The sequence below is a fragment of the Gossypium arboreum genome, unplaced genomic scaffold (genome assembly GCF_025698485.1).
Source record: "Gossypium arboreum isolate Shixiya-1 unplaced genomic scaffold, ASM2569848v2 Contig00198, whole genome shotgun sequence".
Lineage (NCBI taxonomy): Eukaryota > Viridiplantae > Streptophyta > Magnoliopsida > Malvales > Malvaceae > Gossypium > Gossypium arboreum.
In genome coordinates this window covers 126,719-195,508 of record NW_026440316.1, presented here as the reverse complement: position 1 = coordinate 195,508, position 68,790 = coordinate 126,719, and the positions used below count along the sequence as shown (strand labels likewise).

The following is a 68,790-nucleotide window of genomic DNA, read 5'->3' as shown; positions in this document are numbered from 1 at the left end:
CGACATACTCATTTTAAATTCATGCATTTTGCTCATTAAAATCACACAACATACATACCCTACACTCAAACAAAATTGCAATAGTTTGCACCAAGAGAAATCAAGGTTCGCATATTAACTAAGTAGGGGTTTTGCATATGTTACCTTAGCCTACATATTGGAGTTTAAATGCAGTATAATATGCCACTCACCTTAGCAACCATTGCTTCAACCACCATGCTGAAGTAAGCTTTATACTTGTGGAGGCTCTCGAATGCATTGGTACTTTTCATATGTAACACCCCTATCCCGTATCCGTCGTCGGAATAGGTAAAGGGGCATTACGGACTTGAAACTCATATCAGAACAGTAAAAAAATTTTCATTTTCTTGAAGTAAAGATCATTCAATTGGATAATTGCTAGACACAACCAAAGATAAAATTTAAAAAAAAAAACTTACAAAAGTAAACATTCAAAAGATGTCATATTCGCATAGCTTATATATATTAACCAAAATATCCTTCCACTACTAGTCTATTCTATACATGCCATAAGATAATCCAAAACATAGCAGTACCAAACAGTGGATAGTGATAGTGTGACTAGTTGTCGACGATCCCCGAGCACCAGTAGCTTCCAAATGAGATCTATAAAACAGAGGAAACAAAGTAAACGGAGTAAGCATTACAATGCTTAGTAAGTTTTAAGCAAAGTCAACAGATAACAATCAAATTATAACATAGTTGTTCGTATTTTATTTCACTCTTCCTTCGGGCATACCATCCCTTTACCGAATATGCACATCTCATCATATATAATAGCCAGATAAATTCTCACTTGATAGTGATCTCTTATAAACATAGGTACATTACATATTTTCACCTAACTTTCCACATTGACCAAATGCACAATAATCATAGAACAGTCTTATTGCTTTACTCACATTTGCATCACATAACGACCTTGTGATTTAGTCCAAATCAAGCTTAAATATAATCTCAAAATACATACCTGACCAACTTAACGCATTGAACGTATTTATTACCAATTGTTACTGTGAAGTCGTATAATCTTATGCTTTACTCGAATCTTCAAATAAACCTTTAGCTCGAATAGTCCCCACACGTAGTTATCGGGTCTTACCTGCACAAAATCTCCACACGTAGTCATCGGGTCTTACCGGACATAATCTCCACACGTAGTCATCGGGTCTTACCGGAATATATTTCAAGTTTCATGTACATTTAATCACATGTTACAACATTCACATCGACTGTCATATTTGTAATTCATTTGCCTCATCAAATATCTAATAATACACACCTTTCACATTTGGTCATTCGGCCACAATATACACACATCTCCTACATATTTCACATTAGCCATTCGGCTTTACCAAATATACATATCTCATACATATTTCACACTAGCCATTCGGCTTTACCACATATACATATCTCATATATATTTCACATTAGCCATTCGGCTTTACCACATATATATATATCTCATACATATTTCATATTAGCCATTCGGCTTTACCACATATACATATCTCATACATATTTCACACTAGCCATTCGGCTTTACCACATATACATATCTCATGCATATTTCACACTAGCCATTCGGCTTTACCACACATATATATATTTATCTTGTACATCAATTTCAGCAATAGCTTATAAGCAACTCAAATAGTTTCATCAATGTTTACAACAAAATCACATATTCACTACAAGCTGTTTTCCTGAGCAATAGTCACTAAATTATTTATAACTGGAGCTACAAAACTCAAAATCAATTTCCATTAATTTTCCCTGAATATAGACTCATATATCTTCCATCCATAAAATTTTCAGAATTTTAGGTTTGGCCAATAAATACCAGATTTTTCTTAAAATTTCCCCTGTTTCACTGTTTGACTAATCTGACCAGTCTTCACTACGAATCAAATTTCTCATTGTACAGAATTCAAAATATGTTCTATTTGATTTCATTTGAAACTAGACTCATTAAGGAGTCTAAGCATATAAATGTTATCTTATAAACATTTTTGTACAAATTATACTGATTTTCTAAAGAAAGAACAGGGGATTTCGGAGTCATTCTGACACTGTCTCACACAACTTTAAATATCTCTTTATAGGAAATTTCTTTGCTTACACGGTCTCTTTTATAAGAAACTAGACTAATTAAGCTTTGATTACATATTTTATTCAGCCTATAATTCCACACCAACAATTTATAGTGATTTTCTAAAATCACGTTACTGCTGCTGTCCTAAGCAAAATTATTACAATTTGCTCTTAAATTTCCAAGTCTAAACACTTATGAACTTACCATTTGAGTTTAAGACATATCATGGCCACATCATATCTTATTAAATCAACTCATTATGTCCTATTATGATTGAATTTACTCAACGTTTAATCACTTAAAACTTACCTCGGAAGTGGTCGACGACTAGATATCCACGGCTATTCGTTTACTTTCTCTTTTCCCCTATCCGACTTTGGTCCTCTTTGCTCTTAAGCTTAAGTAAAACAATATATTTGCTTAAGTACTTAACTAATATTATTCACTTAACAATCACATTTGGCAATCACATATCATTTAATCTATATCTAAAACAATAGATTTCAATATGTATCATATTTAATAAAACATGCCATGACTCGATTTCATGCTTATTTAATTTATATCTAATTCACATTCACAAGCAAGGAGTCACTTAATTTATCATGCTTCCTTATACATGAATTTAATCATATTGCGAATGTCCTTATGTGTACATGGTACATACATAAGGCATATATATATATATACCTATATATGACCATTACAATTTAAACATTTAATCATAATCGGCAAGCTTTATTTCAACTATTTAAGGTGCAAACATCAATTAACAAACAAACATTATCAACCCATTTTTATTACACGTTTTCCCCAACTTAACACCCCAAATTATCAAACTTTAACAAGTTTAAAATTCATCTAATGACCATTTATAAACTAAGGCATCAACCATTCAAATTCAACTCATCACAACATGGCGAATACACATTTCTCCTACTTCCATTCTAAATAAAAGTTTATCAAGCTTCCATCTTCATTTAACTATGTACCATTTAGAACTATCAATACTTTACACCCTTTAACAAATTATAATCAATTGCCAAATGCATCTTTGACAATTTAAACCACGCAACTCAAATTCTTACAATTTAAGCTTAGAAATTTCTATTCATGTAAATTTTAGCAACATGGAGTCCATTAAACACTCCAAAATTCCATTTGAACAACAATTGTTCAACCTTCTAGCATAATTTCAATCTGACAGCAAGCATTATTTAACATTCAAAGCTGTTTTAATAGACCATCCGAATAGCTTAATTAACACCAATTTATAGCCCTTGAACAATGAATTAAACCCATTCGATTAGCAACAAAACTAAAATTTAACAACCATTGTTTTCTTTTATTTCAAACATGCAGCACCCAATTCCTCCACATATTACAGCACATTCAAATCAGCATTTACATGCTGGAACAATTTGTTTTCAAGCTGCAGTTTCAGCAGTCATTTATGCATTTAATTGTCAAATCGTTACGTCACTACTAACAACTGAAACTTAGTAAGAATAACATAATATTTTAGCTATTAGACTCAATTTATCAACCCCTAATCGGCATGAAAATAGAACCATTAATTTGTTCAAATTTTGGACAGCATAACGAAGGCACAAAATTGGACAAGAGTAATTTTACAACTAATCAAAGAGCTTTTCTTTTCTACAACCCGCATTCATGCCTTCCAACCACAATCCATTATCATTTTTCTTTACAACAAAGTTAAAGATAGAAGGGAGCTTAGAAAGCTTACCAACTTAGGATACAACTCTTAAACAAGCTAAATCCTTAGTTTTCTTCAACATGCAAACTGTCTCCATTTTTCTTTTTGTTGCAGCCCTCTTCTTCTTCTTCGATGGATTACCGAGTTACTTGAAATTTTAGCTACCTAACTAGCTAAAATCATAGTTTTTCCTCCTTCTAGCCATCTTCTAAGCCAAAAATTAAAGCAACCCAACTTTCTTCTTCCTCCCTCAAGTCACGGCAATGGAGGAGCAAGGGTGAGACAACTTTTGTTTCTCCTCCCATTAACTAGTATTTTATTATTTCTCACACAACATTTTAACACAAAATGTTTATAATATGTTTTAACCCATAGCATGGCCGGCCACTACCTAACATTTTGGGTAATTTGACATGCAAGTACAAGCATTTCCTAACATGCATTAATAGATCCTTATAGATTAACCTATCACATTTCAAAAGTGTCACACATAAGTCCTATTTAATAAAATTTACTTTCAATTAACAAAATTCAAACATGCAATTTTCAAACATGCATATATACATATAATAAGCATTAAGTATGACGGTTAATTATTTTTATGACTCGGTTTTGTGGTCCCGAAACCACTTTCCGACTAGGGTCACATTAGGGGTGTCACATCATACACATCAAACACATTACCAAGACATTAATAATAGCAAAAACACCATTAAATCATTCCAAAATCATAGATCAAAGCCTCTTAACCTCTATATTGAAAACTTAATTAGTTTTGTCGAAATAGGTGTTTAACCACACAAATCTCACTTATAAGCTCAGATTCCAACTTCATACATCCTAAATATCATCTAATTATATATTCAAACCATCAATTTCATCCAATTTCACTGATCTAATTTTTTCAAAAAACTAAAGCTTATGTGATCTTTTAAAAGGGGGAAAAACATTCAATTTGCTTAAATTCCTTAAGGATTTGTTAAATTAAGATCAAAAATATTTTAATTAGATCAAAATGAGTAAGAAATCACTTTAAAACCTAAGCATATCCAAGAAACATGAGATCCACCATTTTCAAGCCAAAAATCAACTTATTTTACCAAAATATGAGGTTTCCTCTCTCGATTTTTGTTTCTAAACCTTAATTAAGTTTCTAAACATTCTATTTAACCTATTATTACAAATATAAACATTTAATTTTATCTAATCTCATGAAATTAAAATTTCTAGAAAATTAAGCTTGTAGGAACACACAAAATGGGGACTCAAAATTTATTAAAATTGGATACCGATCTATTAAATTGAGATAAAATAACTTCTATATAGTTAAAAATAGATTAGAAATCAATAAAAATAGTAGGTTTAATCATTATTTTAGATTTCACCATTGTTGAACCAAAATTTGATTAAAAAGCTTTAAATCTTAAAAACTTTCGATACACTCAAATAAATTTCTAATTAGAGAAACAACAACCTTAATCTACTCATAATAAGTCAAGACATTACCTCAATTTGAAGAAAACAACAAGTTGTGGAACTAATTCAAAGTACAACGTGAGAAGAATAACGACAAAATTGATGAGTATTTAATGATTTTTCTTTAAAATTGGAAGGTTTTGAGGTGTTTAGATAGCTCAAGAATCACAAACAATGAGTTAATTTTGAGATAAAAATATCAAATTTGAACTTGGAAAAAATTTATAATCTGAAGCTAAATATTGAATGTGAAGCTAAATGGGAGGGAAGAAGAGGGTTGTTTAAAGAAGATAGGAAGATGAACAGTTTTTTTTAATTAAGGAAAAATTACCTTTTCAAAATTCTCTATTTTTCCTTGTTTTTCAAATCAGTCCTTAGTTTAATTAAAACACATTTTTCTCAATTATTGTCAAACCCGATTTCATTTTAAGTTATTTAATAACTGATCACCTAATCCTAATTTTCACCACCTAATTTAAGATCCAGTAATCATTTTAATATTTTATTATTACCATTATTATTTATTTAATTATTTTATCCTATTTTAATTTCAATGATATTAAACTCAATTTTTCTCTCGAGCCCACATCCTAATACCTAATTCTACTAACCCGGTTGTTGGGATGTGACATATTCCCTTCCCATCCTCCTGTAATCCTCTAGGTAAGATCTTGACCTCCTAGTTGTAGGAAAAAAGCTGGTTTAGAAACGGTTTTTTTTCACAGTAGAAAATTAAAATTTTGAAATCCAAGTTGGTCTGTGATATTTATACTAATATTTTTTTCCTGAAAAGCACTTGTGCTTTATGCGGGATGGATCCATGTCGTTCCACCACGGACTTATATTTGACTTAAGTTTGATGTGGTACAAGTATTTGACGAAAAATATATATTTTAGCATCTGAAGATAACAACGTTAAATTTTGAGTGCTTAATTCATGTTTTAGAGTGGATTTGATGAGACTTTATAATTAGCTAAAAATACTAGCAATTAACTTTCATCAAATTAACCCTAAAACCCTAATGAAATCACACCGATATATTCAAAAATAGAAAACTCGAAAGAAATTGTTAAAATTAAGGTGATGTTTGATAAACTAAAAATTAAGTGTTGAATTTGAATTATAAAAACAAACGTTAATCGATTTGATTGTTAATAGGGCTGGTGTGGTTGGCGAGAGCAATGAAAAGATTTGGCACTCTATTTATACTTGAGCTCTCCCAAAACCGACGGTCAAGATACATTTACATTGACGAACGAGATTAACCATATCCCATGATTTAAGGGATTTACAAGATATTGCCATATCAAATCCTATCTAATATTACAAGATATGATTCCCTCTATTTTTTAAGATTAGTTACCATAGTTGCCTAAGTTGTCATATCTTCGCTATCGGGCCAACCAAGCTTCAATCTGACAAGCTTCTCCAACAGTTCCTTGAATCTGGCCAGCTCTCGTGGGCCAAATGATCTCCATCTAAGCAATAGACCTCCATCGGATGCATTTAGCGCGATGGTCACGGGCTTCAAACTCTGACCCGTGACATTCTCCACCTCCCATTCTCGCAACGTCCTCGTTGCGACTCCCGAATGGCACTGACTTGATTCATCTCGGATCCCACTCGTTGCCAAATGAGTTTATATATAATAAAAAAAGTAAAAATCCTGAAAATGAGGTTAAAGTGCATCTGTATTTGCACGTGAAACTCTATTTATCTAAATTCAGTCTGAATTGATTCAAAAATATTATACACAAATTATTAAAAAAATCTTTTTTTAAAAAATAATAGTGTGGACATCCTATTTTTTATTTTCCAAAAAGCGTGAATTTATTTTATTTTTTATTTTTTTAAGAAAATGGTTTGGGCATCTTCAGATTTTTTTTCTTTAATGTTTTCTGTCTCGTCTCTTAATTCACTTGAAAAAGAAATAGTCCTAAACTCTATTCTATGTATTCACGCCAGTACGGCTGCACCCTTAGGAAGACTTGGACTTATCTAGAATGGTTTCTTTTTTATTATTATTAATTGAATATACATATATCAATTACGTTGAAATATAAAATTCTAATATTTTGTTTCATACAATACATTCAGTTTCCTTCTAGAAAAGGAATAACACCAAATAAACGGTCTATTATTATGTATTGTTTTGTTGATATTTGTATTCACACAAAGAATTTTGATTTTATGGATTCGATTTTGTGAAAATTGTAATGAAGTTAATTTAAAATAAAGGTGACCAAATTATTATTTTTCAAATAAGAAATTGGATCGAGATTTATATATTGAATTGTTTTTGACGTTCTAGAGTAGTGAATTTGAAGTATTATTTCTCAATATGATTTTAAATGAAGTAAATTATTAATATTAAATATGGATAGAATTATAGGACTAGTCGATGCTTCATGTTCAGCATCCTGGACCAGCCAACTTACTACTTTTCATCAATTCCTATAACAGTTAATACTTATATGAGCATTTTCCTTTCTCTCTCTCTCTATATATATGAAGTCATAAATTGGAAATTTCCTTAGACATATCTGGGATACTTTTTTTGACTAATATATACATATATATATATATATAACTCCAATCAAAAATTGAAATAATCATCAAGTTCAGTCTATAAATAATATACTAGTTTTCTAGCTTCCCACACATTAAAACACTCACTCACTCACTCATCCATTTCTTCTTCTCTTCTTTCAGCTCAAAGAAAAGACTTGAAATAATTTTAGAATAATGGGTGTTGTAACTTATGAATTTGAGGTAACCTCCCGGTCGCCCGACCGTGGCTTTTCAAAGCCTTTGTTCTTGAAGGTGCCAAGGTTTACCCAAGGCTGCCCTCATGCAATTAAGAGTGTTGAGCTCAAGGTGATGGTAAGCCGAGAAGTATTGTAAAGATCAACTTTGTTGAAGGTTAGTCACTTCTTTAATTTTCACTTTCTTTAACTCTTTTCTTCTTTGGGTATCTGTTTGACATGAGTATATCGGATAACAAGTATTTTATTTCCTTAGGTCTTCCATTTGTTGAAGCTGATCTCCATGCAGTTGGTATGAAGCAAGTGCAGCTGGAAGGTGGCCATGCAAGCTCGTGACAAGCATGCAGCAACCTTGGTTTTGTGTTGCTGTTGGATTTGAACTAATATTTTGTTCATTTTGAAGTCTAGTTTGCTATAAGCTTTTTGATTGATGTAATTTGATGTTGATGGAGTCATTAACCACTTTGTGTTAATGTACAAGTTAAGTTTTTGTTATTTGAAAAGCTTAGTGGAAGTAGGTATATGTTTAGGTAGAAATTTGACTTGTAAGTTTTTTTTTTATTCTGATATATGTAATGGCAACATGCCAATGGTGATGTATGAATGAAATACACTTCATTTTTCATCAATACTTTCAACTGATTCCATTACTTCTTCTTCTGTCTTCTTTTCTTTTGCTTGATTCCCTCTTGTTTGTTCCGCAAGCATCGTGACTTGCTGCTCAAGCCAAGCTCGACCGGCTGCTCCCTTGCTCGTTAACACCAACAATTGGTATCTAGAGCTCTTGTCTTTGAGGATCTGTTCTGCCTGATTCAAAAACTTGAATGGCTTCTGCTAGCTTCTCTCCAGCAACACCACCAATCTTCACTAGTGAAGGTTTTCATATCTGGGTGGTCAAGATGAAGACATACCTCCAAGCATTTGACTTGTGGGAAGTTGTTAACACAAACATTGAGCCAGCTCCACTGAGGGCCAACCCCACTGTGGCTCAGTTTCGTCAGCATGCAGATGAGAGGACTAAGAGGCACAAGGCTATGTCCTGTATTCAAAATTGTGTTTTTGATGTGATCTTTACTAGGATTATGACTTATGACACCCCAAAACAGGCTTGGGACAAGCTTAAGGAGGAGTTCCAAGGCACTGAGAGAACAAGGCAGCAGCAGCTTCTCAACTTGAGAAGGAATTTCGAGAATCTGAAAATGAAAGAGGAGGAAACTGTTAAGCAATATTCTGACAGGATAATGGCTGTTGTAAACAGCATAAGGCTCCTTGGTGAGCAATTTGATGAAGTAAGAATTGTTGAGAAGGTTCTGTCTACTCTACCAGAGAGATATGAAGCAAAGATATCCTCCTTAGAGGACTCGAGAGACTTGACAAGGATCTCCCTGACTGAGCTTATCAATGCTCTTTATGCTCAGGAGCAAAGAAGAGCTAGCAGGATCGAGGAGCACCAGGAGGGTGCATTTCAGGCCAAAGTCAAGCCTAGCTCAAGTAATGCTGCCTACAAAGGCAAGAAAAATTGGAGGGATAAATCCAAAACTGATGCCTCGAGAAAATGGGATAAACCTTGCAGGCACTGCAAAAGGCCCGGTCATCCAGAGGCCAGATGCTGGTTCAGACCAGATGCTCCATGCCAAAATTGCAAGAAGAAAGGCCATGTTGAGAAGGTCTGCAAAGAGAAAGGGAAACCTGGTCAAAATTAACCACAACTCAAGAGTGAAGAGGCTAGAGTAGCTGAACAAGGCAATGACAATGAAGAACATGTCTTTACAGTTTCATGCTTAGCTACAAAAAACAAGGTCACCAAAGGTTGGCTTCTTGACAGTGGCTGCACTAACCACATGTCACCAGATGCAACTATTTTTAGAACCCTGGACAGAAGCTGCAAAACCAAAGTGAAAATAGGCAATGGTCAGTTCATCAAGGCTGAAGGAAAGGGAGATGTCCACATATGTACCTCTACTGGAGACAAAGTCATCACAAATGTGCTTCTGGTACCTGAGATTGATAGAAACTTACTCAGCATTGCTCAACTACTGGATAAGGGTTATTCTGTTTTGTTCAAGGGCCAAGAGTGCAAAATCACAGATCCAAATGGAATAAGCCTCGTGAAAGTCACTATGAGTGACAAATGTTTTGAAGTCAACTAGTCAGGTGACTCAGCCCATGTTGCTTCAACAGAAGACACCAAGCTTTGGCATCAAAGACTTGGTCATGCCAATTTTAGATCGTTGGCTCAAATGGCTAGCAAGGAACTGGTTGAAAACTTCACCAAGTCAGTACAAGGTGAAGATGTCTGTGAGGTTTGTCAAATTGAAAAGCAAGCCAGGCTTCCATTCCCTACAAAAACATCCTGGAGAGCTTCAGCTAAGTTGGAATTGGTGTATTCAGATGTCTGTGGCCCTATGAGGACAGAATCTTTGAATGGAAGTAAGTATTTCATTCTTTTTATTGATGATTATACCAGATTCTGTTGGATTTTCTTTTTGAAACACAAGTCAGAGGTAGCTCAAGTATTTGTGAAGTTCAAGGCTGCAGCTGAAACAGAAACAGACTCCAAGTTGAAGACAATCAAAACTGATAATGGAACAGAGTACACCTCAGCTCAATTCAAAGCATTATGCAATAAAGCTGGTGTTAAACATCAGTTAACTAATGTCTATACACCTCAGCAGAATGGGGTCAGTGAAAGAAAAAATAGAAGTCTATTGGATATGGCTAGATGTCTCTTGTTTGAGAAGAAATTGCCTAAAAACTTATGGGCTGAAGCAGTTAACACTGCAGTCTACTTACAAAACAGGCTTCCAACCAAAGCCTTAGAACAAAAGACTCTATTTGAAGCCTGGTTCGGATTCAAACCTTCTGTAGAGCACCTTAGGGTGTTTGGTTGTCTCTTATACTTGACTGCAACGAGGCCAGATATCATGTTTGCAGTAAGTTTACTCTCTAGATTCATGCACTGCTGCAATGTGCTGCATTTTCAAGCTGCAAAAAGAGTGCTAAGATACATTAAAGGTACTCTAAATCATGGTCTGTTATTTAGCAAGGCTGAAAAACTAAAGTTGACAAGTTACACAGATAGTGATTGGGCTGGTTCTAAAGAAGATATGAAAAGTACATCAGGATATGCTTTCACATTGGGATCAGCAATGGTTTGTTGGAGTTCCAAAAAACAGTCTTTAGTGGCTCAATCAATAGCTAAGGCCGAGTATGTAGCTGCTGCTAGTGCAGTAAATCAAGCCATTTGGCTAAGGAAAATCCTAGCAGATTTGAACCTTTCCCAAAAGGAAGCAACAGAGATACTTTGTGACAACAAGTCTACTGTTACAATTGCAAAGAATCCTGTCTTCCATGGTAGAACTAAGCACTTTGACATAAAGTTGCATGTAATAAGGGAGATGGAGCAAGCTTGTGAAATAAAGCTGGTTCATTGCAATTCGAAGGCTCAAATAGCTGACATTTTGACTAAGGGTCTAAGTACATCAAGGTTCAACAAGCTAAGAAGATTGATGGTAGTTTGCAGCATGGAGCTCAAGGAGGAGTGTTGAAGCTGATCTCTATGCAGTTGGTATGAAGCAAGTGCAGCTAGAAGCTGGCCATGCAAGCTCGTGACAAGCATGCAGCAACCTTGGTTTTGTGTTGCTGTTGGATTTGAACTAATATTTTGTTCATTTTGAAGTCTGGTTTGCTATAAGCCTTTTGATTGATGTAATTTGATGTTGATGGAGCTGTTAACTAGCTTTGTGTTAATGTACAAGTTAAGTTTTTGTTATTTGAAAAGCTTAGTGGAAGTAGGTATATGTTTAGGTAGAAATTTGACTTGTAAGTTTTTTTTTATTCTGATATATGTAATGGCAACATGCCAATAGTGATGTATGAATGAAATACACTTCATTTTTCATCAATACTCTCAACTGATTTGTGACAGCCCAAAATTGACCCTAGTCGGAATGTGGTTTCGGGACCACAAAACCGAGGCATAAAAATAATTAAAAATTTATTTTGATGCCTATAATATGTGTGTGCTCATGTATGACATTTTATGATGATTGATTTAGTGTTATAAAGGTGAATTCCACTAGAAAGGACTTAGTAGTGAACTTTGAAAGTACGATAGGGAAATGTGTGATGACTAATTAAAGCATGCATGCAAAATAATGGACTTGCATGTCAAATTCCCCTTTTTACAAGTGATGGCCGGCCATGACAAAGAGATATGGGCTAAATAAGCATGAAACATGTTTTGTTGGGCATTAGGGAGAAATAATAAACAAATAAGCATGGGTAAGAAAAGAATGAAAAAAAATGTGTGTGAGAGTAGCATTCCCCCATTACCGTGCAACCAAGAAGAGAAAAAAAATTTGTTCATCCTTGTTCTCTCCTTTTGGCCGAAAATACTAAGAGGAGAAGAGATTTTGCTTTATTTCCTTTGTTTAGAAGAGATCTAGAAGGATATTTGGCTAAACTTGCATCAAGATTGAGGTATGTATGAGGTTGTGTCATGAGATTCATGCATGTTTTAGTTGCCAACTTGATGTTCATGTTAGCCATGGTTCAAATCCTTGTTATGCCATGGAAGTGGTATTTGGTCAAGGTTGGTATTGTGGTAAAGCCATTGCATGTTAAGTGTGAAGCTTGATGATGATGCATGCAATGATGGATTGTCTACTCTTGAAATTTCTTTGTAGCCATCTTGAGTAAGACTTTGAGTTTTCTTTTTGTTTAACCATGATTGAAGATGAAAGGGCATGATTGTGATGTATTCGGCCATGATGCATTCATGAGCATGGTTCATGCTTCTTGCATGTTAGTTAAAATTTGTGTTTTGGATGGCTATATGGACACCTTGAAATTCGCCATGCTCATATATGTATATATATGTTTGCACATGATGTTTTGGTTATGAAGTAAGTGATGAATATGTTTGTTTAAAGAAGAAGATGTTGAAGAATGTTTGTGAAATTGCAAGCACATTCGGCCTAGCACACATATGAGTGCTTGATGCTATATTATAAGTTTTGAGCTACAATATGCAAAGCATTAACTAGTAAAATGCATGCTGATTTTGTGTGGTATTAAGTGCATAATTGGCCTCAACATGGACATGTATATTCGGCCTTAGGGAGCCTATTGATGGCCTTAGCTTTTCCTTGATGCTCGAATGAATTGTATTGAATTGCTTGATGTAGTATAAAATGTGCATGACCATTGTGTATTCAAGCTAAAGGGTGGCCATATGACCATTTAAACTCCTTGTCATATTCGCCATAAGCTAGCACAATGAGGTTTTAATAAATTGAATTTGTTTGAATTAGCTCAAGAGCTTAGAGGGCAACAATTGGACAAGGGAAGGAAAAAGTGATCGAATAGCCGTAAAAGCCGTTCGACAATATCCGAGGTAAGTCCTCAAGAAGTGACCCTACTTGAATTATGTGAAATGAAATATGGATGTATATTGATTATTGATTTATGTGTGTATGAGTATTTGAATGATACCGGGCTAAGTCCCAAGGCGATTATGCTTGTGATTATATTTGCGTTTGAGCCTTAGTAACGGAAATGAAATATGAATGTCTAATGATTATTGATGCATGTGTGCATGAGCAATTGAATGATATCCGGCTAAGTCCCAAGACATTTATGCTGGAAATTATATCCGGTTAAGACCAAGGCAATTGTGCTAGTGGCTACATCCGGCTAAGACCAAGACATTCGTCGAGTCATTCTATCCGGGCTAAGACCAAGGCATTCGTGCACGTGGTTATATCCGGTTGTATTCAAGAAGCTTGGGCTGGAGGTGAGTGTTGGTTGCTGTAATAAATTCAATTAGTACGCTCGAAAGGCCCAAAGAATAAGGTATGTTTATATGTGCATTGGAAAGTCGACATGTTTGAGCAACATTCGCTCAATCGACTAACAATTTCAGCTATTGAATAGGTTGATACCTTGTGAAAGTATATAATGATGAAGTGGGAAGTAAGAATGATTATGTGAATGTGTATTAATGAAATGATGCATTTGGCTATGTGAATGTATTGCTTTAATTAAAGCTGATTTTATTCCTTGGGACTTACTAAGCATAAAATGCTTACCCGTTGCTTTGGCTCTCTGTTTTATAGATTTTGCTCGATAGCAATCGGATTTGGGATCATTAAAGTCGAAGTCATCCACACTATCAACGCCTCCATTTTGGTATAAATTTTTGGTTGAACTTTGAAATGGCATGTATAGGACTACCCCTTTGTTGGTTTAAATATGCTGTGATGTATATGTGTTCGGTCATGCGAAAATGGCTCGTAAAAGTGAAGTACGAACTTAGACTATTTGCGGTTTGTGTATATATATATGGTGTCATGATGTGATTATGGATTGGAAGTGGGAATGTTGGTCACATGATCAGCCATTGGTATGGTTAAAATGATCATATGTGAACCTATGTATGGCAAGACTAGTTGGTTCATGGAGACTACAAAATAGGTAAGACCTACCTTCGAAACATATGCTGCCAGCTGCAGTGACGTGAATGTGAAAAATCACCAAAATTTGTAGGGATGGTATTAAATAGTGAATAAGCTATGTAAATGAACCTTGTTGAGTCTATTTTCATATGGAAGAAACGAAATGGTCATAGGAGTTACATGTTAAGAGATATTAAAGCTATTGTGAGACAGGGCCAGAATGGTTTCTAGGTCCCATGTCGCAACTTTAAAAATTTACTATAAATTATCCAGAAAGAATTAGGAGTCATACCTTATATGTACAGATTCCATTTTGAGTCTAGTTTCATTAGAAACAAACGGAACCAGTATTAAACCCCTGTACAGAGAGATATTCAAGTTGTAACGCGCGAAGGTCAAAGCAGTCGATTCCCTGTAACATGGGTAACTTTAACTAATAAACTGTACCAATTGGCCCAACCAAAAATTCTAGAAATAAATCCATGGATGGATATATGAGTCTAAATTCAGGGAAAATTTACGAAACCAGTTTCTGAGTTTTGGAACTCGAGATATGATTTTTAAGGCGACGGTGATGCAGTTTTCCAGCCTGACTGGAAATGTCAAATTGGTGGGCAAAATATGTGGACTTGGCTTGTTAACCCCTCGTGTCCGACACCGGCGATGGTCTCGGGTTCGGGGTGTTACATGATTCCATTACTTCTTCTTCTGTCTTCTTTTCTTTTGCTTGATTCCCTCTTGTTTGTTCAGCAAGCATCTTGACTTGCTGCTCAAGCCAAGCTCGACCGGCTGCTCCTTTGCTCGTTAACACCAACACCATTCCAATATATAAAGCACATGATTGGAGGATATGATGAAAACAATTTGTCATACAGTTACAGCTTGATCGAAGGTGGACCTCTAGGGGACAAGCTTGAGAAAATCAGCTATGAGAACCAATTTGTGGCTGCTGCAAGTGGAGGAAGTGTTTGCAAGAGCTCGATCAAATTTTACACCGTTGGCGATTATGTAATCACTGAAGATGAAATCAAGGCTCTTATTCAAAGGAGTGAGGTAGTTTACAAGGCTATTGAAGCTTACCTCTTGGCTAACACCGATGCTTGCAACTAAGATATTAATTTGTTTTCCATTGTTATATTAATAAGACTGGTGGTCTTGTGATTTGATCATCTTTATTTTTATTATACTCGAGTTTGAGTTGTATTATCTTTGATATATATAATGAAATAAAATAAACATATAAGCATACAAAACAATTGGGTTTTACCTCATTTATATTTTGAAAAGACAAATTTTCTTTCATATATTCTTTGTGTTAGTAATATCTCAAGCTCAACAAAGTTTGTTTTTAGATAATCAATTTTATTTTAAATCCAAAAGAAAGCATAGAAATTACTACAGTGTAATCATGGAGTAGCCATATGTTTTTAATTTTCGCATATACTACGTGATTATATATAATATTTACATTATAAGTAGTGAAAATCATTAGTTGACTGGTTTGATCGTTAATGGTGCTAATGTGGTTGATGGCAGCACGAGTAGATGACAAGTGACATGATGTGGGAGGAATGATAATTTGGCATGATGTATACCACATCAACAAAAAAATACGTTTTAAAAAAAATAAAAAATAAAAAATTACATCTTGAATGCACATAGAGAAAAGGTTGTCTAGATTCATTCTAGATAAGTGAAAAGCTATAAAAGAGAATAAATAAAATATTAATAATCATTTAGAAATTCTAAAAATTAAAGTTATTGATAATTTATAAAATTATAAATTTAATAACACAACACATTTAGAATGAACCTAAACAAAGAGTTGTTTAGTTTCAAATGAGCTAGGACAACCATCTTTCTTGTTAATTAATAAAAATTAAAGTTGGCAATTCTTGTTCATTAAGGAACATTTCTTGTGACTGCATTCAGTAAATAATCAAAGTGTGTTATTTGGTTAATGTCTTAAGTTTTCAGGGGGAAAATTTAGAGGAGAGTTGTATAGATCTTAGTTACTAAAGTGATGAGTCCAATATAGAGAGTGTTAGAGGTTGAAATCACATATTGTACGTATTGCTAAGGTAGTAGATTATATTTCTGGACAAGACCCAGCAAACATAATAAAACCGAACCAAGTAAACATATTGTGTGTTGTTAATTTTTTTTTACCTTGTTCTTACTCAATGCCTCAATTTGCTTGGATTCAACACTGTTTGAATTCACTTGCAAGTATGGTTTAATAACTTTCAATCTTAAATATTCAAAATCGTCAAATACCTCATTAAATAAATTGACTTGCATCTTCTTAGGAAAAAGTAAAAGAATAAATCATTAACTAAATCTGGTCTTTTTATTCTAGATATCTCAAGACAAAGTGACTATTTCAACTATAATGCCACATTTTAAATGTGATTTTCCTCAAATCATACCAAACTTAAACAAGTACCATATCATACCAATTCACACACATTTCACATATGAAAAACACATTCAAACTATTCACAATCATTACATTTAAAACATCATATTATCATAGAGACCGACAGATATCAATGCAAGCTAAAACATACAAAAAACCATCAAAATGAGAGAGCTAAGCTCAATTTCATAGATACTATCTTAGTTCTCTCTATAAATACTATCTAGTTCTCTATCTTCCCACACATCGAAACACTCACTCAATCACCAATTCCTTCTTCACTTCTATCAACACAAAGAAAAGACTTGAAAAGTCTGAAGTGATTTTAGAATAATGAGTGATGTCACTTATGAGTTTGAGGTAACCTCCAAGTCTCCCTAGCTAATATTTTCAATGCCTTTGTTCTTGAAGGTGCCAAGGTTTACCCTAAGGTTGCCTGTCATTCAATTAAGAGTGTTGGCTCGAAGGTGATGATAAGCCTAGAAGTATTGTAAAGATCAACTTTGTTAAAGGTTAGTTAGTTCTTTAATTTTCGGTTTCTTTGAACTTGAAGCTACAAATTTTCATGTCCGGAAGATCAATTGACTTGCGATGAATTTTTGGATGGTTGATTAGAGCAAAATTGTTTTCTTGTGATTCTTTTAGCAGTTTTTTTCTCGATTCTTCAAGCAGTCATGGGAATCCATTCTTCATCCTTTAATTTACAAAAGATTATTTCTTGGAGAGTTTATTAGAGCCATTAATTGAATTTTTTAGTGTTTATATCTTAAACGATTCAATTGGGCACTTATTCATCTATCCATCATATCCATCGATTTATTCGATCAATCTTCCACTTTAGAATTTCCATTTTATTTATTTATTTATTGTTTAAAATTTTTATTTATTGTTCCTAATTTTAAATATTTATTTTGAATTTCCATGATGAAAACAATTTGTCATACTATTACAGTTTGATCGAAGGCGGACCTTTGGGGACAAGCTCCGAAAATTAGCTATGAGAACCAATTTGTGGTCACTGCAATCTGGAGGAAGTGTTTGCAAGAGCTCGATCAAATTTTACACCATTAGCGACTATACTCGATCAAATTTTACACCATTGGCGACTATGAAATCACTGAAGATGAAATCAAGGCTCTCATTCAAAGGAGTGAGGTAGTTTACAAGGCTATTGAAGCTTACCTCTTGGTTAATATCGATGCTTGCAACTAAGATATTAATTTGTCTTTCCATTGTTATATTAATAAGAGTGGTGGTCTTGAGATTTGATCATCTTTATTTTTGTTATACTCAAAGAGTTTGAGTTGTATTATCTTTGATATATATAATGAAATAAAATAAACATACAAACTTATAAAAATAATTGGGTTTTACCTCGTGTATATTTTGTAAAGACTCTACAAATTTTCTTTCATATATCCTTTGTGTTAGCAAAATCTGAAGCTCAACAAAGTTTCTTATAGATAATTGAATTTTTATTTTAAATCCAAAAGAAAGCATAAAAACTGCTACAATATAATCATGGTGTAGCCATATGTTTTCAATTTTTACTTATACCCTACAATCTGTAGCCATTGTAATTTTATTTACATTCAATAAAATATGTAATTTGAGTCTTTTATTGACCTTAGGGGTCAAATGAGGCCTGAAGGTGAGCTAATATGCTTTGTGAGCGTGCAGGAGACCATTAGAAGGTGCGCTAACTTGATACTAGTCATTGCGTTGCAACATGTAGAGTTAAATGTTGCAACATAGGGAGCATAATAGAAGAATTTCAAGACTACCTTTGATGTCGCGACACATCCTGAGGATGTCGCAATACACCTTTGAAGATACCCTGAATGTAACGCCCCAAAATTCTTATATTTAGATTGTGCAAGTATGTTGAATAATTAGATTTGGACGATCCAGCAGAGATAGCCAGGTTGAAAATGGATGATCATGATGTTCAGGATAAATATAGGAGTTTGGAAAAAAGACTCAAAGCAATAGAAGGTACTGAAGCCTTCTCTGCATTGAGTGCCAAAGAGCTCAGTTTGGTGCCCGATCTGGTTCTATCTTCGAAATTCAAAGTACCAGATTTCAAAAATACGATGGCACGAGATGTCCAAAGGCACACCTTGTCATGTTTTTCAAGAAGATAACCGGCTATGTGAATGAAGATAAGCTGCTCATACACTGCTTTCAGGATAGCTTAGTTGGATCAGCTCTTCGATGGTATAACCAGCTGAATAGAGAAAGGATCCGATCATGGAAGGATTTAGCGTCAGCGTTCTGTGAACAGTCCAAACACGTATCCAATATGGTGCCTGACCGAATGACTCTGCAAATGATGGAGAAGAAACCAACGGAGACCTTCAGGCAATACGCCCAAAGGTGGAGAGATATCTCGGCCCAAGTGGAGCCTCCACTGACTAAGACTGAGATAATGGTCCTTTTCATCAACACGTTGAAAGTGTCATTCTATGACAAGTTGGTAGGAAATGCCACAAAGGACTTTTCGGATATTGTGATATCCGGGGAACTTATTGAGAATGCCATCAAGAGTGGAAGGATGGAAGGTTCTGACAGTTCAAGAAGGGCAGCATCCGTAAAGAAAAGAGAGCCAAAACTCATATGGTGGGAGCTGGAAGCCACTATACTCCAAACCCATACTCAAACCAACCACGATCGCAATATCACTCATCCCCAAACGTCTATTTTCCTCCCCAAAACCCTTACTACCAAGCACCACCTCATTACCCTTCTTACCCCGTCTACGCCACAAATAACCAAAGACCAGTCACTACGTTTCCACAGAATACCATGCCAGCTCGAAACCAACCTAAAGATGAACAAAGACTGACAAGATCCAATCTTGAAAAACCCCAATTCACCCCAATTCTCGTGTCATACGGAGAGCTGTACCCAAAACTGTTGGAAAAACAATTAATATCCCCACATTATATGGCATCCCTAAGCCTCCCTACCCAAAATGGTACGATCCTAATGCCAGTTGCATGTACCACGCCGGAAACCAGGGGCATTCTACAGAAAATTGTCTAACCTTTAAAAGGAGGGTTCAAGGTCTTATCGATGCAGGCATCTTACAATTTGATGGTACTAGCAATGCAACTGGAAATCCGCTCCCTAACCATACTGAAGGGAATGTGAGCGCGGTGACTGAAGAAGACAAGTGGCGAACCAAAAGCTGCGTTTCTGAAGTAAAGACACCTTTACAGAAGATATGGAAGGTGATGGTTGAAAATGGGCTATTCTATCGCCCCTACAGAATCTTTAAAGAAGGAAGTATAAAATGTCAATGTTTTTGTGACTTCCATGATATTGAAGGGCATGACATTCAGTCTTGTGAAGAATTTAGAAAGTTACTTCAAGATATGATGGACAACAAGGAGATTGGGATCTTCAACAAAGAGGTCGATGAGGGAGAAGTATGCGCTTCTGATAATTAATCATCAGGTCTCCCATATAGTGCCAATTGACCATTCGTAATTTATTACGATGCAAGGAAGGAACCGGTGAAACCAAAGATGATCATTGAAGTACCATCTCCTTTCCCTTACAAGGACGACAAGGCGATACCGTGGAAATACGACATCAACATCGTCACACCTGAAGGGGAAAAATCTGAAGCTACAACTGGAGATGTTGGGGAGGTAGGCCATTTTACCCGCAATGGGCAGTGTTATTCTAAAGAGATTGAGCCGATAAAGAAGAAAAATGACTGGAAGCAAAAAGGAAAGGCAGTGATGTACGAGGCCAAAGTTGAGCAGGAAACTCCACCCGTGCAAGAAACTAAAAAGCCTGTGGATGAGGAGGAAGCACAGGAGTTCTTGAAATTTATCAAGCACAGTGAATACAATATGGTGGAACAATTGAATAAGCAACCAGCACGAATCTCAGTTTTATCTCTACTATTATATTCAGAGCCACACCGGAACGCTTTGCTGAAGGTGTTAAATCAAGCTTACGTAGCAAACAACATATCTGTTGAGAAGCTTGATAGGTGGGTGAATAATATAAACGCTGACAATTTCATCTCTTTTAGTGATGATGAGATATCGCCAAACGGTAGAGGCTCAGTGAAAGCACTGCATATTACGACTCGCTGCAAGGGCTATATAATACCGAACGTGCTCATCGATAATGGGTCGGCACTCAATGTCATGCCTTTGGCCACGCTTTTCAGAATTCCGATGGATTTGTCCTATTTAAGGCCCTGTCATTCCACAGTAAGGGCATTCGATGGGACAAGGCGTGAAGTCATGGGAAAGATTGAGATCCCTCTAGAAGTGGGTCCCTACATTTATAATGCCGAGTTCCAAGTCATGAACATCACACCCTCGTATAACTGCCTTTTGAGAAGGCTCTGGATCCATTCTGCTGGAGCAATTCCGTCCTCTCTCCATCAAAAAGTGAAGTTTATCATGGATGGCTGTTTGGTCACTGTCGAGGGAGAAGAAGACATTGTCGCATCTATTTCTACCGATGCACCATACCTGGAAGTGAGCAAAGATGCAATAGAATGTTCCTTTCAATCCTTTGAATTTGTCAATGCCACTTTTGTCACTAAGGGAAATAGAATTCCGGTACCAAAACTATCAAGGAATACCAAATTGGGTGTTAAGATGACTGTGGGAAAAGGAGCCCGAGCAAGGAAGGGTTTGGGAAGGTATCTGCAAGGAATAGTCAGGGCTTTAAAGCCAGTGTACCACAAGGCCCGATACGGTTTGGGGTTCCAGACAGACATATGACAGAAAAGGAAACAGTTGCAGAAAGATCGAGAAAGGAGGATTGCAAGAGTCTTAGGCCGAGAATTAGAATGGGAGCCCATAACGTACCCTCCTTTGTCAAAAACATTTACATCTGCAGGAATGATATACCCCGGGCAAGATAATCCACGAAGCACGCTGTTATTAATTGAAAGGGGTCTTCAGAATGTCAGTATAAATGTTATTGACAAAGGAAGTGACGCAATTAAAGATGTTTCAATGATACGCCCTTGTCCTCTTGGATTTGTTTTGAACAATTGGACTGCTGTGGATCTCCTTGTAGTTTCTAAGTCTTCTCCAAAGTAATGCTCAATGTTAACACTCTTCTTTTTGTGTGCCCCTAAGTAATAGTAGGGATTCTTTTGTAAGAGCTTATGATTTGCTCTTTATCATTTAAATGAACATTAATGGAGATGCATTTTGTCATGGTCTTTTCATTCATAATTTTTTCCTTCTTCTCACAGCTTGTCATTGCATATATCTCACATCATGCCATGCTTGTTGGTCCCAATACTTTGATGCTCCTCTATAGTTCTCTTTTCCATTCAACTTTCAGGTGCTTAGATATCAACGATATGAATAAACCCATTACAAATCTTGAAATCGATTTCGAGAAGGCTATTTGTTTAGGAGAGTTCGAATCTGAGGAAAATGTTGAAGACTATGTCTCATCTCCTGATTTACTAAGAATGGTAGAACAAGAAGATAAACAGATTCTACCTCATCAAGAATCTGTTGAGATAGTAAACTTGGGAAATGAAGAAAAGAGGCAAGAAGTGAAGATTGGGACCTCCATTTCAAATAACACCAAACATGATTTGATCGCTTTGCTTCATGAGTACAAAGATGTGTTTGCATGGTCATATCAGGACATGCCAGGATTGGATGAGGATGTAGTGGTCCATAGACTCCCACTGAAACTAGAATGTAAACCCATTCAATAGAAGCTAAGACGAATGAGACCTAAAATGCTGTTGAAGATAAAAAAAGAAGTCAAGAAACAATTCAATGCTGGTTTCCTACAAGTCTCCAAGTATCCACAATGGGTAGCTAATATAGTCCTAGTACCGAAGAAAGATGGCAAAGTACGAATGTGTGTGGATTATCGCGATTTGAATCGAGCAAGTCCTAAAGATAATTTTCCTTTGCCACACATCGATACATTGGTGGATAACACATCCAAGCATTCATTATTTTCGTTCATGGATGGATTCTCGGGTTATAATCAGATAAAGATGGCTTTGGAAGATATGGAGAAAACTACCTTCATAATGATGTGGGGAACGTTTTGCTATAAGGTGATGCCGTTCAGATTAAAAAACGCTGGGGCAACATATCAGAGGGCCATGGTGATGTTGTTTCATGACATGATGCACAAAGAAATAGAAGTCTACGTCGATGATATGATCGCCAAATACAAGGGGGAAAGAGAGCATGTTGGGAACCTCAAGAAGTTGTTCGAAAGACTGAGAAAGTTCCAGCTAAAGCTTAATCCAGCCAAATGTACGCTTAGGGCTACCTCGAGAAAGTTGCTAGGCTTCATTGTCAGTAAAAGAGGTATCGAGGTTGATCCAGATAAAATAAAATCCATTCAAGAGTTACCACCTCTACGCATGCAAAAGGAAGTCAGAGGATTTTTAGGGAGGTTAAACTACATCGCCCGATTCATCGCTCAATTGACCAACCAGTGTGACCCAATTTTTCGACTCCTTCGAAAACATAATCTGAGAGAATGGAACGAAGAGTGCCAAGTGGCTTTTGACAAGATAAAACAGTATCTGTCTAGTCCGTCGGTGCTAGTACCGCTAACTCTAGGAAGACCGTTAATATTGTATCTTACTATGTTCAAGAATTCGATGGGTTGCGTACTGGGGCAACATGATGAGTCAGGGAAAAGAGAAAAGGCGATTTACTATCTCAGCAAAAAGTTCACAGAGTATGAGGCAAAGTACTCGTCAATTGAAAAGTTCTGTTGCGCTATGGTTTGGGTAGTTCGGAGGCTCAGGCAATATATGTTGTATCATACGACATGGTTAATTTCAAAGCTGGACCCAATAAAGTACATGATGGAATCACCTGCACTCTCAGGAAGAATGGCACGATGACAGATCTTACTATCGGAGTACGACATCATCTATGTGAGTCAAAAGTCGATAAAAGGAAGCACAATAGCTGACTTCTTAGCAATTCAAACAACGGATGAATACGAGCCATTGAGATTTGATTTCCCAGATGAAGACTTGATGTGCATTACAGAAAAAGAGGGCGAGTCATCAAAAGAGAAGTCATGAAAGATGAGCTTTGATGGTGCATCAAACGCATTGGGGCATGGGATTGGAGCAGTCTTAGTATCGCCAGAGGGGAACCATTATCCATTCACTGCCAGATTAAACTTCTTCTGTACCAATAATATAGCAGAATATGAGGCCTGTATCATGGGACTTCGTGCCACAATTGAATGAAACATTAAAACTTTAGAGGTATACGGAGACTCAGCGCTGGTGATATACCAAATCCGTGGAGATTGGGAAGTGAGGGATTCGAAATTAGTCAAATACAGCGATCTAGTGGCAGGACTGATCAAAGAATTCAAAGAAATAACTTTTAATTACTTCCAACGAGAAGAAAACCAATTGTCTGATGCCCTGGCCACTTTGGCTTCAATGTTTAAAGCAAATAGAGAAACATAAATAATGCCTCTTCAAATGAGCATATATAAAGTCCCTGCACATTGTTTCAGCATTGAAAAAGAGCCAGACGGACGGCCATGGTTCCATGATATATTAGAATATGTCAAGAACCAAAAGTATCCCGAACAAGCAAACGAGAACAATAAAAGAACAATCAGAAGAATGGCAGTAGGATTTGTTTTCGATGGGGGCATTCTGTACAAAAGAGGAAAGATCAAGTGCTCTTGAGATGCGTAGATACTATTGAAGCCAGAAAAATACTTGAAGATGTCCATGAGGGAATCTGTGGGACACATGCCAATGGTTTCACTATGGCCAGGAAGATTATGAGACTTGGTTACTACTGGTTGACGATGGAAAGCAACTGCATTAGTTTTGCAAGAAAATGCCACAAATGCCAAATTTACGGCGATAAAATTCATGCAGTCCCTTCGCCCCTTCATGTCATGACTTCTCCGTGGCCTTTTTCTATGTGGGGCATGGATGTTATAGGGCCAATTTCCCCAAAAGCTTTTAATGGACACCGGTTCAGTTTTGTGGTTATTGATTACTTCACAAAATGGATAGAAGCCACTTCGTTTGCCAATGAGACGAAGACTACAGTTTGCAGGTTTTTGAAAAAGGAAATCATTTGTCGATATGGTTTGCCTGAAAGAATCATTTCAGATAACGCCTTGAATCTGAACAACAAGATGATGAAAGAAGTGTGTGAGTAATTTCAAATAAAGCATCATAACTCATCACCCTATCGCCCGAAAATAAACAGAGCTATTGAAGCGGCCAACAAGAATATTAAGAAGATTATTGGGAAAATGACCGAGACATATAAAGACTGGCACGAGAAGCTACCATTTGCTTTGTATGCATATCGCACATCTGTACGGACATCTACGGGAGCAACTTCTTTCTTTCTGGTCTATGGAATGGAAGCTGTGTTACCTATCAAAGTTGAGATCCCTTCTCTACGAGTCTTAATGGAGTCGAAATTAGAGGAAGCAGAATGGGTTCGAGCTCAATATGACCAGTTAAACCTCATCGAAGAAAAACGTTTAAAGGAAATTTGTCATAGACAGATGTACCAAAAGAGAATGATCGCGGCTCATGACAAGAAGGTATGACCAAGAGAATTCCACGAAGGAGAACTCGTGCTGAGAAAGATTCTCCCAATACAAAACGACTTACGAGGAAAATGAGCACCAAATTGGGAAGGACCATACGTCATAAAGAAGACTTTCTCAGGTGGAGCTTTGATTCTCACCGAGATGGATGGGAAGGAGTTACCGAATCCAGTGAACTCAGATGTTGTGAAGAAATATTATGCTTAAAAAAATAAAATCAAGATGAAAACCCAAAAGGGCATCTTAAAAAAAAAGGGATCAAGGTGAAAACCCGAAAAGGGCGTCTTAATTACACAAAAGTTTAGGATGAAAACCTGAGAGGGCGTCCTAATGAAGTAACTTGAGCTTAAAGAGCAAGGCGATTTGAACGGTGGGTCAAATGACAAGGCTATAGTATTTGAAGCATTTCTGAAAGCTCGAAATCTTCTACGCAAGAAGCCATGCTTGAAAAGATTCTTGATTAAGAAACATGGAAGAGTTCATACGTTGAAAATCTGAGCATTTGTATCCATTGAATATAATCCCCTTTTTTTCATGACGCTTTAAACTCTTCTTGGTCAACTTTCTTTGTTTGTTACTTTTGAAATAAATAAATGTGAGGTATTCCTTTGTCCCTACCTAACTATTTCCATACATCTCATTATATGGTTTATTTACATGATAAATAGTGAAATGACACACTCTAAACAAAAGAAATGTTAAGCATTACCCGGATAAGAATTTGATAAATACAAGAGCCTCAAAGCAAGGACAAAGTTCAACCAGGGCAAAGAGTGATATCTGAGAAATGCAGATTGTTCGTGAAGCTCGAGGATGGGTACAGGGCATAAAGAGAAAGTCAAGAGCCGAAGTAATGAATGTAGATCCTCACAAAAATCATGACGAAAAAAGACATACGACAAACATGCCTAAGGCGCATAGCATAATCATGTAGGCATAAAGGCATTTAAGACAAACATGTGCACATCATTATAACATCATGTATGACATATACAGGTACTTCAGTAAAGCAAGAGGATGTGATGATAGCTGTACTGAATCAAAGGAAAAGACATCTGAGTTCCACCAGATAACATGTTTTGGTATTTTGATGTTTTTATTTTTGTTTTCAAAATTCAACTCATATTGCGAGAAATGAGTTGAGCCTCAAGACACGTTGAGGTATTTTCAATTTCGGTCTTTCAAAAAAATCAACTCATATTACGAGAGGTGAGTTGAACCTCAGGACACGCTGAGGTATTTTCAATTTCTGTTTTTTCAATTTATATTTTTCAAAAATCAACTCATATTGTGAGAGGTGAGTTGAGCCTTGGCTCACGTGCTGAGCTATTTTCAATTCATATTTTTAATGTCTGTTTTTAAAGATTCAATTCATATTGCAAGAAATGAGTTGAGCTCCGGATCATATACCGAGTAAAGAATAAAGATTAGAGCTGATTGAAGACACCATATTTTGTCTCCCTGAAGTTGCAGTGGAGCTAATCGAGGATATCAGATCTTTCCTTTCTAAAAGGGGCAGAAGAGAAGACCAAAACCTCATCTCACTGAAGCGATAGAAGAGCAAATTGAAGCTGTAGAACTTATCTTTCTGAAGTTACAGTAAAGTAGATCAAAGCCACAAATATCATATCCTTTAAGTTACACTGGAGAAGATTGAAGCTACAAGGCATATCTTTGAAGATGCAGTGGATTGAACCAAAGCTACAAGATGCGGTGGACTAGAATGAGGTTACCTGAAGAAAAGAAGGGCACCAAAGAAGTCAAGACCCGGCAAGACCAGGCAAAATTGGCCTTCCTTTATGTCTTTGCTCTATTCTCGTTACACGATAATGAACAAAGAGGGGCAGCTGTTATAGGCCAATTTTGGCCCGATTATTTTTAAGATTCAGGAGTCCAATTACATTAAACCCGTTTACAACTAAAACCTAACAAATTAAACCCAAAATTTTACCCAAACCCGAATGGCCCACTAAAGCCTAAACCAACCTAAACCCAAAACCCCTAGCCCAACTATAAACTCTAAGCCCAAATCAGAAAAAAAAAGAAAGAAGAGAAACCCTAAAACTAACCCTCAACCACCCCTTGACCTTCGGCCACCTACCCCTCTGCCAAAAGCCTGCTCCGCCGCTCCACCGGTCACGTCTCCACCATCTCTCCAACAACTTGCACCTGCAAGGGATCAGAAAGAAAAGACTGAAAATAATACAAAATCAAGTGGTATGGCTATAAAAGCCAAATTTAAACATTTTGTAAGGGTCGGCCATTTTTTCATCAATAAAAAATAGATTTTTACTCAACAAAGTCAGCAAAGGCATAGATTAACACCAAAATAGTAAGAACAAAAAGGAATCAAAAGCACCAAGCCAAATCAGAGGTGATTTCTTATTTAGTATTTTTTTATTATTTCGTTTCGAATCTTGGTTACTTTATTTATCTTTTGTTTCATATATATATAACATAAACAAAGAAAAGATAAATACAAAAAAAATAAAAAAATACGTACTTTTCAGAGGTGACCGGCGACGGCGAAGACTCAGCGGTGGATGGCGGTGGGTCACCGGAGTTACCTCGCTGGAACCTGGATCTGCAGAGAAAATAGAGAGAGAGTTTAATTTTTTTTAGAAACAAGTAACAAATGATTTTAATAGAAACAAGTAACAAATTATTTTAAAACTAAAAACTTTAACTTATATAGGTATTACAAAACGACGTCGTTTTGTCGGCACCCATAAGCCCCAAAACGACGCCGTTTCACTCTGCCTGACCCGATCCGACTTTGACCCGCTAGGATCCGCGTGTTTCTGCTAATTGGGATAATTGCTTGCGTGGTCCTTCCGCATTTCCATTTCGTTTTAATCCAGTTTTTCCTTTTTTTATTTCTGTCTTCTAATTTTAACTTCGTAGCAATTCCGTCCCTACATGAACGACGTAGTTTTGGAGGATAGGGATTATTCCTTTTGGTCCTTCTTCGTCATTCATGTGTTCAAATTGGCCCGATTTCTTTTATCCTTTTTAATACTGCCCAAAAAATTTTGTTTTATATTTAAATTTAGTCCCTTTTTTATTGCTTTCTCTATTTTGTTATCGAATTGTCAAATTTAATATATTATTATTTTCTATTATCATTACTATTATTACTCTTGCTATTATTATTTATCATTATTATTATTCCTATTATTAATATTATGTTTTTCCATTTATTATTATTATCATGTTATATTTAGTTTTATATATATATATATATATATATATTGTCTCGTTTTTACTGTTATATGTATATATATTTACTTTTATTATTATTATTGTATCTATTATTAATATTATTAGTACTAGTATTGATTTTCACTTAATATTTATATATGTGTCTACATGTACGTATTTATGTATTGTACTAATGGTTTTCTTTTTCATATTATTATTTCTAATATATGTATATATTGTATATTTATATATATTATATATTTTAATGTTATTTATTGTACATTTTTTATTATTCCATGTATATATTTTTATATTTTTATACCATCTCATGTACATATTCTTGAATACTATGTTATATATATATATATATATATATATAATATTGTATTATGTATATATATTATTATTATATATATTTTATCCTTATTATATTTATTATTAATATTATTACATATACTCTGTATACATGGTATTATTTTTAACATTATTATATTTACTATTATATTTATTATTTTAATATATTATTATTTATTACTTTATTTTTCTTACCTTATCATTATGTCATACTTTCTTTCGTATTTTTATTATTATTGTTATTATTATTATTATATTATTTTATTTAGTATTATTTTTGTATATATTATTCATACTATCATTATTATATTATTTTTACCACTATTACATTTATTATATTAGCATTATTATTACTGTCATTATCATTATTAGTATTATTATGTGTTTTCATTATATATGTTTTTATATTTAAAGTATTATCTTAATATTGTGTTTACTATATATATTTACCCTTTTACTATTATTATCTATCATTTTATTTTTAATATTATTAAGTTATATTTGTTTTTTATATTCTTTTATTATTATTATTACCATTATTAACATATATATATATATATATATATTTTTATGTACATATTATTATTTTATATTATTGTTGTAAATATTATATATATATATATATATTTATGTATGTTCCTTAATATTTTCTTTTATTGTAAGTATTACTATTATTATTACATACATTTATTATATGCATATATATATATATATATATATATTATTACAAAATATATCATTTTTCCTTATTTTATTATTAGTACATGATTTGTTTTTATTTTCTTTTTTAAATATCATTGTTATTGTTATTCTAATATTCTAGTATTCCATGTTAATATTGTTCATTAATGATATCATTGTTTGCGTCGTTTATTTATTTTAAATTCTCACTTTAGAAATATTTTTTTCTCATATTTTTTACTAATTTCAATAAATAAGGCAATGAACCGATTTAATATTAAGTCATCGATTTCATCGCTATGTTGGGTGAAATTCGTTGGCTCGTGTTAAAAACGAGACACCCTTTTTTAAAAAAAACGAAAACTAAAATTTCTCATTTTTCAATCGGATCACGATTAAATGTCAATTTGAATTCGTATTTTTGAAAATCAAGACAACACGAGTTTAATAAAGATACCAATTTTGGGCGTCACGGGGTGCTAAGCCTTCCTCGTGCGTAACCAACTCCCGAACCCTATTTTTCTCTGAATTTTAACGTAGACCTAAACCTGGCCTTATTTTTACCCAAAAAAATAATTCTTTTTTCTAAAAAGAAGATTTATTAGGTGTCCGATCACATCTAGAAAAGATCGGTGGCGACTTCCCTTTTTTAATAAAACCGAAAGTCTGTTTTCAAATTTCCAGTAAGTCACCTCCATTAGCGATCGAAAAGCAAAATTTTTACGTCGCTACAATTGGATTTGCTTAATAGCCAAATTATTGAGGTATGTTTCGAGCCTTAAAAGACTGACATGTTGACAAAATTACTAGTTTGATAGTATGAATGTTTGATTGAGTTCGTAATTGCATATTTGAGTTATGAGATATGAGAATATTTGACTGAATGATATAATGTGTTGAGATGTTAAAATTATGTATGATTTAAACACATGAGATATTTGTTATATTGTGTATTGAAAAGGGTGTTATTTATGCACAATGAAAATTTACAAAGTATGTGAAATTGAACGATATTGATTGATACCTATACAATGGTAATTTGAAAGATTGGAGCACTGTTTCTATTTACTGAAAGTATGTGATTATAGAGGACATGCTGAGCATGTCAAATGAATGTGAAAAGTATTAAAATATGATTATGTCTGTAATTGTGTGACATATTGCATATGCATTGGGTTAGGATTTTGTGGTTGATGGAGGAGTTCCGTGGAGTACCAGCAGCATATTAAGTCAGCATTATTCATAGTCAGTGCGCTGCACCTGGAGTATAAGGGGGATTGGCTATTTTATCGCATATTATATGTTATTGGCGATTGTATCGCACTATTTGATATCTGGCTGATTTTTTGCATTATTGATTATTTGGTGGTTTTACCACATCGAACTATGCTCATAATGTTTTGGAGTTTGGTAGATGGGTTCTGGGGAACTCGTGGTGTGTAGCAGATGGTATGGGTAGGAACCTTTTTGCATTGCATCATGTGCACGACATATTCAAATGTTATTGATTTATGCTACGCATTGTATTTTGTTGTATTAAATGGTATTGAAATTAATGATTGTTACTCGAATAATTGATGGCCTATGCTCATAAACTGTTTGACATCAATTTGATAATGACTATGTAATGACATGAAATTCTTATGATGGTTTTGTTTTCTTCTGTTGATGCTAATATGTTTCACTGTATTTGATGTTTTTGCTCGTTGAAATAATTATTCGACTCACACTGAGCTTTTCATAAGCTCACCCCCAATAGTGTTTAACTTTTCAGGTAAACCTCAAAATTAGGACTGGACTCGGCATTCGGAGAATCAACTTGGACCTCGGATTATTATTATTTTAATTAAGTATTCTTAAGTCTATTGGTTTTGGCTTATAATTTTTAATTATTTTTGGTCTGTGGCTTGGTAACTTTTCTTTTGGTGATTTTTGCATGCATGGATTACTCAAGCATAATAACCGGATAATGCATGATATCAGGATTAAGTAAAATTTGATACTGTTCACTATTCCCTAGCTTCCACTACATTGCAAAGGAACTATTTGTGGAAAACAAATTGATAAGGCAACTAATTTTCTAAAATGACTTGAAAAATGGTTTTTCCGCTGCAGTTTAACTTTGAGTTTTTTTTCTTAAAGAAGAGCGACAAGCAAATGGTTTTTCTAAAACAACACTATCAACAATAAAATGAATCCTAAGCATACACGACCTAATGAATGGATGCTTTTAAGCTAACTCAAAGTACAACTACGATTTTCTCAAAAATGAATTTATTTAAAGTCTTAAATAGTAACGTAAGTTAGCTTAGCCATTTCGGTGACTAATGTAACCTTCTCAATCTAGCCATAATGTCTAGGCATGATTTGGGAGGTTATAGATATGAAGGACCATAGTTAGACTATGGAAACTAATGGAGTCCACCAAGACCTTAAACTTGGAAGGGGTATACTTTGTAAGACCATGGATAGACTATGGCAGCATAGAAAGTCCACTGGGACGATAAATGGGTGAAAAATAAAAAGAGAAATCATGGGACAACCCGCATTAAGGAAAATTGGTGTATGGGCATGCATTAGATAACCATCGGTCGAAGGAATCCGCCAATAGAAGGGAAAATATAAAGAGGGGAAAGACTACTACAAAAGCAGTTGTAAAAGCTAGTAAAGCATATTGGCGGTGATTGTACTAGAAATAACATATGTTTTATCCCTACTTATTGGTTAATTTGTTCCCATTTAGTTACCCTTAGCATACATTTTAACATGTTCAGTTTTGTAAATTGCATTTTATAACTCAGTGAATCCTAGCTTATTTTATCCTTAACTATGTTATCTTATTGCATTAATGTTATAGCATGAGTTAATTCCAGATTGTGTCTAGAATTGTCGCCGCAGTTGACAGCTGTCTAATAAGAGCCAACATGGCGTTAGCTGTCCAGTCCGGTGTAACTACCCTGTATGAATAAGGATAGAAGAATCCTGTGGGAAGGACACTTGTACTGTTGAGGAAAACATAAAAGGATAACGTAAGAAGAATGAGGGGAGGATTTTTTGCTGGAGCACCATTCTCTTACCTTATTTTGAAACTTGAGGCCATGGCAACTTGAGCCTCCTTTACGTGAGCCAACGTGAAGACTGATGCAGATCCACTCTTGACAAGGAGATCTAAGTGCAGGACAATGGGAAATGGAGAGATTCAGTCGAGTAGCCTTGGAATAGTATTCTCCATTCGGTTTTTTCTCATTTCTTTGAAAACGCTGGTGATTACTCTATGTTTTCTACTATATAGAAGTACAATGAATGCTTTGTTAAATTTTATCTTATTAAACCTTATTTTTATTGTTTAATCTTGGTGGTTTGAATGTTCTAAACACGGAAGTGTTATTCCAATCACTAACATTGGAAGGTGCAGTGGCAGTTAAAGCTAATAAGTATTTCAGTGGAAGTTGAGTAAGGACAAAAGGAATTTAGTCCACTTGTTCTTAATAGTGTCATATTGCCATCATCGGAAGGTGAGGTTAATGTCCATGGTTAAGTCCCAGATTAAATAAAATAGTGGCATTTGGTAAGATATAGATTAAATTTTATTGTGTTTACAATCACCTATCTTTTATACCTTGTAAGTATTTAGTATACTTCTGAAGATTCATGTTGGGGATCCCAGTTTATCCATAGCATACTTTTATCTTATTTTTTGTGAGTTATTGCTTCAACAACTATCCTCACAATTTATCTTGTTACTATCTAGTTTTTGCACTGACATTAATAGACAAAAGACAACTATCCACATCTGTCTACTATTCTTGCATCGATAGTGTATGCTTGCACATTATTGCTGTGACATTTATAGCCAGTCAATTTTTTGGTGCTGTTGTCGAGAGTTGATGCACTAGGTGCTTGGTGTAAAGGCGAACTAAAGTTGGTATAACCAAGGATCATAGATAAGGATCCTCCATTACGAAATGTCATGGGCGTTTTTGAGAAACCTTAACAGCTAGTGGTTTGTCATACATATTCCAGTTAGTTCATAAAGAAACGAGAGGTGAGTTAGAACCTATCAACAAAGAAGGATACATCGAATGACAAAATGTCTATTAGGACTATTCCACTTTAAGGGGAAACCATTAAGGAAGTATTTTTATTTAATTGAATCCCGACAAGGCGGGGTACATCTCGTGTAATGATGAAATTCACTAAGTTCATTTGAACTTACGACGGTTGTTTTGCTATTGCAAGATATACATAATAAGAGACTCGAGGAGGGATCAAGCGAGATCATTTGGAATCGAAAATTCATTTAAGTAGAGTCAAGCACATAGGAAGGGAGCACCCTTAGGAACTCTGCCATGGCGGTGAATATATTGTAATTATGTAGTTCCTTAAGAGTGGAGTAGAGACAACAAACTTTATTTAGAAATTTATGTATATGATGTAAGTTAATTTATTAATAGGTAATAAAGTTTGATTTTGAAATAGTAAGATCATAGTATAAACATTAATACGGTTCTGTTGTGATGCCCGGACCCAGATCTGGTGATTGGGTCGGGTGAGGGTGCTACAATACAACTCAAATTCTTTGACTGTAATGAAAATGACTTAAGAAGATCAAAGCTCAATGAGCAACACCACTCTTATTGAAACAATCAGATGACAGTTTAGGTTTTAAGATGAAAAAGAAAATATCAAAAGCACAACATTAAAATCTGACCCGTCTTTAAAGGAAGCATGAAAATTCAAAGCAACCTATATCTTAGTTGCAAGCATCGGGATTAGCTAAGAGGTAAGCTTCAATGGCTTTGTAAACTCCCTCACTCCCTTTAATGAGAGCCTTGATTTCATCTTCAGTTATTACATAGTCACCAACAGTGTAAAATTTCATCGAGCTCTTGCAAACAGTTCCTCCACCTACAGCTGCCTCAAACTTATTCTCGTAGTTGATTTTCTCAAGCTTGTCCCCCAATGGCCCACCTTCAATCAAACTGTAACTGTATGAAAATTTGTTTTCATCATGTCCTCCAATCTGGTGCTTCATATATTGGAATGGAAGGCCTAAACAAATAAAATACTTGTTATCCGACATACTCGTGTTGACCGCATTTCAAAGAGACCATAGAAAGTGAAAAAAAATGAAAGAACTAACCTTCAATAAAGTTGATCTTTACGATACTTCCAGGGCCAGGATTAGCTTCAACCTCAATACTCTTGATTGCATGAGGGGCAGCTATGGGCCAGACCTTGTCAGCTTCAAGAACGAAGGCCTTGAAAAGCCTGGCGGGAGTGACTGGGGAGGTAGACTCATAGTTATAAGAGACAACACCCATGATTCTTGGGACTTTGAGTTGAAAGAAAAGAATAAATGGATGATTGAGTGAGAGTTTGAGGTGTGAGATGATTGAGAACCAAGATGCTATTTATAGACTAATATTTATTCTCATCTTTTAATTGGATTTATATCCAACATTGTTATTAATATTCATTGAATTGGTACTAGTCAAATGAGGCAGCCAGAACTTATTAAATCGCAAATTGGTGACTAAATATTTTATCAGTTTGTGATCTCCTATTTATTTGCTTTATATCTCTTCAAAATGTATTTTTTTTAAAAAAGAAATATATAATGATAACATATATTAGATATTCATTTAATTTTAAATATATTTAAAAATATTTTATTAATAATTATATATTTTAGAATTAAATTTAAATCGATAAATAGAAATTCTGGTGGAATCGAATTAACCTGAAATTAAATTTGCACTATTGTTCATTTTGCTGATGAATTAATCCTTTGTCAGAATGACAAGAAAACTTGTAGAAAAGAAATAAATGAATTTTTCCATTTCAACTCCTTTTGGTAATTAATATGTAAAATTTGGACGCTTAGGATTAGGGACTTAAAGTAGGGGTGAGCAAAACTTGATTCGATTCGAAAAAATCAAAAAGAAAATTGTATTTTGAGTTAATCGCGAAAACTTGATTCGAGTTCGAATCAAATTGAATTTTACAATTGAATAACTCGAATAACATAAATCAAAAAACAAACAAATTGGTCTCTCTCTCAACAAAATTTTCAAAATATGTAGTTTTAATCGAAATATATAAAGAAAGTTAAAATTTAAACATTTTCTAATTAATAATTAGGACCTAAATTAGGACCTAAATTATAAGTTAATTAAATGATTGTGGCGCTGCTCAGCGCAAGGGGCAGCGCCGGACTTAATTTTTTAATTTAACACGAACAATTTTACTCAATTCGATTCAACTCGAATCTCCTTTTACTCAATCCTATTAAAAAAAATTAAATCAATTAGAAGTTTATCATACTAAAGTATCTGGTTTCAAATTTATGTGCTCCAACATGGAATTAATTATACTGTAATAAGATTTTAATTTGACATGTTTAATTTTTTTAATTTAACACGAACAATTTTACTCAATTCGATTCAACTCGAATCTCCTTTTACTCAATCCTATTAAAAAAAATTAAATCGAATTAGGATGATAAAATAGGAGTTGTCATCTCGATTAAATGGAAAATTTTCACTCGACTCGGTTCAATCAAATGCTCACCCCTAACTTAAAGCATAACTTTTGATACTTTTTTCTAATGTGATATTTGTGTGTTTTTTTTTTATCTAATGGTACTTATTTTTATATGTACAAAAAAGACTATATATTTATAATATAATATCAAGCCATGATACCTCGAGTCTCAAAGAAAATAGTAAATAACAGTGTTAACTTTTTAGTTTTTAATTCGAGTTTTAGAGTTTGAAAATATAAACTTTTTAATTGAAGTGCATTTGCATGTGGAGATTCAAATTTCAAAATATAAACTTATATATGTAAGGCAGCACCCTCTGAACAGCCTTAGGAAGACTTGGACTTATCTAGAAACGGTTTTTAATTGAATATAATATAATATCAAGTTTGTTGAAATATATACTTTTCTTTAACTTCAAAAAATTTGTCTCTTATGATACCTCGAGTCTCATTCTGGAAAATGAATAATAGTAAATAACAGTCTATTATATATTAAATTGTTTTTGACGGCAGTGAATTTGAAATATTATTTCTCAATATTATTTTAAATGAATTAAATTATTAATATTAAATATGCATAGAATCATAGGACTAGTCGGTGCTTCATGTTGAGCATTTTGGATCAGTTGATTTTTTTGACCTCAACTTCTTTTCATCTATTCCTATAACAGACTAATATTTATATAAGCATTTTCCTCTCTCTCTATATATATGAAGTCATCAATTGGCAATTACTTAGACATATCTGGGATGCTTTTTTTGACTAATAAAAATTAATAACATTATTGGATATAAATCCAATTAAAAATTGAAAATAGTCAAGTTCTTAAGTTTCAATTTCAGTCTATAAATACTGTCATAGTTTTCTAGCTTCCCACACATCGAAACACTCGCTCACTCACTCACTCATCCATTCATTTCTTCTTCTTTTCTTTCAGCTCAAAGACAAGACTACAAAACTCCAAATAGCTTTAGAACAATGGGTGTTGTCACTTATGAGTTTGAGGTAACCTCCCCAGTCGCTCCAACCAGGCTTTTCAAGGCCTTTGTTCTTGAAGGTGCCAAGGTTTACCCCAAGGCTGCCCCTCATGCAATTAAGAGTGTTGAGCTCGAAGGTGATGGTAAGCCCGGAAGTATTGTAAAGATCAACTTTGTTGAAGGTTAGTTACTTCTTTAATTTTCACTTTCTTTTAGCTCTTTTCTTCTTTTGGTATCTGTTTGACATGAGTATGTCGGATAATAAGTATTTTATTTCCTTAGGTCTTCCATTCCAATATATGAAGCACATGATTGGAGGACATGATGAAAACAATTTGTCATACAGTTACAGCTTGATTGAAGGCGGACCTTTGGGGGACAAGCTTGAGAAAATCAGCTATGAGAACCAATTTGTGGCTGCTGCAAGCGGAGGAAGTGTTTGCAAGAGCTCGATCAAATTTTACACTGTTGGCGATTATGTAATCACCGAAGATGAAATCAAGGCTCTCATTCAAAGGAGTGAGGTAGTTTACAAGGCCATTGAAGCTTTCCTCTTGGCAAATCCCGATGCTTGCAACTAAAATATTAATTTTTCTTTCCATTGTTATATTAATAAGAGTGGTGGTCGTCAGGATTTGATCATCTTTATGTTTATTATACTCAAAGAGTTTGAGTACGTTGTATTATTTTTATATATATATAATAAAATAAAATTAACATATAAACTTGCAAAAATAATTGGGTTTTAGCCGGTATATATTTTGCGAACATTCTACAAATTTTCTTTCATACATTCGTTGTGTTAACGAAATCTCGAGGTTTTTTTTTTGGTAATTGAATTAGTATTTAAAATCGAATAGAAAGAATAAAAATTGTAACACTGCAATCATGATGTAGCCATATGTTTTCAACTTTTACTTATAGCTACAATCTACAAAGAGAATTACTTACGACACTATGTATAATATTTACATTACAAATCGAAGACACAAATTGCAACTGTCAATTGAAAATCATTTTATGGGATGTCACTCTAGTTTTATACTTCCTGTCATTTCTCTCCCATTAAATATAGTCGAACATGACTAATAATAGGAAGCTAATTATCAACAAGCTAAATAAGGAATTTACTATTTTGAAAGTTGGCGGTTTTTTATATGTATTTTTTTAAATAAGCTAAGATAAAAGAAACTAGTAAAACATAAGAACCCAAGATAAGAAATAAAGATAAATATTTGATAAAAATTTGGCTTTGATTCTAGCTAGCTAATAATTTGGACAACTGCATGCCCCTCTTTGGTATCCAAAGTGCATATATTCCATTTCCCTCCCTCCTTGTCAATTTCAGCATCATCCCAGCCATGTATGTTGCTGAAATGAATACCATCCGGAGGGAGTAGGGGGCAAATATTTCGTTTCCCTCCCTTCTACTATCTCCCATCCACTTCCTTTAGATTATTTCTTTGAATTCCAAAAAATTCCAGGGCTCCGGAATGTCCCCTCGGAAGATTTGGGCAATTACGTCCTTTACATCATAGGGGAAGCTTTCATTCCAAGGCTTGGAACCTTCCCCCTGTTCAAAACCATTGTCCAAGTTTAACTCCTTGTAACCCTGCACCTCTTCATCCATAAGAAGGTACTTGAATACTTTCCGGAGCGTGGCAGTTTCAAGGACTATTATCTGGTTAGGTTTACTAAGGATTACCATCCTATCAACAAAGCCCAAGAAGAGATTGACGCCTTCCCCACTATGACATAACATGCATCGTTCCGTCATTATTATCTATTCCCAAGACAAAATAGTCATCTCGCACAATTAATGTCCTCTACATCCCTTCTATCTCTTCTAGAAGCGTCCCCTATACACTTTAAAGGAAAACACCGCTTCAATTCTTACAAACCATCTATTGAAAATGGCGGTATTCATTCAAACCATCCATTGCAAAAGACGAGTCTGCACACAAACTATCCACAAAAATTGGGTGGTTATCAATTAACTAGATTTTGAAAACAAGAGGTCTGTACAAGGAAGAAGAACAAAAGACACGAAAAAAGCTGAAGACTACCACTTGTTAATCAATGGAACATTATTTTCAATTAGCAACAATTTGGAAATGAAAAGAGAATGCATAGGCATAAACCACAACTCTAGCAGCACTATATTTTTATTTATTTTCAAGGAATTCTCCTCCGTACCCCTAATCGGAGTACCCTCACGAGGTACACCAAATGATCTAGTTCCCCCACTCGTTGAATCTATTCCCTTCCCATCCTTCTCTAAATCGTCAAGGTAAGATCTTGACCTCCTAGTTGTTGGAAAAAATCTGGTTTAAAAACGGTTTTCTGGCATAATGGAAAATTAAAAATTTGAAAACGGAGTTGGTTTGTGATGTTTATTGTAATAAACTTTTACTGAAAAGCACTTATGCTTTGTGCTAGACGGATCTTTGATGTTCCACCAAGGACTTATATTTGACTTAAGTTGAAATTTTTTAACACATTACTTGTCTTCTTTTTTTTTGTCTAATGTGGTACCTGTATTTGATGAAAAATATATATTTTGGCATTTGAAGGTAACAATGTTAAATTTTGAATGCTTAATTCAAGTTTTACATTTGATTTGATAAAATTTTATAATTAGTTAAAAATGCTAGCAATTAACTTTCATCAAATTAACCTTGAAACCCAATTTAAATCACATTGATATATTCAAAAATAGAAAACTAGAAAGAAATTTCCTAAAAATAGCAGCCAATCCCCCTTCCCATGGTCGGCCACCTTGAGAAGAGGAATTGATGGTCGCTAAACTAACTAAAAATTCGACTAAGGCAAGGGCACCTATTGAACAGTAGTATAGTTCTGGTGAGACAGGAAATATCGTATCCACAAGGAGTAAAAGTACTAGTAATTACTATCTTTTTATTATCTAGCCTAACAATTAAGAGAATTTTTTAAACTAAGACTAATTATCTAATTAACTAAAATTATGACTGAGATTAAAGTTGGAAAATTCTTTTTAGAAAACCGATGGAAAAGACAATACCTAAGGAAGAATCCACCTAGACTTCACTTATCACTTCTGAATTAAACGATTTATTCACTTGACTTAATCTGTAGAAATCCATGATTTATGTTAATATCTCTCTCGAGACTAAAAACAACCGACTCTAGGTTGATTAATCGAAATCTCTTTCTAATTAAAACCCCTATTATCGCAATAACTCGATCTATGGATTCCCTTATTAGATTTGACTCTAATCCGGCAGATCTATGTCGTCCTATCTCTAGGATTACATGCAACTCCGCTTAATTATGAAGGATCTACTCTTAAACAGGGACTTTTGCTCCATTGAATAAGCACATCAAAACCTACTTTAATATCCTAGAATATTAAAGTAAGGATTAAAACTCATAATTAAGAATAAGACAAGTATTTATCATATAATTCAAATAGTAATAAGATCCGTCTTAGGTTTCAACTTCTCTAGGTATTTAGGGAATTTAGTTCATAGTAATAGAAAACATCTCAAAATTGGGAAAATAACAAAACATAAAGAAACCCAAAGAACTTCTAAGGAAATTGAATGGAGATCTTTAGTCTTGAAGTAGATCCTGCTTCCGAGCTGATTCCGATGGCTGTCCTTGAGTATTTTCTACCTTCTACTCTGTGTGTCCCTCTTGATCCTCTTCTAGGGTGTTTAAATAGACTTTGGAATGCCCAAAATAGCCCAAAATTATCCTTTTCAGAGTAGAATTAGACTTGAGCTCGACAGGGACACAGCTGTGTGCCATGCACGTGTGAGGGTGCAGGCCGTATGCAATTCTGGCTTGGTTTAATGTCGACACGGCCATGACACACGGGTGTGGCCTGCCCGTGTTCCACACACAGGCATGTAGATTACCAGTATGAAAGTGCCTAGGCCGTGTGAAACACTGAATTAGGCCCAATTTGTTCGTTTTTGGCCCGTTTCTTACTCTTTTTTACTATCCTAAGCTCTCCTGAGTATAAAACATGAAATTAAAGGATTAAAAGTATCAAATTCATTAAATCTTATGATAATGCTTCCAAAAATATGCCAAGCATAGGGTAAAAAGATGTATATATTATGGTTTATCAAATATCCCCACACTTAAGCATTTGCTTGTCCTCAAGCAAAATCCTCAACTCTCAATTAAAATAAATTCTTCTCAACTTATAATTTTCATCAATAATGAGTCAAAATGATCCGCAAATAATCATACATTGAGAATTCAACTAAAAGAACATCAAAGTTTCAAACAATCCAAGTTGAGCGTTTTAATCATAAAAATCATAGGTATCTCCCCTTATCTAAATAATTACATTTAATTCCAAATTAACAAGAGTTGGCATCCTCACTAAAGATTTATTCAAATCACTCAAAGTGTTTAAGGTTCAATAATTAAGCACTCAATAGTCAAACATGAAAAGTTATTATCATATGCTTGCATGAAAAATCAAATCTCCACCACTATAAATGAAATGATACACAAATCAAAAGGTCTTTAGCAGGGTTGTAATGGGGCTTGAGTTAAAGGTGTGGATAAAGGATAAAAAAGAGGGTTAGAATCGAGATTAATTTAATAAGTTACCAAACTTAGAATAATAAAGCTAATTACTGAATTACAAACAATTTCCAGAATTAAGACTATCCAAAACTAATGAAATAATCTTTCTTTTCTCGAAATAATAACTTTAACTTATCCAAGCTCTTTATAACAATATGTAATTATATGAATATAAATATACGATTTTTTTAAAGAATAAGAACAAGTACAATAATGGAAAGTACATAATAAGAAATAATTCAGCAACTGGAATGAACGAACATTAGTTAGCTAACTAATCAAATCAAATCTCGATAAAAAGAAGTCAATGAAAATGGAGAAATTCTTAGCGAATCAAAAAGGGTTAAGTTGTGGGTTAACATTAAGGGGAAAATCAAGAAACAATGGTTAAGGCTCAAAGAGGTTCACTAAGGGTCAATTATGTGGGTAGGCTTTTTATGGGGTAAGTGGGTTAAAACCTAAGTGCCTTTATCATCTTGGTATATCAAAACAATGGTGTGGTCTTGACATATATAATCAAAGCAAGTTCTAGAATAATAAATCAGTATTGACACACTCATAAGCAACAATAAAAGTGAGCAAGAAAGGATATATACTCTAAAGGCTTAAGATCTCACAAAAATTATGGTTTTTGATGTCAATCTTGTGAATTCAAAACTTCAAGATAATACCTCAATTTAGGGAAACAACCTAGCAATTTTAATTATCAAAAGTCAACTTATCATGTTTGATTCTCTAATGTCTTAAGGTTAAACAATCAATGTACAATTACCTATGATTTAATTTAAAACATATCAACAAAAATTATAAATTAATCAGAATTCACTCTAATAATAGTATGAGAAAATTTTTTGAGAACGAGATAAAAATTCAGGGATTTTCTAATAAACATATAAATAACCTCCCCACACTGAAGATGTACATTGTCCTCAATGTACAAAGATAGATAATAATAATATAAGCATAAAATCAGAAGAGAGGGAGAGAAGCGAAACTGCCCTGAATTTTTTGATGAAATCCTTTGAATAGTGACAGCTTGAGTTGTAGATAAGGCTAATGAAAGGCATGATTCTGAGTTACTAATAAGAAAATAAACACCACTATGGAAAAGAATTAAGGGATTACTTGATAATAACCATAAAGATAAACATAGTTCAAAATATAAAACAGAAGTCTTCAAAAAACAAATAAAAGAAAAATAAATAATAAATAAATAAAATAAATAGACTCAGAGGTCTTCATCATCAAATGCGTCAGCATCAGGAGGTGGTGGTGGTGGAGGTGAGATATGGAAACACTAGCAGATCTACTGCAGAGTTGCCTCGATGTTGTCGAACCTCACAAAACATTGTTGCTCAAAACGAGTGAGTCACTCGGATATATCGGTCATGGTGGCAGTAGAAGGTCGGTGACTCGGTGGTGGCAGTGGGTGTGGGTCCTCGTGAGGGGAAGGGACATCATCAGCAATGTCCTCTGGCTTATTATGGCCATCAGAGTGAACGAGTCTATACTGAGGGGGGTCGAATCAACGGTGTCGCTCTATCATCCTCATGTGGATCATACTAGAAATTCCCTGAGGAGCCATCTGACCTACTAGTGTGAGTGTCGATGACATCTCTAGAGTGTTGAAGAGGCTGAAGTGTCGAGGGAAATAAGTCACGTAGGGACCAAGAAAGATGGGACCCCTCCTATGGCGGTCCGTCTGATGGTGAAAAGCAAGCGCTATGAAGTATGCCAAATAAAAAACGTGACTAGTCGCCATGTTCTAAAGATAGTATGCGTCAGTAGTGCTTACAACTCTTATGCTCTCTCTCCTGCCAGTCAACGTGTGAGCTAATAAGGCGTGGATGTATCGTAGAGCCAGAGAAAGAGATGTCGCCTTCGAGTGACTCGCGTCATAATGGATCTGACTGGCTGTGAGATCGGTCCAACAGTACGAAGGTGAGTAATAGATGTGACGGTGGAGGTGAAGCAAGTTATCGACACCTATAAACTCATCGGTGTAGATGCCCAAAGTTGCGCCAAACTTAGGGACGCTCATATGTTGCACTAAGAAACCAAGTCTAAAAGTGATAGTACTAGCCTCGCCATGGGTATTCATCACATGCTATAGATGGAAAGTAGTGCAAAACTCCAAGGTAAACTCTGAATAGGTAGGCTCGATAATTGCAAAGAACCGATCCCACGGGGCTGTGGTAATAATTACTCGCACATCATCAGCCAAACGGACCTGCTCTAGCGTGGCCCAATCAATGCAATACCCCACACCGAGAGGTCGTATGCTGAGAAGCTAATATAAATCCTCCTGGTTGTTCGATGGAAATTGGATCAAAGGGTGGCGAGTTGCAGCCGAAGCGCTTGATGAAGAGGTCCCACCGAGACCTTTCTGCTTTTTAGAAGTGGGGATGACAGTCTTCTTGCCTCATGTGTTTGTCATTATGTACCTAAAAATTAAAAGAATTTATTAGTAACAAGGCATCACCAAATATTCAATCCACATGTCTAATTAGAGAGACCCGTAATTATAAAAATATATCCCACATAGAATATGTACTAAAGAAGGTAGGGACTTAAAGAGCAAAAACTATATGCATGACTAATATAATGTTGATAAGAAGAAAAAGTGAAACAATAATACTAATTAAGCAAAAAGATGAAAAAGAAAAAGTTAAATATTATTTTATAAGAACAACTAAACCAAAATAAAACATATGGCTGCAAATAGGGGAAAATATTGTATTAATACTAAAAATAGCAGAATAGGATAGAGTAAAGAACAAAGATGAAAAAATCAGAAAACCACAACCAACAAAATAGTAATAAAGGAATAATATTCATAATTATAATAATAAAAATAATTAATAATAAATATAATGAATAATAACAGTAATAATAATAATGAAGAATAATAATTAAAAATAAATAAATAAATAAAAATAAAGGGTAAAAGGGGAAACCGAATATATGAAGGGTGGTCGATCGGAAGAAAGGGCAACGGTGGACCGGGGCAAGGGTGGGTGTTGGGGTTGCTGGTTGGGGGTGGGGGTTATTGCTGAAGCGCATGCGGGGTAAGGGTGAGGGTGGTGCACGATGGCTTTTGGGGCGTGGAGTGAGCTGGTGGCCATGTGGGTAGGAGAAAAATGAGGAAGAAAGAGGAGAGGGGAGAAAGGGAAAGAAAGAGGAAAGAAAGAAAGGAAAGGGAAGGAAAGAAAATGAATGGAAAGAAGAAGAGAGGGAGAGCAAGGAGAAGAGCTAGGTGGTGGCCGGATTTGAGGCAGGTAGTGGCTTAGGGAAGAAGAGATCAGGAAAAAAACAAACTAGGAAAAATATGAAAAGGGGATTAGGGTTAAATCGGGGCACGGTCGTGTGAGGCTCGTGTTGGGCCATATGGCTGTGTCACACACCCATGTGGCTCATGTTTAGCCTTTGTTTATCGTGAAAATTTACTGCCCATTCGTCACACGGCTTTAAACACTCCCGTATGTCCCGACCGTGTGGTTCATACAGCCGTATTGCACGACCGTGTGCTTCGTTGTTCGCTTCTCCCACGCTTGTATGGTATCCCCCACTCCCGTGTGTCTGAACACACAGCTGTGTGCCTTGCCCGTGGAGCTCCCTGACTTATTTAAAATTTGAAAATTTAGCTCCAGTTTTCACACGGCCTAGAACACACCCGTGTGTCCAGGCTGTATGGCCCACACGGGCGTGTCGCATGCTCGTGTCTCCTCTTTTGCCTATGTCTATCAAGTTTGGGTAATTTCAAGCCCTGTTTCCACACGGCCAAGGACACGCCTGTGTGCCCAGGCCGTGTGGGTCACTGTACCTTATAAAAAAAATGAAAAATAGATAAAATAAACGGGTTAGTGATGTTAGTACTCGGGTTGCCTCCCGAGAAGTGCTTATTTATTGTCTAAGCTTGACTCACCTCATATTTGCACGGTCATGGTGGTTCGAGGAGTTGAAGCTCTTCATCCCTGCTATCAATTTTATCAAAATAAGGTTTTAGACGAGTACTATTTACCTTTAAAGTGTCAAATTTAGAATGAGTTACCTCGATTGTACCGTATAGAAAAACGTTGAGTACCGTAAAAGGGATTTCTCCATTAGGTTTAGAAGTGGCAACACGAGGGTCTGCTTCATCTAACAGTACTTTGTCTCCAACCTTTAAGTTTGTCATGGCACTACCTTGATTCATCATGTATTCTCGGTTTCTCCTTAAATTGTGTTCGCTATTCATCTAGTTTCTCGATCTGTAGCCTTTGTTCTTCATGGATAGTCTTGTCATTACATAGACTGGAACGTGGCTCATTTGTACTTCTTGAAAGTTTTTCCTATAAAGAGGGTTGAACAACAAGGTTACTCACATTAAAAGAACTTATGTAACCATCTCGATCACTAGTCTTTTTGACAGGATCATGAGCTTGGAGTTTAATCATGTCATCGCCTACCCGAAGTATTAACTCACTTGTACCGACGTCAATAATAGTCCTAGCAGTTGCTAAAAAGGGTCATCCTAAAATTAAAGGAATTTCACTATCCTTATCCATGTCTAAAACAACAAAGTCTATTAGAAATATAAATTTGTCGATTTTAACGAGCACATCCTCAATTATACCCCTAGGAAATCTAATGGTTTTATCAGCCAATTGAACGCTCATCCTAGTTTGTTTGGGTTTCCCAATACCTAGTTGTTTAAACATTTTATAAGGCATAACATTAATACTTGCCCCTAAATCAGCTAAAGCATTGTTAACATTCAAACTACCAATTAAACAAGGAATTGTAAAACTCCCTGGATCTTTCAGTTTGTTGGGTAGCTTGTTTTGTAGAATAGTTGAGCAGACTGCATTTAACTCCACATGAGATGACTCATCTAACTTCCGTTTTTTTATAAGAGCTCCTTTAAAAATTTAACTGAGTTGGGCATCTTCAAAAGAGCTTCAATAAATGGTAAGTTAATATGTAACTTTTTAAGTAGTTTAAAGAATTTACCGAATTGTTCGTCTGTGCGGTCTTTCCTTTTTGCATTGGGATATGGTATACAAGGTTTATACTCTTTGTTTATCGACTTCTGTGTACCATGATTCATCTCATCCACACCATTACATACCACAGCTTCATGCCTTGTTTCAGATTTAGATTCAACTAAACCTTCTTTATCGCGCACAGTGATGGCATGAAGTTGCTCCCTTAGGTTAGTTTTTGTGTTACTCGGCAAGCTACCTTGTGGTCTTTCAAAGATCAACTTAGCCAGCTGTCCTATTTGATTCTTGAGTCCTTGAATCGATATCTGTTGATTTTTAATTGCAGTTTTAGTGTTTTGAAAATGGGTTTCCGCCACTGAAATAAACTTCGTCATCATCTCTTCAAGGTTCGACTTTTTCTTTTGCTGGTAAGGTTGTTGTTGGAATCCTGGAGGTGGTGGTGGTCTCTGATTTCCTTGACCACCCCAAGAGAAGTTGGGATGGTTCCTCCAACTTGCATTGTAAGTATTACTATATGGATTATTCTGTGGTCTAGAATTGTTACCCATATAGTTGACTTGTTTGTTCGTAGTATTATGGTCGTAGGCTAGGCATTCTAGATTATTTATCCCTCCTCCATTTGTATCACACTGCATCACCAGATACACCTACGTAGAAACACATAAGCCATCAAACTTTTTATTTAAGAGCTCTACTTGGTTTGATAACATGGTGACTGCGTCGAGGTTGAAAACACCGGTTGCTTTATTAGGCTTTGTCCTCATGACTTGCCACTGATAATTATTCAGTAACATCTCTTCAATGAACTCATAAGCCTCCTCAGATGTTTTATTATTCAAGGCTCCACAGGCCGCTGCATCGACCATCTGTCTCATTAAGGGGTTCAAACCATTGTGGAAAGTTTGAACCTGTAGCCATAAAGGTAATCCATAGTGAGGGCACCTTCTCAATAAATCCTTGTATCTCTCTCATGCATCATATAGTGTTTCTAAATCCATCTGCACAAAAGAAGAGATATCATTCCTCAATTTAGCCGTTTTAGCCGGAAGAAAATATTTGAGTAAAAATTTTTCGTTCATTTGCTCCCAAGTAGTGATTAATCCCTGTAGTAACGAGTTCAACCACTGTTTAGCCTTATTCTTTAATGAAAAGGGAAACAACCGAAGGCGAATGGCATCGTCAGAAACGCAATTGATCTTAAAGGTGTCACAGAATTCTAGAAAATTTGCTAAACGAGTGATTGGATCCTCGTCTTGCAAACCATCAAACTGAACAAACTATTGTATCATTTGAATCGTGTTAGGTTTCAGTTCAAAATTATTTGCTGCAATAGTAGGTCTAACTATACTCGATTCAGTTCCTGTTAAAGTAGGCTTAGCATAATCATACATAGTACAAGGGGCAGGATTCTGATTTACTGGATTTTCACAACCACAGGAGGTAGTGGATTATTCTAATTATCATCCATCTCCTCGGTTGTAGTATGGATATCGTCCTCTCACTTTTCCTTTATGTATTGTAGATTTCGCCTTATTTCTCTTTGATTTCTACGAGCTGTGCTTTCAATTTCACTGTAAAAAAGAAAAGGTCCTAATAGGTTCGTCCTAGTCATAAACTAGAGACACCTGCCAGAAGCAATTAAAAAGAAAACTTTAGAAAAGAAAAATTAAACTAAAAACAAAAAGTAAATTGCAATAAAAGTAAAAAAAATGGCTAAAGTAATAAAAATCGAGCGTTCCTAATATCTTAGTCCCTGGCAACGGTGCCAAAAACTTGATGGTCACTAAACTAACTAAAAATTCGACTGAGGCAAGATCGCCTATCGAACAGTAGTATAGTTATGGTTAGACCGGAAATATTGTATCCACAAGGACTAAAAGTACTAGTAATTACTATCTTTTTATTATCTAGCCTAACAATTAAGAATGTTTTAAACTAAGACTAATTATCTAATTAACTCAAATTACGACAGATATTAAAGTTGGAAAATACTTTTTAGAAAACCGATGGAAAAGACAATACCCAAGGAAGAATCCACCTAGACTTCACTTATCACTTCTGAATTAGACGATTTATTCACTTGACTTAATCCGTATAAATCCTTGATTTATGTTAATATCTCTCTCGAGACTAAAAACAGCTGACTCTAGGTTGATTAATTGATGATCGTCTAACTAACTAAAAATTCGACTTAAGGCAAGCACACCTATCAAACAGTAGTATAGTTATGGTGAGACCAGAAATATCATATCCATGAGGAGTAAAAGTACTAGTAATTACTATCTTTTTATTATCTAGCCTAAGAATTAAAGTGTGTTTTTAAACTAAAACTATTTATCTAATTGACTAAGATTACGACAAAGATGAAGTTTTGAAAATACTTTGGGAAAAACTGATGGAGAAGACAATACCCAAGGAACAATCCACCTAGACTTCACTTATTACTTTTGAATTAGACAATTTATTCACTTAACTTAATCCGTAGAAATCCCTAATTTATGTTAATATCTCTCTCAAGACTAAGAATAACTGACTTTAGGTTGATTAATTAAAATCTCTTTCTAATTAAAACCACTATTGTCGCATTAACTCGATCTATGGATTCCCTTATTAGATTTGACTCTAATCCGGCAGATTTATGTCTTCCTATCTCTAGGATTGCATTCAACTCCGCTTAATTATGGATGATCTACTCTTAAACAGGGACTTTTGCTCCACCGATTAAGCACATAAAAACATGAATTGATACCCTAGAATATTAAAACAAGAATTTAGAACTCACAATTAAGAATAAGAATAAGTCTTTATCATATAATTCAAATAGTAATAAGATTCATCATAGGGTTCATCTCCCTTAGGTATTTAGGGAGTTTAGTTCACAATAATAATGGAAAACATCTCAAAGTTTGGAAAACAATAAAACATAAAGAAACCAAAAGAACTTTTAGGAAATTGGATGGAAATCTTTAGTCTTGATATAGATCCTGGCTTCGATGTGATTCTGATGGCTATTCTTGAGTATTTTCTGCCTCCAACTCTGTGTGTCCCCCTAATCCTCTTTTAGGGTGTTTATATAGACTTTTGAATGCCCAAAATAGTCCAAAATTAACCTTTTTCGAGTAGAACTAGACTTGGGCTTGACAGGGACATGGTCGTGTGCCACGCTCATGTGAAGGTGCTTAAGCCGTGTGTACTACTGAGTTGATTTTTAGTCGACACGGCCATATCCCACGGGCGTTTGGCCTTCCCGTGTGACTCACACAGGCTTGTAGATCACCCGTGTAGAAGTGCTTAGGCCATGTGAAACACAGTTTTAAGCCCATTTGGTCCCTTTTTTGTTTGTTTCTTGCTCTTTTCGCCTTTCTATGCTCACCTAAGTATAAAACAAGAACTTAAACGATTAGGAGAATCAAATTCAATGAAATTAAGGAAAAATCATCCATAAATATGCCAAGCATGGGGTAAAAATATGTATATATTACGGTTTATCATTAATCAAAATCTCTTACTAATTAAAACCCCTATTGTCACATTAACTCGATCTATGAATTCCCTTATTAGATTTGACTCTAATTCGGCAGATTTATATCGTCATATCTCTAGGATTGCATGCAACTCCACTTAATTATGGAGGATCTACTCTGATTTATTTCTATAATTTTTGGTTGGGCCAATTGGTACATTTTATTAGTTAAAGTCGCCCATGTTACAGGGATCGACTGCTCTGACCTTCGCGCGCTATAACTTGAATATCTCTCTGTACAGGGCTTTAATACTGGTGTCGTTTGTTTCTAATGAAACTAGACTCAAAATGGAATCTGTACATATAAGGCATGACTCCTAATTCTTTCTGGATAATTTATAGTAAATTTCTAAAGTTGCGACAGGGGACCCAGAAACCGTTCTGGCCCTGTCTCACAATAGCTTTCATATCTCTTAACCTGTAACTCCTATGACCATTTCGTTTCTTCCATATGAAAATAGACTCATCAAGGTTCATTTACATAGCTTATTCACTATTTAATACCATTCCTACAAATTTTGGTGATTTTTCACATTCACGTCACTGCAGCTGGCAGCTTCTGTTTTTAAGGTAGGTCTTACCTATTTTGTAGTCTCCATGAACCAACTAGTCTTGCCATACATAGGTTCATATATGATCATTTTAACCATACCAATGGCTGATCATGTGACCAACATTCCCATTTCCAATCCATAATCACATCATGACACCATATATATACATACAAACCAAAAATAGTCTAAGTTCATGCTTCCTTTTACGAGCCATTTTCGCATGGCCGTATACATATACATCACCACATTTTAAACCAACAAGGGTAGTCCTATACATGCCATTTCAAAGTTCAAACAAAATTTATACCAAAATAGAGGCGTTGATAGTGTGGATGACTTGACTTTATTGATCCCGAATCCGATTGCTATCGAGCGAAATCTATAAAACAGAGAGCCAAAGCAACGGGTAAGCATTTTTATGCTTAGTAAGCCTCAAGGAATATAATCAGCTTTAATTAAAGCAATACATTCACATAACCAAATGCATCATTCCATTAATACACATTCACATAGTCATTCTTACTTCACACTTCATCATTATATACTTTCACAAAGTATCGATCAATTCAATAGCTGAAATTGTTAGACGATTGAGCGAATGTTGCTCAAACATGTCGACTTTCCAATGCACATATAAACGTACCTTATTCTTTGGGCTTTTCGAGCATACTAATTGAATTCATTACAGCAACCAACACTCACCTCCAGCCCAAGATTCTTGAATATAACCGGATATAACCACGTGCACAAATGCCTTGGTCTTAGCCCGGATAGAATGACTTCATACGAATGCCTTGGTCTTAGCCGGATGTAGCCACTAGCACAATTGCCTTGGTCTTAACCGGATATAATTTCCAGCATTAACGTCTTGGGCTTAGCCCGGATATCATTCAATTTCTCATGCGCATACATCAATAATCATTGGACATACATATTTCATTTTCGTTACTAAGGCTCAAACACAATTATGATCACTAGCATAATCGCCTTGGGACTTAGCCCGGGTATCATTCAAATACTCATACACACATAATCAATAATCAATACACATCCATACATCATTTCACATAATTCAAGTAGGTTCACTTCTTGAGGACTTACCTCGGATGTTGTCGAGCGGCTTTTACGGCTATTCGATCACTTTCTCCTTCCCTTGTCCAATTGTGGCCCTCTAAGCTCTTGAGCTAATTCAAACAAATTCAATTTATTAAAACCTCATTGTGCTAGCTTATGGCGAATATGACAAGGAGTTTAAATGGTCATATGGCCACCCTTTAGCTTGAATACACAATGGTCATGCACATTTTATACTACATCAAGCAATTCAATACAATTTATTCGAGCATCAAGGAAAAGCTAAGGCCTTCAATAGGCTACCCAAGGCGAATATTCATGTACATGTTGAGGCCAATTATGCACTTAATACCTCACAAAAACAGCATGCATTTTACTAGTTAATGCTTTGCATATTGTAGCTCAAAACTTATACTATAGCATCAAGCACTCATATGTGTGCTAGGCGAATGTGCTTGCAATTTCACAATTATTCTTCAACATCTTCTTCTTTAAACAAACATATTCATCACTTCCTTCATAACCAAAACATCATGTGCAAACATATATATACATATATGAGCATGGCAATTTCAAGGTGTCCATAGCCATCCAAAACACAAATTTTAACTAACATGCAAGAAGCATGAATCATGCTCATGAATGCATCATGGCGAATATGACAATCATGCCCTTTTTAACTTCAATCATGGTCGAACAAAAGAAAACTCAAAATCTTACTCAAGAGTAGACAATCCATCATTGCATGCATCATCATCAAGCTTCACACTTAGCATGCAATGGCTTTATCACCATAACAACTTTGGCCAAATACCATTTCCATGGCATAACAAAGATTTGAGCCATGGCTAACATGCACATCAAGTTAGCAACCAAAACATGCATGAAACTCCCAACACAACCTCATACATACCTTAATCTTGATGCAATTTAGCCAAATCTCCTTCTAGATCTCTTCTAAACCAAGCATGAAGCAAAAATCCTCCCCCTTTTTCCTTAGTATTTTCGGCCAAGAAGTGAAAATGGATGGACAAAAATTTCTCCACTCTTTTCCTCTACTCACGGCAACAAGGGGCATCCAAGCTCATCTTTCTCTTTTTTTTTTTCATTTTTTATGCTTATTTTATTATAATACTTCCTACATAACTCACTAGCCAAACATGTTGGAAACATGTTTTCCCTTATATAATTTGTCATGGCCGGCCATCCACCTTAGGAAATGGGATAATTGACATGCAACTCCATTTATTTCACTTCATGCATTATTAGGCCACTTAAAATACACCTATCACATTTTCAAGTCCTAGCACATGGGTCATTTCTTATAAATTTGCACCTAATTAATAAAAATCAAGACACGAAATATTTACGCATACAAATTCCACATACAATAAGCACGAGAATATAACACCTAATTATTCTTGTGACTCGGTTTAGTGGTCCCAAACCACTCTCCGACTAGGGTCACATTAGGGGTGTCACACGAGACTTTTGCTCCAATCGAGTAAGCACATCAAAACCCGAATTAATATCCCGGAATATTAAAGCAAGGATTAAAACTCATAATTAAGAATAAGACAAGTATTTATCATATAATTCAAATAGTAATAAGATCCGTCTTAGGTTTCAACTTTCCTAGGTATTTAGAGAATTTAGCTCATAGTAATGGAAAACATCTCAAAATTGGAAAAATAACAAAACATAAAAAACCCAAAGAACTTCTAAGGAAATTGAGTGGAGATCTTGGTCTTGAAGTAGATCCTACTTCTAAGTGATTCCGATGGCTATCTATGAGTATTTTCGCCTTCTATTCTCGTGTGTCCCACTTGATCCTCTTTTAGGGTGTTTAAATAGACTTTGGAATGCCCAAAATAGCCTAAAATTAGCCTTTTCCGAGTAGAATTAGACTTGAGCTCGACAAGGACACGGCCGTGTGCCACGCTGTGTGAGGGTGCTCGGTAGCCGTGTGCAATTCTGGCTTGGTTTAATGTCGACATGGCCATGACACACGGGCGTGTGGATTACCTGTGTGGAAGTGCCTAGGCCGTGTGAAACACTAAATTAGGTCCAATTTGTTCATTTTTCGCCCGTTTCTTACTCTTTTTGCTATCCTAAGCTCTTCTGAGTATAAAACATGAAATTAAAGAATTAAAAGTATCAAGTTTATTAAATCTTATGATAATCCTTCCAAAAATATGCCCATTTGGATATCGCTCTCTCATAGAGTTCTCGGTCTCCCAAGTAGCTTCTTCTATCCCGTGCTTGAGCCATAACACTTTCACTAGCGGAACCCACTTGTTTCGCAACTCTTTCACTTCTCGTGATAGGATACGAATCGGTTCTTCCTCATAACTCATATTAGCTTGGATTTCAATTTCTGATGGGCTAATCACGTGTGATGGATCGGATCTATAGCGTCGAAGCATCGAAACATGAAAGACATCGTGAACCTTTTTGAGTTCAGGGGCAAAATCAAACGATATGCCATGGACCGACTCGCTCGGATATCTCATATGGCCCAATGAACCTTGGGCTCACTTGCCCTACGCCGAATCGAGTATCTTTTTCCAAGGCGATACCTTGAGAAACACTTTATCACCCACGATACTCGATATCCTTACGTTTCAGATCCGCGTACGACTTCTGACGATCGGAGGCTATCTTCAGACTTTCACGGATTACTTTCACTTTCTGTTCAGCATCTCTAACCAAATCCACCCCGAAAATTTTGCTTTCACCAAGCTCAGTCCAAAACAATGGTGTACGGCATTTACGACCGTACAAAGCCTCGTAGGGTGCCATCTTAATACTTGATTGAAAGCTGTTGTTGTAAGCGAATTCAATCAACGGCAAATACCGTTCCCATGAACCATTAAACTCGAGGACGCAACATCTCAACATATCTTCAAGTATCTGAATTATCCGCTCAGATTGACCATCGGTTTGGGGGTGAAAGGCGGTGCTGAAATGCAACTTGGTACCCAAAGCTTCTTGCAACTTTTTCCAAAATCGCGAGGTAAATCTCGGATCTCTATCCGACACGATGGAAATAGGCACCCCGTGTAATCTCACAATCTGAGAAATGTACAATTCGGCTAGTTTGTCCATTGAAAAATCCGTACGTACGGGGACAAAGTGGGCCGACTTAGTCAATCTATCTACCACGACCCAAACCGCATCCTTCTTACTTCTTTGAAAATGGCGGTCCGGATACAAAGTCCATTGTGACTCGATCCTATTTCCACTCGGGTATCGTGATTGGTGAAGTAATCCACGAAGGCACCGATGTTCCGCTTTCACTTGTTGACATATTAAACATCTCAAACAAAGTCGGAGATGTCTCGCTTCATACCATGCCACCAAAGCGGCGTTTCAAATCATTGTACATCTTTGTACTCCCCGGGTGGATTGCCATTCGGCTACAATGGGCTTCATTCAGAATTATCGAAATGAGTTCCGAATTCTTTGGAACACACAGACGACTTTTGAACCTCAAACAATCGTCATCATCGATTTGAAATTCCGAGTCCTTGTTCGGAACACACTCAGTCCGTTTTGCAGCCAACTCGTCGTCGACTTTCTGAGCTTCTCGAATTTGATGTATCAATAGTGGTTTGGCTTTCAATTCAGCTACTAACACACTATTGGATCGGACAGACAAGTGCACGTTCATCGCTCGTAAAGCGAATAATGATTTACGACTCAAGGCATCCGCAACCACATTCACCTTTCCCGGGTGATAGTCAATGACCAGTTCGTAATCCTTTAACAGCTCGAGCCAATGTCTTTGTCGCAGATTTAAGTCTCTTTGGGTCATCAAATATTTGAGACTTTTGTGATCCGAGTAGACATGGCACCTTTCACCAAATAAGTAATGTCGCCAAATCTTTAAGGCGAACACGATGGCGGCCAATTCGAGATCATGAGTCGGATAATTTTTCTCATGTGGCTTTAATTGCCTCGGCGCGCAGGCCACAACTCGACCTTCTTGCATCAATACACAACCTAACCCAAGTAGGGAGGCGTCGCTATAGATGACAAACTCTTTGCGGACTTGGGTTGCACTAGAATTGGGGCTTCATCAAATAAGTTTTCATTGATCGAAACGTTTTGACATTTCTCCGTCCATTCGAACTTAACATCCTTTTGGAGTAACCGTCATCGGCGTGGCTATCGTTGAGAAACCTTTACAAATCGTCGGTAATAACCTAAGCAAGCCCCAAAAAGCTCGAACCTCGATAATATTTCTGGAGGCTTCCAATTAAGTATGGCTGAAATTTTATTGAATTCGACTCGAATACCCGATCAGATACCACATGACCCAAGAAGCTAACCTCTCTAACCGAACTCACACTTGCTGAACTTAGCATATAATTGCTTATCCCGTAAAATTTGCGGCACTAACCGTAGGTGTTCAGCATGTTCGGTCTCATTTCTTGAATAGACCAAGATGTCATCAATGAACACGACTACGAATCGATCCAAATATGGTCTGAAGATCCGATTCATTAAATCCATAAATACCGTAGGGGCATTAGTGAGCCCAAACGGCATCACTAGGAACTCATAGTGACCATATCTCGTTCTGAAGGCAGTCTTGGGTACGTCCGAATCTCGGATTCGCAATTGATAATAGCCCGATCTCAAATCTATTTTCGAGAACACCGAGGCTCCTTGATTGATCGAACAAGTCATCGATACGTGGTAGCGGATATTTGCTCTTTATCGTCGTTTTATTAAGTCGACGATAGTCGATGCACACCCGCATGGTTCCATCCTTCTTTTCACGAACAATCTTGGCGCACCCAAGGCGAGAAACTCAGGCGAGCAAAACCTCTATCCACCAATTCTTGCAACCGAGCTTTCAACTCCTTTAATTCCGTTGGTGCCATACGATACGGAGCTATCGAAATTGAGTGGTACCGGTACCAATTCGATGCCAAATTCTATTTCTCGAGCAGTGGTAAACCCGCAATTCTTGGAAAAACATCCGGTATTCACAAACCACGAGCACAGATTCGGGTTTCTTTTCTCGATTCCTTGTCATCGAAAGCGTCGCAAGGTATGCTTCGCACCTTTTCTTACATATTTACGGGCCAACATCGGCGATATTACATTGGCAACCCCTTTAAGTCCGTAGACTCAACCCGAATTATCTTGTTATTCGCGCTCCTCAAATCGATAGTCTTGCTCTTGCAATTTACAACCACATCGTGCATGGTCAACCAATCCAAACCAAGAATAACGTCGAACTCATCGAGCGGCAAAAGCATCAAGTCCGCGGAAAACAAAAACCTCGGAACACTAGGGGACTTTTCTTGCACACTTTGTTGACAAGCACGTAATGACCCAAGGGTTTGACACCGAATTACAAACTCGATAGACTCAATAGGCAAAGTCTTCTTGGATGCTAAGGTTTCACATATATATGAATGAGTAGAACCGGGGTCAATCAAAGCAATCACATTTGTATTGAAAAGAGTGAAAGTACCGTAATGACATCCGGAGAGCGGTATCCTCGGCGTGCTGCGTATGGCATAAGTCCTAGCGAGAGCACGAGCCTCGGATCTGATGGTAGCATCTCTAGATCTTCTCGACCGCCACGACATTGCCCATATTTCTAGGTGGCCTACCTCGGCGTTGGTAGCACCGGGTTTCCACTCGACTTACATTCTGCTCATGCATCCTCGGGCAATCCTTCATAAAGTGGTCGGCCGATCCACACTTATAGCGGGAGCGATCACGAAACCAACAGCTCCCGAATGCCATTTGCCACAATGTAGACACTCCGCCCTCTCTCGTGATCATTTCCACCATCTGGCGATCGAAGTGACTCGTGTGGTCACGCGGGTCGACCGCGTCCTCGTCTAGAAAAGCCCGAACGCCTCTAGACCGGCTCACATCATCTCGAAATCTCTTGATGCTGTTGAAGAGACTTTCCGAGGACCTCTTCGAATTCTCCGATTCCCACATCAACTTTTGTTTCTCCTTTCTAAGCTCTTGACTTTACAAGCTCGCTCAACAAGTACTCTGAACTCTCGTATTTCGAGAATGCCAACGAACATCCTTATATCATCATTTAGCCCATCCTCAAAGCGTTTACACATAATAGCTTGGACGAAATGCATTCTCGCGCGTGTCGGCTAAGCCTCACAAATTTTCGTTCGTGTCGATGGCGACATAGAACCTTGCTTAAGATCAAGAAATTCCTTCGCTTTTGGTCGATGAATCTCGATGATATATTTTTTGAACTCGGTTTGAAAGAATTCCCAAGTCACTTGCTCTCTAGGTACCACAAAAGTCGAGTACTCCACCAATAGTAGGCGGACTCACGTAGCAAGGAGATGGTACACTTTAAGCACTCATCGGTTATGCAGGATAGCTCATCGAGCACCGGATAGTGTTATCCAACCAAAATTCAGCTCGCTTCGGCATCATCATCATCCGTAGCCTTAAATTCAGTGGCCCCATGTTTTGAATCCTATCGATTGGGGCTTACTTGACCTTATTTGGTCAGTCATCGGAGGTATTGTAGGTGCGGGGGTTGCATTTGTCGGGAATGGAGGTTGTGGAACAGCCGTGTTAGTTCGAATGTATTGATTAAACCATTCGTTCATCACACTATAAAAGGCTTGCCTAGCCTCATCATTCGGATTGCTGGCCATAGGTTGAGAGTCCGCCGGTGCTGTCCCTTGCGCGGGAGCAGGTGCCACACTCTCCACATCATCAGCTATCGCTCGGTTGGGATCGGGATCCATTGCTATAAACAAACACAAAGTCAAATTGTCAGAAATCACCACACTATCGATTCATCATTTAATGGCATGTAAAGCTAGACCCCAAACACATCACGGTAGTCCTAGAATCGACTAAACCGTGGCTCGATACCAATAAAATTGTAACACCCGAACCCGAGACCATCGCCGTTATGGGACACGAGGGTTAACAAGCCAAGTTCACATGTTTTGCCACCAATTTGACATTTCCAGTCAGGCTGGAAAACTGCGTCACCGTCTCCTTAAAATCATATCTCGAGCTTCAAAACTCGGAAACTGGTTTCGTAAATTTTCCTGAATTTAGACTCATATATCCATCCATGGATTTATTTCTAGAATTTTGGTTGGGCCAATTGGTACAGTTTATTAGTTAAAGTCGCCCATGTTACAGGGATCGACTGCTCTGACCTTCGCGCTATAACTTGAATATCTCTCTGTACAGGGCTTTAATACTGGTGTCGTTTATTTCTAATGAAACTAGACTCAAAATGGAATCTGTACATATAAGGCATGACTCCTAATTATTTCTGGATAATTTATAGTAAATTTCTAAAGTTGCGACAGGGGACCCAGAAACCGTTCTGGCCCTGTCTCACAATAGCTTTCATATCTCTTAACCTGTAACTCCTATGACCATTTCGTTTCTTCCATATGAAAATAGACTCATCAAGGTTCATTTACATAGCTTATTCACTATTTAATACCATTCCTACAAATTTTGGTGATTTTTCACATTCACGTCACTGCAGCTGGCAGCTTCTGTTTTAAGGTAGGTCTTACCTATTTTGTAGTCTCCATGAACCAACTAGTCTTGCCATACATAGGTTCATATATGATCATTTTAACCATACCAATGGCTGATCATGTGACCAACATTCCCATTTCCAATCCATAATCACATCATGACACCATATATATACATACAAACCAAAAATAGTCTAAGTTCATGCTTCCTTTTACGAGCCATTTTCGCATGGCCGTATACATATACATCACCACTTTTTAAACCAACAAGGGTAGTCCTATACATGCCATTTCAAAGTTCAAACAAAATTTATACCAAAATAGAGGCGTTGATAGTGTGGATGACTTGACTTTATTGATCCCGAATCCGATTGCTATCGAGCGAAATCTATAAAACAGAGAGCCAAAGCAGCGGGTAAGCATTTTATGCTTAGTAAGCCTCAAGGAATATAATCAGCTTTAATTAAAGCAATACATTCACATAACCAAATGCATCATTCCATTAATACACATTCACATAGTCATTCTTACTTCACACTTCATCATTATATACTTTCACAAAGTATCGATCAATTCAATAGCTGAAATTCGTTAGACGATTGAGCGAATGTTGCTCAAACATGTCGACTTTCCAATGCACATATAAACGTACCTTATTCTTTGGGCTTTTCGAGCGTACTAATTGAATTCATTACAGCAACCAACACTCACCTCCAGCCCAAGATTCTTGAATATAACCGGATATAACCACGTGCACAAATGCCTTGGTCTTAGCCGGATAGAATGACTTCATACGAATGCCTTGGTCTTAGCCGAGATGTAGCCACTAGCACAATTGCCTTGGTCTTAACCGGATATAATTTCCAGCATTAACGTCTTGGGGCTTAGCCGGATATCATTCAATTTCTCATGCGCACATACATCAATAATCATTGGACATACATATTTCATTTTCAGTTACTAAGGCTCAAACACAATTATGATCACTAGCATAATCGCCTTGGGACTTAGCCGGGTATCATTCAAATACTCATACACACATAATCAATAATCAATACACATCCATACATCATTTCACATAATTCAAGTAGGGTCACTTCTTGAGGACTTACCTCGGATGTTGTCGAGCGGCTTTTACGGCTATTCGATCACTTTCTCCTTCCCTTGTCCAATTGTGGCCCTCTAAGCTCTTGAGCTAATTCAAACAAATTCAATTTATTAAAACCTCATTGTGCTAGCTTATGGCGAATATGACAAGGAGTTTAAATGGTCATATGGCCACCCTTTAGCTTGAATACACAATGGTCATGCACATTTTATACTACATCAAGCAATTCAATACAATTTATTCGAGCATCAAGGAAAAGCTAAGGCCTTCAATAGGCTACCCAAGGCGAATATTCATGTACATGTTGAGGCCAATTATGCACTTAATACCTCACAAAAACAGCATGCATTTTACTAGTTAATGCTTTGCATATTGTAGCTCAAAACTTATAATATAGCATCAAGCACTCATATGTGTGCTAGGCCGAATGTGCTTGCAATTTCACAATTATTCTTCAACATCTTCTTCTTTAAACAAACATATTCATCACTTCCTTCATAACCAAAACATCATGTGCAAATATATATATACATATATGAGCATGGCGAATTTCAAGGTGTCCATAGCCATCCAAAACACAAATTTTAACTAACATGCAAGAAGCATGAATCATGCTCATGAATGCATCATGGCGAATATGACAATCATGCCCTTTTTAACTTCAATCATGGTCGAACAAAAGAAAACTCAAAATCTTACTCAAGAGTAGACAATCCATCATTGCATGCATCATCATCAAGCTTCACACTTAGCATGCAATGGCTTTATCACCATAACAACTTTGGCCAAATACCATTTCCATGGCATAACAAAGATTTGAGCCATGGCTAACATGCACATCAAGTTAGCAACCAAAACATGCATGAAACTCCCAACACAACCTCATACATACCTTAATCTTGATGCAATTTAGCCAAATCTCCTTCTAGATCTCTTCTAAACCAAGCATGAAGCAAAAATCCTCCCCCTTTTTCCTTAGTATTTTCGGCCAAGAAGTGAAAATGGATGGACAAAATTTCTCCACTCTTTTCCTCTACTCACGGCAACAAGGGCATCCAAGCTCATCTTTCTCTTTTTTTTTCATTTTTTATGCTTATTTTTATTATAATACTTCCTACATAACTCACTAGCCAAACATGTTGGAAACATGTTTTCCCTTATATAATTTGTCATGGCGCCATCCACCTTAGGAAATGGGATAATTGACATGCAACTCCATTTATTTCACTTCATGCATTATTAGGCCACTTAAAAATACACCTATCACATTTTCAAGTCCTAGCACATGGGTCATTTCTTATAAATTTGCACCTAATTAATAAAAATCAAGACACGAAATATTTACGCATACAAATTCCACATACAATAAGCACAGAATATAACACCTAATTATTCTTGTGACTCGGTTTCGTGGTCCCGAAACCACTCTCCGACTAGGGTCACATTAGGGGTGTCACACAGAGACTTTTGCTCCACTGAGTAAGCACATCAAAACCTGAATTAATATCCTGGAATATTAAAGCAAGGATTAAAACTCATAATTAAGAATAAGACAAGTATTTATCATATAATTCAAATAGTAATAAGATCCGTCTTAGGTTTCAACTTTCCTAGGTATTTAGAGAATTTAGCTCATAGTAATGGAAAACATCTCAAAATTGGAAAAATAACAAAACATAAAAAAACCCAAAGAACTTCTAAGGAAATTGAGTGGAGATCTTCAGTCTTGAAGTAGATCCTACTTCTAAGCTGATTCCGATGGCTATCTATGAGTATTTTCGCCTTCTATTCTGTGTGTCCCGCTTGATCCTCTTCTAGGGTGTTTAAATAGACTTTGGAATGCCCAAAATAGCCTAAAATTAGCCTTTTCCGAGTAGAATTAGACTTGAGCTCGACAAGGACACGGCCGTGTGCCACGCTCGTGTGAGGGTGCTCAGGCCGTGTGCAATTCTGGCTTGGTTTAATGTCGACATGGCCATGACACACGGGCGTGTGGATTACCTGTGGAAGTGCCTAGGCCGTGTGAAACACTAAATTAGGTCCAATTTGTTCGTTTTTCGCCCGTTTCTTACTCTTTTTGCTATCCTAAGCTCTTCTGAGTATAAAACATGAAATTAAAGAATTAAAAGTATCAAATTTATTAAATCTTATGATAATCCTTCCAAAAATATGCCAAGCGTGGGGTAAAAAGATTATATATTATGGTTTATCAGGAGTGAGTAGAATGGCTTTGTTAAAAATAACAAAAACAAAGCATGTTTCAAGGAAGGAGTTGAATGGTCAGTTGACAAACTTGTTGGGGCTATTTTGTAAATTTTATAAAGTTTAGGGACCCTTAATTTAATTATTCCATGGATGTTTGGCTTTTGGTTCACCGAATTTGGGGTCTCCTTAAAAGGACAATTTAGCTTTAAAATTGAGCAGCAGGCTTGACTACTTCACTAATTTGATTTCCAAGGTAGGTTAAGTCTATCCATTATCCATAATTCTAATTAATTTTAGATGTCCATAGCTAATTAATTATCAACCCTCCTTCGTATGGCTTTTTCTACAGAACATTACTTGATAATACACTAAAATGACACACTTTTATGTGTTAATTACATATATATTTTGAGTACAATCTTGCTAATTTGGGTTGTTTATGGTTTTTTATCTTGGAGGGACTAAATTAATGACAAAAGGAAATTTTGGAGCAAAAAGAGTGAATTTAAAGACAAAACGAGTCAACATGTGAAGTACAAAAGAAGTGGTGCCAAAAATACAAAATGTGGAAGACTTGGGGCAAAATTTCAAAAAAAAAGATTTATGGACATAAAGCTTTGTTTAAATTTGAATTTTATTTTTAGGATTGTTGTTAGGATTATTATATTGTTTAGATTTAATTTCAAATTATATCTTTTAAATATTATCATCTAAAGTTTAAATAGGAACTACCTAGGGTTTTTCATGTACTACAAATAGGGGATGGAGTGACATGTATACTGACTCGTCACTTCTGTAAAAAACTCCTTCCCCCTAAGGCTTTTATTCTTTTTGTTTTTTTTTCTTTTCCAATAAAATTTCATTTCATTAAACTTGTGTTTTTTTCTCAAAAATCATGGGCCAATAAACTAATCTAGCCCAAGGTTATCAAGACTTCTCCAAAAGAGTTCATGAGGCTTAAAACCCGCATTTAGCCCTTCTCAATGAGTATTTATCATTTCTCAGCATTACGAGATTGACGCTTTCGTCCATGTCCTTCCAAAAGTAGTCTTTTCAACTTGTACAAAGACGATCTCTTTGTATGTTTTGGAAAGGTTGCACAACCAATTCGCTAACTTATTGCATCAGAGATTGTCAAGCCCAAGAGATGAAATGGTGTGGCATTCGCCAATGAGAAACGATGATCTGGTGTAAGACGGTGTCACAAAAGTGACGGTTGGCTAGAGTCAGGTTCTTCTAAATCGTAAGGCTAAAGCCTAAGTGGGGTTGGTGGTCATAGGTGTCCTCTTCCACTATAGTTGGCTTATTCAGTCATAAAGAGGATCACCTAAAAGCCTATGATTGAACCAAAGGAGGATCAAGATAAGCGGAGGTTGGAATCCTTCAATTGGAAAATATTTTTTTCTCAATTCTAGATCTTATCACAATTATGATTTCGATCCATTTAATTTCAACTAATCCATATTTTTAATTCTATTTTATTTTAACTTTTTCCCAGGTCTGTTGTTTTTCTTGGGCATGACTGTGCCTAGGATTTCGAGAATCAATGAGCTGTGGCAATCCAGTCCCTGAGGATTTGACCCTACTCCCTATACTATTCTTTTTTATTATTTAGGGATAAGATATTTTTGGTGCTTTCAACGACACACCAAATTTTGGCGTCGTTGCCGGGGACTGACAATGTGCTAATCTTGTTTTTTCTATGACCAGATCTACTCTAAGATATCATGCGTTCAATTAATAAAATTAAAAGGTAGAGATTGCTAATCACAAGGAAACGAAGCTACGAAAAAGGCAATCAGAGGTGGTAGGAACTAAGAGCAAGCCATCACCGAAAATTGAAGCAGATGATGAAGTTGAGTCTAGGGTTAACGAGAACGTTACTCAAACATTGGAGAACGAAAGAATAGGAGTCAATTACAAGAAGAAGTGCCTAACGCTAGGGTTAATGTAAACCGAAATTCGACACAACAATCTATTAAAAACATTCATTCTGATCCAATAGTCATTAATTTGAAGTAAAAATATATTAGAAGTGTATAAATAATAAAGGGTGCAGCCAAAAATTTATATTAGAAAGTCAAGAAGTGACTTGTAAATTTTTTGGGGGCCAAACAAATTCGATCAATTTATTAATTATAATTTTAAAACTTTTAATGGCCTAAAAGTTAATTTTACCAAATCAAACCCTCGGTGTCCCCGATGTAGTTTTAATGTCATTTATTTGAATAATGATACAAAAGTAATGAATAATACAGTTGAAAGGAGTGTACTCAGGGGCTGGTAGTGTCACTGTGCTTAAAATGAAAATTTTTTTATTTATATCTTTTAAAATTTTAAATTAATAAAAATAAATTGTATTTTTACCTTACCTAAAAAAAAATTTGGCTTTGTCCCTAACATTTACTTTGAGACAAAATCATCTTCTTCTTTTTTCATTAGTTATTATTTATTTATTATTTTTATGCAATATTTTTATTTACAAAATCATATATTAATCATATATTATTTTAAATTTAATCATATATTAATTCTAAAATAAATTAATATTATTTAAAAATAAATAGATGAATTATATGTTTATTAATACTACTTTGCTAATAATAAATATATTTTGAAAAAGTTAATATTAATAAAATTTATATTTTATTTGATTGGGTTAATTTCAAAATTATCGTTACATTCTTAATAAGGAGTTCAATGAAACAAACATATTAATATAATTTTTTCACGTGTTTCGGACTTATAATATTACATTCTTAACAATTATACCCTAAAATCACGTTGTATTAAAATTTTAAGAAAGTACCAGAGGCCAATATTTCTTAAAATGATCATTTTTATTATTAAAATGTTTAATTAATCTCTAAAGTGGAAGACAAGATATATTTGAGTAAATTCAAACTCACGTTTTTTGAGTTATTACAATAATAACAATATCAATCAAATTCAATTGATTAAAATTAATTAATAATTTATTTATAATAACACATTTATATTAAATTAATAGCTTATTGCTTTCGAGTAAAAATATTAATTTGTATCTAAAAACCTCCCCTTTTTTTGCACTCGTTAATAAGATTTATAAAATAAAATTTTCTCATCAAATTTAGCTAAATATAATATTTCTTTTTTTTAACAATTTCATTATAAGTTATGATAATATCTATTTTTTTATACACCGTTGGCGATTATGTAATCACTGAACATGAAATCAAGGCTCTCATTCAAAGGAGTGAGGTAGTTTACAAGGCCATTGAAGCTTTCCTCTTGGCAAATCCCGATGCTTGCGACTAAAATATTAATTTGTCTTTCCATTACTATATTAATAAGAGTGGTGGTCATCAGGATTTGATCATCTTTATGTTTATTATACTTAAAGAGGTTGAGTACGTTATATTATTTTTTATATATATATAATGACATAAAATCAACATATAAACTTGCAAAAATAACTGGGTTTTAGCCGGTATATATTTTGCAAACATTCTACGAATTTTCTTTCATACATCCGTTGTGTTAACGAAATCTCGACACAGTTTTTTTTTTTTTGTAATTGAATTAGTATTTAAAATCGAATAGAAAGAATAAAAATTGTAACACTGCAATCATGATGTAGCCATATGTTTTCAGCTTTTACTTATTGCTAAATTTGGGGACTAAGGGTGGAATAAATAGGGTGTTTTGGTAAGAATTATCTAACTTTCATGAAATAATTCAAGTCGATTTATTTGTTGTGTGTTTAAGTTGTAGTACTTTTCAGTTTTACTTGAGCTAAGTTAAAGGTTCTCTTTATTTTCATATGCATTATGCCTAATTTTAATAAAACTTTGAAGTGATGCTTCTTTCATGGTAAAATCTAAATTATATAGTGGAATAGGAACCATACTTGAATGCAAGCATGAGCTAAGTAGGGGGAATATGATAATACTCTAAAATTACATACTTTTATGTGTTAATTACACATATATTTTGAGTACAATCCTACTAATTTGGGCTATTTATGATTTTTTATCTTGTATGGGCTAAATTGAAGGCAAAAGGAAATTTGGGGAAAAAAGAGTGAATTTAAAGACAAAATTGGTCAGCATGCGAAATAGGAAAGAAGTGGTGCCAAAAACACAAAGTGTGGAAGACTTGGGGAAAAATTTCAAAGAAGAGATTTATGGGTAAAACTTTGTTTAAATTTGAATTTTATTTTTATGATTATTGTTAGGATTATTATATTGTTTAGCTTTAATTTCAAATTATATATTTTAAACATTATCATCAAGAGTTTAAATAGGAACCACCTAGTGTTTTTCATGTACAATAAATAGGGGATGGAGTGACATGAATACTGACTCATCACTTTTGTAAAAAACCCCTTCCCTCTAAGGCTTTAAGCCTTTTTGTTTCTTTTCTTTTCCCATCAAATTTCATTCCATTAAACTTGTGTTTTTTCTTTTTTGAAAAGCATGAGTCACTAAACTCATCTAGCCAAAGGTTGTCAAGACTCCCCCAAAAGAGTTCATGAGGCTTAGAACTCGCACTTAGCCCTTCCCAACGGGTATTCATTATTTCTCCGCATTACTCGACTAACGCTTCCGTCCATGTCTTACCAAAAGTAATCTTTTCATCTTGTGCAAAGACAGTCGATTTGTATGTTTTGGGAAGGTTGCACAGTCGATTCACTAACTTACTACGTTTGAGGTTGTCGAGCCCAATAGGCGAAATGGCGTAGCATTCGCCATTGAGAAACGTTGATCTAGTGTAAGACCGTCCCACAAAAGTGACGGTTGGCTAGAGTCAGGTTCCTTTAAATCGTAAGGCTAAAACTTAAGTGGAGCTAGTGGTCGTAGGTGTCCTCTTCCACTATAACTGGCTTATTCGGTCATGAGAAGGATCACCTAAAAGCCTATGATTAAACCAAAGGAGGATCGAGACAACCGAAACCTGGAATCCTTCAATTGGAAAATCATTTTTTCTCAATTCTGCTTCTTATCACAATTACGATTTCGATCTATTTAATCTCGACTCATCCATATTTTTAATTCTGCTTTATTTTATTTCCCAGGTTAGCTGTTTTTCTTGGGCATGACTGTGCCCAGGATTTTGAGAAATAAGGAGCTGTGGTGATCCAATCCCTGAGGATATGACCCTACTCCCCTATACTATTTCTTTCCATTATTTAGGGATATTTTTGGTACTTCCAATGACACACCACTACTACAAGATCAAGCATTGAGTAGCTGAGCTTCGAGACCAATTTTCCTCATCCTACACAAAATTGTGATAAAAAGGGGAAAATATGTCAAATTAGCATGTAAATAATTAAAAAATAGAAATTTGTCTTTAATTTAATCCAAGAATTACTCGTAAAAATGTGTTGAAAAGGTCTATATAATTTAGAGTTATCAAATAATTAACAGTGTCTTGTTGTATCATTTCTTTGAATTCCAAAAAATTCTAAGGTTCCAGAATGTCTCCTCGGAGGATTGGGGCAACTTTGTTCTCTATATCACTGGGGAAACTTTCATTCCAAGGCTTGGAACCTTCCCCCTGTTCAAAACCATTCTCCAAGTCCGACTCCTTATAACCCTGCACCTCTTTATCTATAAGAAGGTACTTGAATACTTTTCGGAGCGTGACAGTTCCAGGGACTACCATCCAATTGGCAAAGCCCAAGCAGAGATTGACGTGTGCCCCACTATGACATAACATGCATCGTTCCATCATTGATATCTATTCAAGATAAAATAGTCAGCCCACACAATTAATCTCCCATACATCCCTTTTATCTCTTCTAGAAGCGTCCCCTATACACTTAAAAGGAAAACACTACTTCAGTTCTTAAAATCCATCTACCAAAAATGACAGGTATGCATTCAAACCATTCATTGCAAAGGGCGAGTTCGCACACAAGCTATGCAAAAAAAATGAGTGGTTATTAATTA

The 68,790-nt window shown here is 35.6% G+C and overlaps 2 protein-coding genes, 1 long non-coding RNA gene, 1 other non-coding gene and 1 pseudogene across 4 annotated transcripts; 4 read left to right on the top strand and 1 right to left on the bottom strand.

The window, feature by feature from the left end:
- Positions 1-8,164: 8,164 nt before the first annotated feature.
- On the top strand, positions 8,165-8,710 carry LOC128288296 (uncharacterized). The gene is made up of 2 exons (XR_008278731.1): positions 8,165-8,238; positions 8,338-8,710. It is a non-coding gene; the product is annotated as an uncharacterized LOC128288296 (long non-coding RNA).
- An 8,581-nt stretch (positions 8,711-17,291) lies between these two features.
- On the top strand, positions 17,292-18,170 carry LOC108465603 (major pollen allergen Bet v 1-F/I-like; annotated as a pseudogene).
- A 16,067-nt stretch (positions 18,171-34,237) lies between these two features.
- LOC108465604 (major pollen allergen Bet v 1-E-like) lies at positions 34,238-35,197 on the bottom strand. Its single transcript, XM_017765975.2, has 2 exons — positions 34,918-35,197; positions 34,238-34,826 (listed from the first exon to the last, which is right to left on the bottom strand). The coding sequence occupies exons 1-2, from the start codon at positions 35,096-35,098 to the stop codon at positions 34,528-34,530; spliced, it is 480 nt and encodes a 159-aa protein (XP_017621464.1). The 5' UTR covers positions 35,099-35,197; the 3' UTR covers positions 34,238-34,527.
- Positions 35,198-37,168: 1,971 nt separating this feature from the next.
- LOC128288294 (major pollen allergen Bet v 1-F/I-like) lies at positions 37,169-38,023 on the top strand. Its single transcript, XM_053024837.1, has 2 exons — positions 37,169-37,480; positions 37,581-38,023. The coding sequence occupies exons 1-2, from the start codon at positions 37,300-37,302 to the stop codon at positions 37,877-37,879; spliced, it is 480 nt and encodes a 159-aa protein (XP_052880797.1). The 5' UTR covers positions 37,169-37,299; the 3' UTR covers positions 37,880-38,023.
- A 9,771-nt stretch (positions 38,024-47,794) lies between these two features.
- LOC128288297 (small nucleolar RNA R71) lies at positions 47,795-47,901 on the top strand. Its single transcript, XR_008278732.1, has one exon. It is a non-coding gene; the product is annotated as a small nucleolar RNA R71 (small nucleolar RNA).
- Positions 47,902-68,790: the final 20,889 nt, after the last annotated feature.

Coding starts and splice junctions, on each gene's coding strand:
- LOC108465604 (XM_017765975.2), bottom strand. CDS start 35,098: ATGGGTGTTGTCTCTTATAACTATGAGTCTACCTCCCCAGTCACTCCC. Junction 34,827..34,917: donor AAAGATCAACTTTATTGAAG/GTTAGTTCTTTC, acceptor TTATTTGTTTAG/GCCTTCCATTCCAATATATG.
- LOC128288294 (XM_053024837.1), top strand. CDS start 37,300: ATGGGTGTTGTCACTTATGAGTTTGAGGTAACCTCCCCAGTCGCTCCA. Junction 37,481..37,580: donor AAAGATCAACTTTGTTGAAG/GTTAGTTACTTC, acceptor TTATTTCCTTAG/GTCTTCCATTCCAATATATG.